Source organism: Hyperolius riggenbachi, chromosome 2 (assembly GCF_040937935.1).
Source record: "Hyperolius riggenbachi isolate aHypRig1 chromosome 2, aHypRig1.pri, whole genome shotgun sequence".
Lineage (NCBI taxonomy): Eukaryota > Metazoa > Chordata > Amphibia > Anura > Hyperoliidae > Hyperolius > Hyperolius riggenbachi.
This window is the reverse complement of record NC_090647.1, coordinates 30,596,206-30,647,289: the sequence shown is the minus strand read 5'-3', so window position 1 is coordinate 30,647,289 and position 51,084 is coordinate 30,596,206. Positions and strand designations below refer to the sequence as shown.

The 51,084-nt window shown below is 45.2% G+C and overlaps 1 protein-coding gene across 1 annotated transcript; it reads left to right on the top strand.

The window, feature by feature from the left end:
• Positions 1 to 18,977: 18,977 nt before the first annotated feature.
• LOC137544739 (NACHT and WD repeat domain-containing protein 2-like) lies at positions 18,978 to 42,428 on the top strand. Its single transcript, XM_068265830.1, has 7 exons — positions 18,978 to 19,086; positions 27,271 to 27,359; positions 27,587 to 27,703; positions 29,014 to 29,217; positions 33,556 to 33,685; positions 36,332 to 36,885; positions 38,661 to 42,428. Exons 1-7 carry the CDS (start codon positions 18,978 to 18,980, stop codon positions 42,426 to 42,428), a joined length of 4,971 nt encoding a protein of 1,656 aa, XP_068121931.1.
• Positions 42,429 to 51,084: the final 8,656 nt, after the last annotated feature.

Genomic DNA, 51,084 nt, shown 5'->3' with positions numbered 1-51,084 from the left:
AACCAAGTTCAGATGGTGTTGGGTACCCACATTCTGTTGTCCCAATGTGCCTAATTGTTGAATGACCTCCGTCATCCCTTCTATGTCTACACTGTTTGCTACCCCCATTCCAGCGCCCATTCCTCCCAAGAGTGTATCTGTTAAATCTCGGGACCTTCTTCTGGCTACGCTATTCCCCGTGGAATGTGCCCATGACATAAAAGACTGTACCAGGGTGGCAGTGACAGTGCTACAGTTAGGGTATATATTAGATATTACCCACTCTTCTAAATTAATCTGCCAAGTGATCAATTGAAGCTGGGCCTCCATGATAACTGGAGTCGACCTCAGTTGATTTAACTGGAAAGGGCCACTTTTTACAACCTGATGTGTCTCACATGACGGTAGGTGGGGTTCCTGAGTAGTCCCTGGCAGGGTGACTACCTGAGCTTTAGGCGTTGTGGGAACCCCCACTTTTACTGTCACGGTTCCCCTTCTCATTATGCAAGATCTATTTGGACCCTTAAACTCTAGGGACTGTGGGATGCAAAAACCATATGTCCATGGTCCTTCATCCTCCTGGACTAAGGGCGCTATTTTTAAACCCCCCCTTTTTAGTCCCATCACCCTTCCGTCATAGAGAGTCCCCGGGGTGCTACCTGATGTATCCCAGGATTCTACCTCTCTACTCCAAAAGGTCCCCGGATCCATCCAACTCACGTCCCATGCTAACCCTTGTGGCCCTCCCCAGAAGAATACGGTAGGTACTCTTTCTTCTGGGAAATTGATTAGCATATCAATGACAAACGCTGTTCCCAACTGTCCTGTTTGGACCTTTGCCCCCCTTATGTCCTGGGGCAAAATGCGTACCTTAGGTCGGGAAGAATGTACTCTCTGCAATCGTTCGATTAAGAGTACCTCCTCACTTACCCATCTAGCATGAGGATAAGTGCTTGAATATGGACTGTGTGGTATTGTCTCATGTTGTGACCCCTGTAGTGAGGATGTTATCTGTGTGGACCCTCCCCTACTCGGGATTGCTCTCCCCACCCTCTTGGTCCCCCGAGACTGTGGCTGGATCTCGATTTTTACTTCTTGTTTCGAGAACCACCAACCCTCGGCTTTCCAGCCTTTACGTGTGTATAGTTGTTTCAGAGGCACTCTCTGTTGGTAGCTCCAGAGTGTGATGTTGTCCCCTGCGTCTCTCTGGTAAAAGAATTGACGCCTCCTGCTCGTTCCTCTCCAATCTGGAACCATCTCACTCTGCATAACCAAGACAAGGTACCCCTGAATCACACACTCCACCTTTTGCATGTACCCATTGTACTGCAAGGTACCTTTTAACAAAACTTTGGATCGGTGCATCGATTCGGGGAGTGTGACATTCAATAGCAGATTTACACTGCCGTTCACGTCACCCTTCCAGCACACCTGACCCTTCAGACCTTTCACCCACATTGTGCCATGAAATTTATCTGCACCTGGCACTTGTGTTCTCATTAACCCCTTATTATACCCGAGAATGTCCTCTCTTCGTTCTCCTAGGACGAAATGGCAACCTAGGATCACCATCAGCACGGTACTCCTCATTATAAAAGCACCACCTTGGGAAAGAAAAACATTAGCAATTTGCCCTATGCTTTGCTCAGACAGTTTTTTTAGTCTCTTTCCGATTTCAGGAATCTCGTGGTTTAGTCTCTTTCCAATTTCAGGAATCTCGTGTTTTAGTCTCTTTCCGATTTCAGGAATCTCGTGTTCCTCCAAGCTTAGATTGGCATCTGGAACCTTTCGCTTATCCGACTGACACCTCCATCTTTGCTGCCAGCACTGCAGCTGTCTCAATTCCATATTGCCAAACACCTGAAATCGAAATACAAACAAATCAATTCTTATTAATGATTTGGGATTCGCCCTGCGGCTTGTACTCTTTACACTTTAAATTGATCAATATATATCGTAATTGATCTCGTTGCTTTATGGTTCTCCTGAACTCTGTTTACTCTTATTGGTAGATTGGAGTTAAACTTCACCCCCCTACCTCAGTACTATCCTCAGTACTTACCTGTTTAAAATATGCTCCCGCGGACTTCACCTATGGAAGCTCGCTTCACCTTTGGAAGCTCTCACCCCATTGCAGCTCACTCCACATCCCCCCTTATCTGTCCATGCGCGGCCGTCGCATGCACAGATTACGGATGCCACACCTGATGCTGCTTTGCAGGTGAGCCTGCAATGCTCTTACTCATTATCGCATTTACTTATCTCGAACTTCATGGCGATACCAGCTCTGCTAGAAGTTCTGTGTGTTGTACCCTCTGATCAATGTTTGCCGTGCCACCACCTAAACTACCAAAAAAACTGGCTGCCTCCCTGTAGGAAGGAGCACTTTGCACTTAAACTACACAGGGTGCAGGGCTAAGCATATCAGCGTCACATGCCTGTATGCAGATCCCTGAATGCCCACTTGGTAGGTAGCCACATGGCAAACACTGTACTGATACACTGTCACTCTGTAAACGGCAATTCTATCATCTGTATAATTGCCCCATGAACTGCTGTCAGTCCTTGTTCTTTGTGCTACAATTGATAGGAGCTGGAAAAAACATACTTGACCAATCAGTGGACGAAAAAAAAAAACGCACACAAAACAGCTCCAGCCCAGCATAGACCTCTCAGTCCAGCTCTGGCCCCGTTCACGACAAAACCGGAAAAAACGTTACCGCTCTGCAGAAGCGGCGACGGAAACCCGAATTGGTCAACTCCCTTTTTTCCAACTCCGGCACCCCCTTTGATGCGCTGTCCCCCTTTCCTTCTATTGGGAACTCATGCTGCACCACCCATTAAGGTGCCTCACTTACAGGAATAATCCCATAAGCAACACAGTACAGACCCATTTCCGATCTGTACTGCTCCGTGTGTCCCTGCACCGAGCTGGGAAACACTTCCTATTCTGGCATTCCTGTCCATGGACTCTGGGAAAAACTCTGGGGAAATACGTTGAAACCCGAGACACACAGTAGCATGTCTCTGTATCTCTCCCCCCCTCCCTTTCAGCTGCTCTGCCCGGAGCCGCGAGCACAGCCTGACGTGACGTGGATCCCCCAGCCCCTCCTCCCCCCTGCCATGACGTGTGGGGGCCATGACTCACGGGGGCGGGCTCTCTCCACTGCCGCCATTTTGAGTCCTGGACTGCCAGCCAAGATGGCTGCTCCCATAGCAGCCTCTCGTTCCTATAGACCTAGGAGAGAGAGCAAACTCAAATAGAACATACATTTTTTTATGCATCGTTACACACAGCATCTATCCACAATGCACAAAAATCAGCCTCAGCATTCCTTCACGTCTCAGCTGTAATCCGAACTGCAATCAGACATACGGATCCCCAGAGACGTAGGAATCTTTCTCACTCTATCACAGACATAACTAAGAACCGCCCGAGCGAGCTATACGACTCCAAACCACTGTAACTGTTTTAACTGTTAACATCCCAGCTAGAACTTCAACACAATACAGACATTGAAAAAACATGTTAGCAGCAGCACCGACTGGAAATGCGAGAAACGTGCAGAACATCTCACAAACAGAAAGACACTCGCTTTCCTCTTCTCTCCCTCTATCCCCTCTCTCCACAACTCATCTGCAGCTTATCTCAGCCATAACTCAGAACTATTACAGCACTATTACTGAGACGCACAACAGACGAGCTGGCTGAACAACATAACAGATGCAGATATTTACAAGCCTGTTAGCAACTCTGACTGGAAACGCGTGGAGGAAAGACAAACAAAAACCTCACCCATTATCTCAGCTGTCCCTATGCGAACTTCCACAGCTACCCAGAGACAAGGGCTGTCCACCCAGCTCCCCGAGAAAAACTTACTTCTAAGTTTTACAACTGTTCTCTCCTGTCTACTCTGCTACCTCTCCCCCCTGTCCAGTGCTAATAGAAGCACCGCTGGCTTATCTCCTGCTGCGGGGGACCCCCCCCTTTTTCCCCGCCTCTGTAGAGACGGGGAGAGAAGAGAAGAGAAAAAAAAAAAACCAATCGACTTCTTTCCAGCAAAAACATGCCTGAGACAAATGCAGAGATAACCACTACGTAAATATACAACAGCCCGCAGCCACCATGCTGCAATTAACACGGAATATACACATTAACACATTATCCTCCTCTCATACAATAAAGATAATGCAACACAACAACGTAAAACATACTTGCCTGAGCAGAAGACTTCGTAAGCCTGCGAATTCGACCAGCTTTTGGCAACTTTCCACGACACTGAGTGGATCCCTGGAACTACTGAGCGTCAGCTCTGTGTACCCACACTGGCTCAGCGGGTCAATCTCCAGCGGCAGCTGCCAGCCGGCCTCGGAGCTTCCAGACACCTGTGATCCGGTTTAGGCTAGGACTGATGTGCACTGTCAGTCTAAGTTTAACATCCACGAGTGTCGCCGCTGGTTCTCTCGAATTGCAGCTGTGTGCTTGGCTCCCACACACTACTCACACCAGCTTATCAGTCTCAGCTTGATAAGCTTTACCGTCTGCGTCCGTCTATTCCGCTTGTTTTGCTGTGGAATATCTTGAAACCATTTTCCGTCGGCCCCGGCCCCGTCTGCCTGTATAGCTAGGCAGGGAAGGATTTCAGGCACCACTGTTATAAACTGTTCTTATCACCTTGCTTCGACACCATCGTCTCACAGACTGTGAGATCACTTGACTCTCCACACAGCAAACAGTAGATAGACTTTCTCAGGCTTCTCCAATGTTTCCGTTATTTATTCAAGTCACAGAAAGACAGATAGATACAGTCATCATATCCTAGCTATGCAAATCTTCATGTTGCATTATAAGCTCATGATTAGACTCCCTACCGAAGTCTATCAGGTACCTTCTTGCTAACCTACGTTCCACTAGTTCTGCTGACAGAACTGCAGATTTTCTCTCTTCAGAGAAAATCCCCTTAAAGGGCAGGTCTGCTCATCAAGCCTTTTTGACTAACTCAGTCCAAATAACTGAGGCCTACTTAAATTATAACACAGATCAGGTGCTCTGACTGAAGTCAGACTGGATTAGCTGCATGCTTGTTTCAGGTGTGTGATTCAGCCACTACTGCAGCCAATCTGCAGGGCTGCCAGGAACTGGTATTGTTTAAAAGGAAACCTCTATTTCCCTTTCAGTTTATATATATCCAGGAAGTCTTGGAGCCTCTGGATCCTGGTCCCAAACTCAGTATAGAAAGATTCAACATATGCCAGATACCTCAAATTAACGTTCATCCTTTATTTAAAAAAACACATGCTCCTTGATATATATATATATATATATATATATATATATATATATACACACCCAGAGTTTGTTCACGGGCTCTCCGCCGTAGCCTATGCTGGGCTGCGCCGTTTCCACCATCGGTGTATAGCTTTGCAGGCACACATTCCTCCTTCGTTACCGCCCCCATTGACCTCCCCGTGCGGCCAGTCTCCACCCTACTAGTTTTGTAACTGATACGAAACTGGTATAAGCGCACTCTGAGAGGAATACTTGGGGAGCTGGAGCGCTTTGAAACCTTGGATAATACCATACAGGGGTGTAACTACAGTTCATGGGGGCCCCCCGGCAGAATTTTGATGGGGCCCCTCGGAGTACACACCCTTTACCAGGGCTGTGGAGTTGGTATAAGAATCATCCGACTCCTCAGTTGATGATACCTCTGACTCCCGGGAGTCAAAATTGCTTCGACTCTGACTCCACAGCTTTTGTAAGGCTATGGTGTGGGTACAAAAATCATCCAACTACAGGTACCCAAACATTTCCCTTGCCTACCCCTGGTGACCCTCACAGCCTGGAGGCCCATCTTGCAAGTGACACTCTGCCCTTTTTTTTAACCCAGCTCAGTGTGTTAATTTGTCCTTCCTACTGCCACAGCTTATTGTCTAATGTGCCCCCCCCCTCATGTGTGCATTTATACAATACCTGTCCTGTGTCGCCCATTCCTCTTCCAACACTCCCGCTCTTCCATCCGTTGGCGCATGGAGCGAATAGTGATAACAATAATCAGAGCCGGGACAAGGTCCTCCAGCACCCAAGGCTGAGACACCAAAGTGCGCCCCTCCATCCCTGCCACCCCAGCCGTCACACACTGATTGCTTTTACACTAAGAGCCGCCACAGGGCCCACAACCTCCCCAACACCTTAATATCTAGTTATCTGACTTGCAGTCACTGCCATGTATCCCCTTTTCTTATTTCTTTCTGCTTCAAACACAATTAGGAATGACTGCTGAATGAATTGTGCGCCCCCTCCTACACTGCGCCCTGAGGCTGGAGCCTCTCCAGCCTATGCCTTGGCCCGGTCCTGACAATAATATTTATATAGCGCTTTTCTCCCTGGGGATTCAAAGCGCTGTGACCCTGCATTATGCAGTCTCAAAGGCTCAGGAAAAGAGGTGAGTTTTTAGCCTTTTTTTTAAAGCTGTCCAGAGAAGGAGCCTCTCGTACTGATTGTGGAAGTGAGTTCCATAGAGTAGGGGCTGCGTAGGAAAAGGCCCGAGCACCAAATGTTAAGTGTATCCTGGGAATAACCAGCTTCATCTTGTTGGCAGAGCGGAGGGTGCGTGGAGGGGCTTAAAGTTCCAATAGATCTGCTATGTATTTGGGTCCCATGTGGTGTAGAGCCTTGAATGTCAGCAGGCAGATCTTAAAATTGATTCTCCATTTTACTGGCAACCAGTGAAGAGTTTGCAGTACTGGGGTGATGTGTGAGCTGCGGGGGGCATTGGCTAGGAGTCTGGCTGCAGCATTCTGTACTAGCTGTAAGGGGCGCAGAACCTTATCTGTAGATCCGATGAACAGGGCGTTGCAGTAGTCTAGGCGGGAGGATACAAATGCGTGAACCAGGGCAGGTAGGTCTTCAGCTGGGATAAGGTGTTTGATTTTCGCTATATTTCTTAGATGGAAGAAGGAAGACTTGACGACAGCTGATACCTGCTGTCTGAGTTTTAGATTTCCATCCAGGATCACCCCAAGGTTTCGCACAGAGTCTTTATACTGTACAGTATCTCCCCCAATTGCTAGTTTGAGGTGGTGAGCATTTTGAACTTTCTCCATCATGTGTGGACCACCTACCACCAACACCTCTGTTTTGTCAGAGTTCAGCCTCAGCCAGCTGGTGTTCATCCAATTTTGTAAATCCACTAGACACGCATTTATGGATGCTGATGGGTCTTAGGTGCCAGGCGTGAAGGACAGATACAGTTGTGATGTCACACACGTGATGCAGCGGTGGCTTGTATGGTGCTAATGGAAGGGGGGGGGGGTATTTCAGAAGATGGATGGGCACCACATGGTGGGTGACACAGGACAGGTAATGTATAAATGCACACACAGGGGCACATGTATACATTGGGGAACAGCGCCGGGGGGTTCGTCGCTCGTTCCGATATCGCTCGCTGTTACCACCACGCACCCAATCCACCACCACAGCCCAACATCGTGCAGCATGTCCAATCAACACACGCATGGAGGTCAGGCATGGTCTTGGCAGCATCAATTCTGATCCAGTTCCATAATAATTATAGGATCAGATGGTCAATCGGCCTCCTTAAAAGTAGCCAATGCCATACATCAGACAACTTAGCGGCTGCTCGACTGTCTGATTAGATTATTATAATCTCATCGGATAAAAATCGGTGCCACCGAGAGCATGCCCGATTGACGATGCGACCAATTCGGGCTGAACATGCTGCAAGATCATGTAAGGCGGACTTGCTCGATTGCGTGTGCTGCGGTAATGACCTGAGGTATCTGGGCAAGACACACAACAGAACCCCCAGCGCTGTCCTCCCTAATGTAGAATGTTCCCTCCCTGGTGCAGTATCGTGGGCCCCTGTGTGTGGGTGTGTGTGTGCCCGGCTGCATATTTTGAAAAAAGAATTGGTCCTGAACTTGCAGAAAAAAAAAAACTGTTGCCTGGTTGTGGTGCTGGTGGATTGCCTTTAGGCTGCTTTCACAGTGGGACGTTACAGGCGCACGTTAGTGCAGCCTGTAACGCAGCCCAACTCACAGTAATGAAAAATCAATGGGCTGTTCACAGTGCCCACGTTGCGTTACGTTGTGTTACGTTGTGACGCTGCACGTTCAATGAAAGTGCAGCATGCTGTGCGTTATATGCAGCTTTAGCTGTGTTAGACTGTTTGCACATGCTCAGTAAGGGGAGAGTCTCCTAGCCACATGGCTAATTAATATTCACTGCAGTGTGCGGACGTCACTGGCGAGACTACGTGATGCGGAGTGTTCCGATCACGTGGTCTCCAGATTTTTGACACATGCGCCGTTGTCGTCCGATAGTATGCGTCAAAAAGTACGCATCACGGACACATTAAGAGACGCATAACGTTCAACTTCAAAGCTCACATGCGTTGCGTTAGGGGCACGTTATGCGACCTTAACGTCGCATGTAACGCAACGTCTTGGTGGGAAAAAGCCTTTAGGTTTTGTTCACATTATAAATCGCCAGTGCTATCACAAGCGCTGAGTGATTTATAGAGTGATTTTTACAAGCACTGTCTGGGCGATTTTCGCTTAGAAAACTGCTTTGTAGAGCGATGATTTTTTTTTCACTTCCTGAGGTCAGTCAGGAAATAAACTCTTTGACCCGGAAATGAATAAATACAATGTATTTATTCATTTAAGAAAAACAAAAGTTTGCTTTCCTAAAACAGAAAGAATTTGCGATCATTCAGGTTGGAGTGAGCTCGAGATGTCTCCCAGTGCATCACTGCTGAATATATGCAAATTAACCATTGTTACCCATAGAAGCTAAACACACCTCCAGAACCACTGGAATGCAATGATGTGTCAGCTTGTAATTAGTACAGAGCCATAATAATCCAACATGCATACAGACTGTTTCGGATTGTTTGATCCTCATCAGTGCATGGCATGGATTAATTTGGCTCTATGTAGTAGGGCTTGTAACACCGAGAGGGACAGACTAACCAGCAAGCTCATGGTGACCCAGAACTCATTGGTGTGTGTAAGGGGCTACAATGGTCCTAAAAGCCCCCCATTTAAGTGCTTGGGAAATTGCTTTTTCAAGCGCTTGGCGATTTCTTTATACTTTCTATTGAATTGCAAACGCTCAGAAAATGGTGCAGTTTGTGATTGGATAGAAAGCTCATCGCTTATGTAAGAACACTCACATAAGCAAACATTGCACAAGGCGATTTTTAAAGTGTGTGAACAGGCCCTCAGTATTGTCTTTAGAAGATGCTTTGGGTACAGCTGATGAAGAGGAATGAGTTTTCAGGAAATCTCGTCCATGGAAGGTGTGATCGGTATAATCCAGCCTGGGCCGGTCACCCACAGCCACCATTGTGTCCCCAGAGGTCATTGTCATCCTAACGGCTTCTTTTCCACTTGCAAGCGCAATCGCAAATGTGTTTCCGCTTGCAAAAGCTTCTCTTCCCACTCAACGCAATTACAACATTCACCGTCGGGAGCGAGACGCAATTGCGGCAATAATTGCGAAGCACTACGATTGCTCTCGGGGGGGGGAATCGAAACGCGCTAATGGAAAAAATGCACTGCCCACTAGCGATCGGCAAAACATCGGCGATCGGCTTGTTCAAGCGTGGAAAAGGGCCCAAATCCATCATCAGCATTTCATAAAAAATGCAGCGATCCAGGAAGCCTCCCTTCTGCGCAGACAAAACAAGAATGATTTACAAATCCACAGCTGCCGGCGGCGGAGAACCTGTCATCCATCTATTGACAGAGCTGCTGACCTCACAGATGACGCCTTTGTATTGTGTGTCGGCAGACCCTGCTATAACTAGCCTACATTATGAATGAGGGGGAGGAGACTGTATACAATTCTGTCTGCTCCCTGTCTTTCCAAGAATTTAAAGTGGATCTAAACCCAGAACTTCCTCTCTGCTCTAAAAGATAAGCAACAGCATAATAAACTTTAAAGAAAAACATTTCTTTGTTACAGCTGATGCAAACCCTAAAATAAATCTGCAGTGTGTATACTTCCTGCTTTCATGGAAAGAGACATATTAACATCCTGAGTTTACAAATTAGCTGCTCTGCCGAGGCATCCAGCTGACAGATCAAATTACAGTTGTGATTAGTCACAGATGAGTTGGAATTAGACAGGCTAAACTCTCTATATACACAGAGGGTACATTCAGGGGCGTATCTGGGTAATATAGTGCCTATGACAAACACTGAAATCGTGCCCCACATACATTTAGCAGAGGTGCCCCCCAGTATATGTCGTGAGAATTATCCCCCAGTATTATACACCAGAGGTAGCCCCCTGTATAGGTCACCAGAATAAGCCACCCAGTATAAGTAGCGAGATAGCCAGAGGTTGCCCCCTAGTATAGCCAGAAGTGGCCCTCCCAGTATGGGTAATAAACCAGTTTAGGTTGCCCTCCCAGCATAGGTAATTAGATGAGTACCCCCTCCCCCGTATAATAGCTCCCAAGTATAGGTTGCTAGAATTAGCTGCCAAGTATAAGTAACAAGTGGCATCCCCCAGTATGGTGATGGAATACGTGGGGAGAGGAGGCAGGCATGGCGCTCATGGTGCCATGAGCCATGTCTGCACTCCTCTAGATACGCCTCTGGGTACATTTCTCTACATTTTCGGTATAGTGCGCTAACAAGGGCCCAGCTGGTGCAGGAGAGCAACTGACAGGCAGTGAATTCACTGCTTGTCAGCTGCCTGTGTGAAAGCGGGATTGTCACCATAAAAATCAAATTTCAACAGCAACTGGTCTGAGTGTATAAAGTGATAAATATGCTAATCCTGCATTCAAAACTTTTTCTGCTGTTAAGGTTTGGAGTTATCACATACTTAAGGAGCACTGGCCCTTTAGTAGTCAATGCCAAACAGCTGCATGCTGGGGGGTCTTTTTATCTATAATATATTCCCTCCTCTTCCCTTTATTTCCATGCCTAGCTGCTTATCTGAAACCTGATCCCCTGCTCACTTGTGTTTACAAGCAAGGCTGAGGTGACTCAGCGATTGGAGGAGAAAAGAAAAAAAAGTAAAGGGCAGAAATGACATCAGGATGTAGCCTAAACTGTGGGCAAAAGACATGGCTCCCACCTGGAACAGAATTCTTTTCACTTACTATATAAAATTTACTGAAATCAAAATGTGGACAGTACAATACATGTGTTATGTAAGTAGATCAAGTATTTATCTACTTGTATATGAGTTTTTTTCCCTGGCATAGTATGGCTAAGCCTACTGCTTGAAGGGGCCTTATTTGCTCACTAATTACTTAATTAGGAGTCAATTTGATAATTTTCCCTATAGCCAACAATATCAGCTAGCTTCAGTGAGGTATAAATATACATTGAAATGACATCAGAGCAGTCATGTAGTGTTTCATATTCATTCTGTGTTTAATGCATTAGAGCAAAAAAAATTGTCATTTTGAGTGTAACCACTGCTTATGGATTCAGGAAGTGATCTGTGAGAGATCATCACTTAGGCCTAGTGCACACCAAGCAGATCCAGAAAAACACTAGCAATTTTTGAAACGTTTTTTCTTATTATTATGAAGCGTTTTGTGTAGTGGTTTTTGTATAGCAGATTACAGATATTATTACAGTAAAGCTGTTACTGAACAGCTACTGTAACAAAAACGCCTGGAAAACCGCTCTGATCTGGCGTTTTATCAAGAGTTTTGCGTTTTTCCTATACTTAACATTGGAGGCAGAAACGCCTCCGCAATCCAAAAAATGCCTTACCTCGGGAGTATGCGTTTCAGCTAAAACCGACCCGCTCTGGTGTGCTCCAGCCCATTGAAATACATTACCCACGCGTTTCCTCAGCCGCAAGTGTCCCTAAAAACGCGATCGAACCGCTCTGGTGTGCACTAGGCCAGAGAGACGACCCCACAGGTTGAATCAGGCAAACGCTGGCCAGTCACTCTGACTGGGAAACAATATGCAAGTCTGACAAGGCAATGTGTCTCCAGTGAACTGAACCATCTGCAGTATATCTGAGGAAGGCGGTCTGTATCAGTAGTACCAGGTAAACAAACGTTTGGTTTTTAAATCCCCATACACAAGCTCAACAGCGGTCTTTTATGCAGCACAATTATCAAACAACTTTTGTTGTGAAACAAGTGGAAACAGGTAAAAAAAAAAAAAAAAAAAGTATTTTGCTATTGTTCAAAAAGCTGATAAGAAGTCAATCCAACAGTTGGATTGACTTCTTATCAGCTTTTTGAACAATAGCAAAAGACTTTTTTTTACCTGTTTTAGGGCCTTTTTCCACTAGCCTGCGATTTGCGATTTGCTTCTGATCGCAAATCGCAAGGTACATTAAACTAATGGAAACTGCAGCAGCAATTTCCATTAGTGCGATCCGATTGCGATGCGATTTTGGTCAAAGCGCAATCGTCGTCCTGCCGCGTTTTGTATGCGATTAAGCTGGACTATAATGACTATAGTAGCGCAATCGCAATCGCATGGTGGAAATTGAAACGCGATCGGAATCGCAATCGTGATCGCATTTCATAGTGGAAAAGAGCCCTTAACTTGTTTCACAACAAACGTTGTTCAGCAATTGTGCTGCATAAAAGACCGCTGTTCACCACTGTATGTGGCTTTAAAACAGAAAGTATTTGCAATAATTCTGGTTGGAGTGAGCTCCGAGATTTCCCCCACAATGCATCACTGCTGAAATATGCAAATTACCCATTGTTGTCCTGTGAACTAAACACACCTCCAGATCCCCTGGAATGCAATGATGTGTCAGCTTGTTAATAGCGATGATCACAGATATGCAAATTGTTCAGAGGTGATGCAAATTTGTATGCAAATATATGCAGCTTGGAAGTGGACCAATCAAATTAAACCTGAGTTTGAATTGATTGGTCCATTTTCAAACTGCAGACATTTGCATAAAAATGTGCATAATTTGGGAAGATCATCCCTATTAACAAGATGACACTTGTTAATTTGTACAGAGCCTAAATAATCCAACATGCATACAGACTGTTTCGGATTGGTTGATCCTCATCAATGTATGACATGGATTAATGTGGCTCTATGGAGTAGGACTTAAAACCCCCAGAGTTACTGAGTATCCAGCAAGCTCATGGTGACCCAGAACTCCCAGGAGTGTGTTTGGGGCTACAATGGGAGTAGTATCAGTACACTATGCATGCGGTCAGTAAGCACAGGCACATGCGCAGAGTACATCTCAAGATGGAGGGTGATCTATCACATCCTGGAACCAAAAACAATATGGCTGCCTCTGTCACCCAAGGGAGCAACCTGGTTTTGTGTTTTCTGTTCCCATCAGAGTCTATTGCATACACAATCAGGGTTTTTTCTTAGCTGGTTCTTTTATTTGTATTTGTGTGATATGTAATTTTGCCCCCTACAGTGCAGTCCCGCTACTGCTGAGCCATTGCTCTCCTCCAGGCATGGCGTTTATCGTTTCCTGAAAATCTGTAGGGCAGGTCCTGCTGTATGTGATGCTGTACCCTGGAACTAGCACCAGCAAATAAGCATTGTACATTGAGGCCCCTTTTAGGCCTCGTTCACAGTTAATGCAGAATGGCCATGCAATCGGAGCGCTACACGTATGATTGCACGCCATCTGATCTTATTCATTACTGTGAATGGGTCAGTGCTGCACCTTCCTGAAAAATGCATGCAGCAGTGTGATAGCGCATCACACCGCTGCACAGCGCATATGATGGGAACCGCAGAAGTGCTGTCTATGCCCTTCTACCGTTCTTGCGTGTCGCACATCATACGCAGGGCCGGTTCTCTCATGAAGCAAGGTGAAACATTTGCATCAGGCACAGAGATGACGGGCGGCATGTTTGTACTGGGCTTACACTAATCGCATGCAGTCAGAGAAGGAGGAGAGCGAGGTGAAGAGATCATCATTAGGGAAAAGCAGCTTGTTGTGCTGTGTGAGGAGTCTGACAGTGAGTGAGGAGGGAGGAGGCAGGTGAGCATCATTGGGGAAAAGCAGCTTGTTGTGCTGTGTGAGGAGTCTGACAGGGAGGGGGGAGGCAGGAGAGCAGCAGTGTGTCAGGTGGCACTGCTGTTCTGGTTGAGGAGGAATGGAGTGACTGAGGGGGAGCAGTTTGTTTGTCACAGACTCACAGGCAGTGTGCGATTGTTTTGAGCTGCAGCATGTCATGTGAGAACATTAAATGAAGCAGAGTAAATTGTAAGCTGCTGTGCGATCATTCCAAATCAGGAATTGTTAACCGTTATTTGCGTTCCGGTGGGATGCAGCGGAGGCATCGCCTCCCCACCGAAACGAAAAATAGCAAAAAAACAGCCTCATTGGGCTCTATTCTCAAAGAGCCAAAAGTACCGCAAAATTTTACCGGTAAATTCCCGCCAGCGGTAAACTCCGCATTTTTTTAGCATTCACTAACATTTTCCGCATGTTTGCCGCATGCGGGAAAAAAGATGCGGAAACAGGCATTATTCATGCGGGAATCATGCGGTAAAAAGGTCGCATGAAAAAGTGTTTAAAAAAAAAAAGTTAAAGTCCACCAAGCACAGCCCTTAAGCCTCCACACTTCATTAAAGTCAATGGGATGCGGAATATATCACCTACTTCTTGTAGGTGATAAAAATTCGGTAATTAACGAAGAAAAGATGCGCCTGAACATCTTTGAGAATTGATCTTTTATTGCGGAAAATACCGACTTTTGCGGAAATTTTACCGCATGAATCCCGCACTTTTATCACACTTTTTCCGCATGCGGAAAAAACATGCGGAACATTTTGAGAATCCCAACTTGCCGGTATTTTGGGTGCAAACTTCCCGCATGTACTTTACCGCATGCGGAAACTCATTGAGAATAGAGCCCAATGTGAGACTCGACCGTAATAAAATGTATTCCAACAGGTTCCGCCTCTGCCACTTGTTTGGCTGTGTTATTCCGGCCTAGTCGCTGTGTAACGATCGTGCATGAGGCCATTAACAAATTACTTCCAGATAATATCCCGCTCAGTCAGCCAGCGAGCCTGGCATTAATGCGCTGCCTCGGGTGACGTTTCCCTGATCCTGTTTATTTATTTACATCCCAGAAGATGCCCGCTGCAGCTGTCTGGACGGGCCTCTTTATTTCCCTGGCCCGCCGGCGCACGCTGCTGGAGAGAAAGCTCTTCCCACGGCTGGCCGGATGCCGGAGGACTCCATTGTGTCAGCCGTGAGATCCTCTCCCCATACAGTATCCCATTGTGTGGCACACAAAGGAATATCAGCTGGCGTTTCATTCCGAGCTCTGGCGATGACAATGGCCGGCCGCCGCCCGCAGCAGTGCGAAGCATCAGCCCCGAAATTCCTCTCCTGCTCAGGGCTGGGAAGACACCTGCTGCTACTAAGCACCACGCTTTGTGTCAGCGGCTATTACCCAGAGGCATTCTCCTCTCTTCTGCTTGCACCTCGTAAATGCACAGCTCACCCTTCACTTCTTTTCAGTTGCAGTAGGATTCAAAAATCCAGGAAATTTTGATAGTGTTATCATCTCACAGACCTGGGGCCCACTGCAAGGAGCGCCAGGCCTGTGAGTGCGGCAAGTCGTGTTACAAAGTGGCCGTTATGCCGCACAGCAACCTACCACTGTGAACATACAAGATCACAACGCTGCTAAAACGTCGCCCTGTGAGTGGGCATACATCTAGTGATAATGAGCAGCATCAACCAAGAGACAGATCTCTCTCTGATCTAATCTGATTAGAGAGTGATCTGTCCGCTGCCCATACATCACAGGCTGATTCCCGATCGATTTCAGCATTAAATCTCTCAGGAATTGGCATACCTCCCAACTTTTTGAGATGAGAAAAAGGGACACTTAAGCCACACCCCTGCCACACCCCTGATCACACCCCCATCACACCCCTAGTCACACATACCATAAAGATTTCATAGGAAAAATATGTTGTTTTATAATTCAAACCAAACTGGTCCTTTCTATCCTGGTTCATTTTCCTTCATATTAACATTTTACAATTAGTAATATATCAATCAAACATTTTTTAGTAGAGAAATATATATATTTACATAGAAAGAGGGACAAAGTCCTGAAAGAGGGACAAATGAGGAGGAAAGAGGGAGAGTTGGGAGCTATGGGAATTGGCCAAGTCCACCGCTTTGCTGCTGCCCCCCTAGTGTATAAATGTGTACCCCTCCTCCACTTCCGCTTCACATGCCGCCAGCATCTAGCGCGTGGCGTGTTTGACAACGCACGCCACAAGCTATACGCCGGTGGCGTGTAAGGTGCAAATAGAAGAGGATGATGCGGAAGACGGATGGGCACTGCGCAGAGAGCAACATAGTACAGATAACAGATACATGCACGGGGGACACATTTATACACTAGGGGGGAACGGCGACTGGAATTTTGTTGCGTTTATTGCTCATTCCGATATCCCTCACCGTTACCGATCAGCAATGACGGCCCAACATCTTGCAGCATGTCCGATCCATACATGCTAATTTTTTTATTTTTCTTGATGACTTCAAAAATTAGATTTCTCTTTAACCTTTTGCGGACAATCCTATGCCACACTTGTGGCTTCTCTAGCCTAATGCGGCATAGGATTTACGCCACCCGCCACAATCGTGCGCACCCGAGAGGGGAGATTAAACTGTCATATGACCATCATGTATGGCTCCTGATCACGTGATCACTACGATCGCCAGCGGATCGTAATCATCACTGTTAGTGATGCAGCGGTGGGGGTGGGGAAGAAGAGGATCCACTCACCTTCCTGCCGTTCCCCTGGCGATCGGCGCTTCCCACTGCTTTGGCCGGCATCCCCGCTTGCTCTGACGTAAGTGCTGGGTCCCACCTTGATGACATCATTAAGCCATGACCTCAGAACTTACCGTTAGTACAAGCGGGGATATCGGCCAGAGCAGAGGGGTCCTCTGCTGCTCATCACTGGAGCCTGGGAGGTAAGTAAAGGTAGAGTGACCAGACGTCCCGGATTGCCCGGGACACGTCCCGCATTCGGGGTCCACTGTCCCAGGCTTAATGAGGTCCCGGGAAACATCCCGCTTTCAGCAGCGGGACGTCCCGGCCTCGGGACTCTGGCCACTCTCTCCTCAATGAACTGGCAGCGGCGTCTATAGACGCCGTGCCAGTTCATTGCCTGCAGCCCCGCTCCAGCCTCCTCTTCCGGTGTCTGTTTCCGACACCGGCAGGCGAGCAGGGCTACGGCAAGATGGCTGCCGAAGCCCTGTACTGGAGACCTATTTGTGTCTCCAGTACAGGGCTTCGGGCGCCATCTTGCCGTAGCCCTGCTCTGCCAGGCTGTCAGCGCAGGAGACTGCAGGAGAAGTAAGACGGTCCCAGGAGCAGCGCGCCAGAGGCCGGAGACTTCTGCCAGGTGAGTAAATGCTTTCTTTTTCAGGTGAAATGTTTGCCCGCATTGTTTCTTTTCCAGGTGAAATGTTTGCCCGCATTGTTTCTTTTCTAGCGAAATGTTTGCCCGCAGTGCGTTTCTTTTCTGGTGAAATGTTTGCCCGCATTGTTTCTTTTCTAGCGAAATGTTTGCCCGCAGTGCGTTTCTTTTCTGGTGAAATGTTTGCCCGCATTGTTTCTTTTCTAGCGAAATGTTTGCCCGCAGTGCGTTTCTTTTCTGGTGAAATGTTTGCCCGCAGTGCGTTTCTTTTCTGGTGAAATGTTTGCCCGCATTGTTTCTTTTCTGGTGAAATGTTTGCCCGCAGTGCGTTTCTTTTCTGGTGAAATGTTTGCCCGGATTGCGTTTATTTTGTACTGACATGTTGCCCGCATTGCGTTTATCTTGTACTGACATGTTTGCCCGCATTGCGTTTTTATTTTGTACTGACATGTTGCCCGCATTGCGTTTATTTTGTACTGACATGTTGCCCGCATTGCGTTTATTTTGTACCGACATGTTGCCCGCATTGCGTTTATTTTGTACCGACATGTTGCCCGCATTGCGTTTATTTTGTACTGACATGTTTGCCCGCATTGCATTTATTTTATACTGACATGTTGCCCGCATTGCATTTATTTTGTGCTGACATGTTGCCTATTGCATTTATTTTCTGGTGTCCGGGGTAACCGTTACTGCATTTATTATTTAATGGTCATAGATGGCTATGTTTGCTGCTTTGTGGTTACGGTATACTATTAGCATCACACAGTTTCTGCACACCCATGATGCAAAGTCTCGTTTGTCCACATCATGGCGTAAACACTGCTTTCTTATGCCTCGCTGTTACATCATTACGTTAGCTCCGCCCATACAATGTCATGGCCACGCCCATTTTTCAGCCCCCCCCCCCCCAGTCTTCGCCGCTGCGCTCTCCTCAGTCCTCCCCACTTTTCGCCAGGGCGGCGCGCCCCCCCTCCCCGTCCCAGGTTGGATCCACAAAAATCTGGTCACTCTAGTAAAGGCTGCTAGCTACAGGGGGGGAGGGGGGGCACTATGCCCAGCGAGCCACACTCGGGAATCGTCTGCCTGACCCCCCAAATGCGCCCCAGCCCCTAATGCAAAATCGCTTTGTCCTTAAGGGGGGTTTCGGAGGGCGGCCGGTCCCGAAAGGGTTGCATTCCCTTTTTGGCATTTCACGCTTTAACGTGCAGAGAAATGGAAGTAGTCCTCGGTAAATACGCATTTACAAGTCAGGGGAATCATAACACGAGAAAAGAGGTTATACAACGTACTAGAGAACAATTACCACCAGCTATTAAGACCTTTGCTGACATAAGAAATGACCACCAGCTTTCTGGAGGGCCGCAGTGTGGTTAAGGGGGATGTGAGGACTGATGCTTCCTGGTGGAGTTAGAACTTCCTCTTGAGAATCCATCCTAATTAAGCCCAGGGAATTCTGGGAGAGTTAAGTGTGAACAGATAAGAGAGTAACATACACAGAGGAACCCAGCCAGGGCGTATAACCAGCCTTGGATCCATCTATAGAGCTCTGTTATGTGGAGGAGCTTCTCTCTGGACCTGTAATGGCGGGTGATGAGAGGACTCGCCTGGCGATTTTGCGAGGAGACTTTGACTACCTTCCTGGAGAGGAGAGATGTAGTGTGAAGGTTTTCCTGTGTGCCGACCCTCTTGGTAAGTATTATTATTATTTAGTATTTATATAGCGCCGACATCTTCCAGAGCACTGTACAGAGTCTCTTCACTAACTGTCCCTCGGAGGAGCTCACAATCTAGTCCCTACTATAGTCCTATATCTATGTATGTATCGTGTAGTGCATGTATAATAGTCTAGGGCCAATTTAGGGAGGAACCAATTAACTTATATGTATGTTTTTGGGAAGTGGGAGGAAACCAGAGTGCCCAGAGGAAACCTATGCAGACACGGGGAGAACATACAAACTCCTTGCACATGTTGACCTGGCTGGGATTCGAACCGGGGACCCAGTGCTGCAAGGCGAGAGCGCTGACCACTACGCCACCGTGCTGCCCACCAATACTTTCTGCTACACTCTCTGGAAGTAGGCTATGCAGTTCCTGGGAGTTCTGGTTCACCATGAGCTTGCTGGGCAACCTGTATTACAGGAAATATAACAACCTTGTTAGATTTATATCCGAATCAGAAACAGAATCCTCTTTATTTGCCAAGTACAATAGATATTGCACCCTTAATTGCTTGTGGTATACTCTGCATTGGTAATAGTGCATTTTAACAGACAGGCCCATTTGCAATTCACTTTTTCTCCTGAGTTATCTCCGAAAATTTTCATATTCTCTTATAACTTTTAAAGGGGCTCTGTGGAGTGTTAAAAAACAAACAAACTGACACTCACCTGGGGCTTCTATCGGCCCCGTGTAGCTGTCATGTCCCGCGCCGTCCTCCTACGATCATCTGTTCCCCACCGCTGGTCCCGGTATAATTAGCTCTCTAGCACGACTGCGGCACTCGCTCCCGCTCGCGTCTCCGGGAGCTTACTGCCAGGCGCAGTAAGAGAAAATCTCGTATATATATACGCTATAGCAGCATAGAGGGGTGATATAGCGGCTGGGAACGCGGAAAAACAGCCGCGTTCCCAGCCTGTCGGCGGCTGTCGCCAAACCCGGAAGTAGCCGCCGGCGGGGACAGGATGATCGGAGCGGGGCTGCGAGGGCACCATCCAGCTTCAGGGGGCTTAGGATTCCCCGGGTGAGTAAATGTCATTTTTTTTTGTTTGGCTTAAGTTTTCCTTTAAGGCATAGTGAAATTTTAAGTTCAGGTCCGCTTTAAGTATTTAACAATTGAAAAAGTACCATCAAAATGATTACCATCAAAATGATTCTGAGAATTATTCTGAGACATTTTCCCAAGCTGATCGCGGCTGAACGGCAGACTGTGGGAGGACGCAGAGGGACTCACACATGTTTATGCTGCGGGAGGAAACAGCGGGTAAATATCGATTTTTCTTATTTATTCAGCTCTGGTTTACCTTAAAGGGGTTCTGTGGCTGTTTAAAAAAACAAAAAGGGTCACTTACCTGGGGCTTCTACTGGCCCCCTGCAGCTATTAAGTCCCACGCCGTCACTGAAGCCCCCTCCGTTCCTCGCCGCTGGTCACCTGTAAATTATTCGTCTAACTAGATGAATAGCACTGCGGCTGCGCAGCCATGGCAACATGCGTCCTCATTCCCGCTCGTGTCTCCGGGAGCTTAGTGCGCAGGCACAGTTTAAGATTTTGTTGCACTGCGCCTGCACAGTAAGCTCCCAATGACGCGTGGGAGCAAGGATGCGCGTGGCCATGGCTGCATAGCCGCTGTGCTGTTCATCTAGTTAGACGAATAATTGGCAGGTGACAGCATGGGACTTGATAGCTGCAGGGGGCCAGTAGAAGCCCTAGGTGACACTTTTTGTTTTTAGAAGGCCACAGAACCCCTTTAAGCAAGCAAGTGGTCTATATCTATTTGCCATAAATTAGCTAGCATCCCTGTGAGAGCCTCATAATGTTGTAATTAAGGCATCTAATGACATTTATTTATGTTTGCAAAAGAATGTTTCTCCTCTGATTATCCAGTGTGTAACATACAGCATACAGGAATGGCATCGGAAGAAGGCTTATTAGCCGAAAACTTACTTTTTGTGTTTCCTCTAAGTTAGCCAATAAATGGTATCATCCTGATTCAAAACTTCTTGCTTTTACTGATGGCTAACACGGTACAACACTGAACACTAGACTTCATTTTCTACTAAAAGACGCACTGAATAGTCTAATGGGAAGCCTGAATATGAGATGTAACTTACCGGCATTTGGCTGAAGGTGTAATGGTTAAGGGCTCTGCCTCTGACACAGGAGACCAGGGTTCGAATCTCGGCTCTGCCTGTTCAGTAAGCCAGCACTAATTCAGTAGGAGACCTTTGGCAAGTCTCCCTTACACTGCTACTGCCAATAGAGCGCGCCCTAGTGGCTGCTGCTCTGCTCTGGCGCTTTGAGTCCGCAAGGAGAAAAGCGCAATATAAATGTTATTTGTCTTGTCTTGTCTTGTATTTGTATGCACAAAGCCAAAGAGATGTTTTACTTTTACAGTATTGAAATCTACAAAAACAGAGAGCAGTAGAGATATGAAGGTTTCTGTCTGAGGAAGTGCGAGCAAAGCCTGAAAACTGTCAGACAAGATCTAAAACAAGAGCTTTATTTCTGTAGAAGCAGAGAGAGCGGAGGGTAAAATTAGCAGACTGAAGATAAACCCACCGCAGAGCGTCAGAACTCTTCCCCGGATGAGAGGAAGGGAGAGGAGATTATTCTCTACAAATATCACGTCTATTCTGGTGCCGACAAAATTCGCCATGAACTGAGTGCTCCGCAGGGTGTCATATATAGCTGTAAATTACAGACTCCTCCGGACAGATCCAGAGGCCCCGGGGACACTCCTTACCTTGACAAGTTGTGTTAAGTGACACCTGTCACTAGAAGATCAAAGGTTCCACTGCTGACCACCTAAGTGATGTGTATTGTCAGGTAGCCTAATGTAGTTAGTAAACAGAATTAACCACTTGACCACTACAGGTTGTGTTCCACTTATGGACCAGAGCAATTTTAACCTTTCATTTGCCTCCTCCCATTCATTTGCAAATAACTTTATCACTACTTATCACACCAAAATGATCTATATCCTTTTTTTTGCCTTCAATCAGGTTTTCTTTGGGTGGTACTTTTAGCTGAGAATTAATTTATCCTAAATGCATTTTAACAGGAATAATCAGAAAAAAATGGGAAAAAAAACATTTTTTCTCAGTTTTCAGCCATTATTGTTTTAAAATAAAACATGCTACTGTGGATAAAACCCACACATTTTGTTTGCCCATTTGTCCCGGCTATTAAATACATCATTACCCCTCATTACTCTCCGCACTGTCCTAAATGTAATGTAATAAATGCTGATCTGTTCCATAGTTAGTAGTTGTGTCTGATAATGCAGGCTTTCTGAGTCAAAGTTCTGGACTGTATGTGTGTCAGGTTTCCTTGATAGCGCGCCACTTTTACTATTGGATGACAATGAGACATCTGAACAATCATCTTCCAGGAGGAATGCAGTCTCAGTCAGTTTGCCCATCTTATTCTGATGGCGTCCAAAAAAAGTTATCTTTAACCACCCTGGCGTTCTGATTAAATCGCCAGGGTGGCTGCGGGAGGGTTTTTTTTAAATAAAAAAAAAACTATTTCATGCAGCCAACTGAAAGTTGGCTGCATGAAAGCCCACTAGAGGGCGCTCCGGAGGCGATCTTCCGATCGCCTCCGGCGCCCAGAATAAACAAGGAAGGCCGCAATGAGCGGCCTTCCTTGTTTTGCCTATATCGTCGCCATAGCGACGAGCGGAGTGACGTCATCGACGTCAGCCGACGTCCTGACGTCAGCCGCCTCCGATCCAGCCCTTAGCGCTGGCCGGAACTTTTTGTTCCGGCTGCGCAGGGCTCAGGCGGCTAGGGGGGCCCTCTTTCGCCGCTGCTCGCGGCGAATCGCCGCAGAGCGGCGGCGATCAGGCAGCACACGCGGCTGGCAAAGTGCCGGCTGCGTGTGCTGCACTTTATTTGATAAAAATCGGCCCAGCAGGGCCTGAGCGGCAGCCTCCGGCGGTGATGGACGAGCTGAGCTCGTCCAGACCGCTCAGGAGGTTAAAGGATGCCCGACTTGACGTGACATGATGAGATAGACATGTGTATGTACAGTGCCTAGCACACAAATAACTAGGCTGTGCTCCTTTTTTTCTTTCTCTGCCTGAAAGAGTTAAATATCAGGTATGTAAGTGGCTGACTCAGTCCTGACTCAGACAGGAAGTGACTACATTGTGACCCTCACTGATAAGAAATTCCCCTTTTTACCTCTTTCTTGCTCTTAGAAGCCATTTTCTGCTAGGAAAGTGTTTTATAGTTGGAATTTCTTATCAGTGAGGGTCACACTGTAGTCACTTCCTGTCTGAGTCAGGACCGAGTCAGCCACGTACATACCTGATATTTAACTCTTTCAGGCAGAGAAAAGAAAGAAAAAAGAAAAAAAAACACAACATAGTTATTTGTGTGCTGCTAGGCACTGTACATACACACGTCTATCTCATCATGTCACATGTCACTTCGGGTACCCTTTAACAAACGGATATATCCTAGTGAGACATTAGTGTGGGGGATCAGCTTATTTCAGTGCAGAGCTGTGCCACTCATTTTTGCGCCATCATAGGCTGACAGATATAGTGGCGCTCAGTAACTAATTTGGGCACCCAAATTAGAAAAAAAACAAGGTAATTTGGCCACCAGCAGCAATAGCACAAATTGCACTTGTAAAGTTTCTAGGGTAACCTGGATCTTATGGACCTTGTGGGCTGGGATTGCTTGGCTGGTGGAACTCCATCCTCATGAGTTCTGAATTCCCTGTAGAATAACAGCCTGCATGGGAAACAATGGGCTTAATTCACTAAGACAAATAGCATGCCTTATCCAAATTAACACACCTTATCAAAGTTAACAGGGTAGCATAGCGATCGCTCTGAACCCGCAGGGGCTCAGGGCAGGGCGAGTGGAGCCATCGTCATTGCCAATTAGCAGGCATAAGTACGCAGCGCTCGCTATGCTTCTCTGATAAGGCGTGTTAACTTTGATAAGGAGTGTTAACTCGGATAAGGCATGCTATTTGTGTAAGTGAATCAAGACCAATGGGTTAAAAATGCCTAGGACGAGGAACCCTACAATCAGCATTTTTTAAAATGCGTTTCTAAATGTCACTTATATTTCACCAGCTGTCTTACAAAAATAATATTTTAGATTTATTTGAGGAACACCCACTGTGGGTGGGGCTGCTGTTTGGGTGACATCATCCTGCGCTTCAGTCCGCAAGAGGGCTGGGCACAGACTGAATCTCTCTGGTAAGATTGCAGGCATAGCGATGACTTACTAGAAAGAGCAGGACGGGTCACGTCTGGGCAGTAGCACGGAGCCGAGCTGAGAAAATGCCAAGCCCTTTGGCTCCATGCGCAGTGCAGCCAAGCTCCGCCCACGAGCCCTTGTTGACAGGCTTCAGCGAGTCTCAGCGCTGGAATGGCAAGGAGGAGGGAGACGGGGGATCCGGAGGCTCCCCCTACATAAGTACCCATTTGTGGCCCTATTTCAATACAAGTACACTTTAAAGGACAATTGAAGTGAGAGGGGTATGGAGGCTGCCATATTTATTTCCTTTAACGCAATACTAGTTGCCTGGCAGCCCTGCTGATCCTCTGCCTCTAATACTATTAGCCATAGCCCCTGAACAAGCATGCAGCAGATCAGATGTTTCTGACATTATTGTCAGATCTGACAAGATTAGCTGCATGCTTGTTTTTGGTGTTATTCAGACATTACTGCAGCCGAATAGATCAGCAAAGCTGCCAGGCAACTGATGTTGTTTAAAAGGAAATAAATATGGCAGCATATTCTTCTCACTTAAAGTGAACCAGAGACGAAGCACCCTCATGTATTTTACCATATAGATCAGTGAGAACATTAGAGAAAACACCTACCCTGCTCTCTGTTTCATTCTGCACTGCACAACTTGTTTCTTATCAGACCTGATAAAATCCCCGACTGAGCATTCAGTCTGGCTTTGCTATAATGACTCAGCTATAATGATTCCTGAGCAGAGCCAGCAGAGGGCAGGCTTGGGCTTGAAAAGACATGAGAGAACACAGACTGAGCTATAAATATTCCTGAGCAAAGCCAGACTGAATGCTCAGTCGGGGATTTTATCAGGGCTGCTAAGAAGCAAGCTGAGCAGTGAAGAATGAAACAGAGAGCAAGGTAGGTATTTTCTCTAATGTTCCCACTGATATATATGATAAAATGCATGAGGGTGCTTCGTCTCTGGTTCCCTTTAAGTTGTCCTTTTAAAGTGTATGGCTCACACATCCATGGTCTCATCAAAAATGTAAACTTTCTCTGGGCGTGCCCTGAACTCTCCCCACTTTTTATATCTAGGCCAGTCAGACGGGCCTTCGGACGATCCTGCAATGCATTAGATTTAATATTTTCTTATTTCTTGGAAAGTTAGAGTTCAGACTAGCCTGAGGTTCATCTGTCTGTATAAATAATCCATTTGTGTAGTTTAGGTTGTGTTGGCTCTCACCATGAGCCGTGAGGTAACCCGCACAGACCGCGTCTCGGCCGCCTGCACAACAAACGGGCCTCATATGGTTAGCCGGCTAGCAGCTGAGTGAATGGTTGTCCTGGGGTATGTGTGACATGCTGGCAGTGGCCAGCGAGAGCGCAAGAGGGGACAGGAAAATAAAACATTCTCCTGAGTACAGAGCTCTGCTGAAGCAGCAGAATGTGAGGAAATTCCTGTATCTCGGCTGCAGAACTGTGCGCAGCATAAATATCCCCCCTCCTCTTATCCCAGCTGCTGCCAGTGCTATGGAATGTATTCAATGCTATACTCAATGCTTCCTCCTGCTAACAGCTACCTACAAATGGAACAATGTGCTTTAAAGTGTTAATCATGTACTTATATGTAAACATTCTTAGGTTTTGTGATAATCCCACAAGTGGCAGTGGAGGTTCCAACTATAAGTTTGGGAGGGGGGGGGGGGCACAAAGGCGGCACCATCGATGGCTGGTGGGGCCTGTTTGGGTGATCAAAATCAATGTGGGAGATTTATCAACGCATTACCGACAGTTTTTTCTTCTTAATCTGTTCTAACCAGCAGGGAGAACAGTTCTGCATGATAATAAGAACCTTCTTAAATCTTAGGTAATAGTGGCAATTTAGTATGAATTTCTAGAGCTGCACTACAGTTAAGAAAAGTGGAAATCCATCCCTAAACTGGCGTAGATTAAGAAGTGCTTGATAGCAGTTCTACAGATGTAGAACTGCAGGCTAGTCATGATTGCAGAGTGCAGGCTAGACATGATTTGTGATGTGCTCCTCCCCCTGCTGAATTCCTCCTCAGAGCCTGCTGCTATCAATACAGCAGGTGTGTGTTGGTTACCTCAGCAACAGCAATTCCCCTCACACACTGCACTGTCTGAGAGACCTTCCCAACTCCTCCTATTTTACAAGTTTTAGAAGGAATCTGCACAATCTAATGATTTCTTAAGATGCCTGATATAGTTCTGCATGGTTTTCTACAAACCTACCAATATTTTGTCTCAGACAAAATTGATAAATGTCCCCGAATGTTTGTATGGTGTGTGTTAGATATGTTTTGCCTAGAACAGAACTCAGAGGCTTTTGAGCAGAGCAGATTGTCCAAATGATGGTGCTATTGTTGAAGAAAAGTTACCTACAGATGTACTACCTGCATAGACTCAGGCTGACATGGAGAGTTTTTTTACAGACCCTATCCTGCTTACTGTACGCTGCTGGAATTTGGAAATAGTTAACTGTATGTTACTAAGTGGGGGGAGGTGAGGCATAAGAGTACAGTGATGGGGGAGGGGCAATGCACCATCATCTTGGGGGGGGGGGTGTTGTCTGAGCTGCTCCTACCCCCCTTTGGGGTGAAGCTTGCAGATCGTGGTTCCAGGCGGTGAGAGAGCCTGGGACACCACCGGTTTTGCACACGGCAGTGTGATATGAGGAGCCACCCGGAGTCAACACCACATCCATTCCCAATCTGGGGTGGTCTATGCTAAACAACCTGTGGAACAAACGTTCTGTTTATTGGCGGTATTATGTATATTCCCTGGCTTCACGTTTGTTAAGCCAGGGCCTGCTTGTTTCTGTGAGCTTCAGAAATGAAAGTCATTACCTTGATTGAGAGAACTACCACTCCTCCCTTCAGAATACGGCTAAAACCTTCTCGTTGTTTTCCAATGAATCTTTTTCAGATTCGGAGTGGGAGAGAGCCGCTCTACATGTAGACGTTTACCCCAAACTGAGAGAGTATTGCAGACACACCTACGGCCTGGAGTTCCAGGTAAGTGCTCACAAGTTGTCATCACCAGCTCCGGGCATGTGACAGTGGGCAGCTCGTAGCCATACCTTCACTACACCAATCGTTTACAACCGGGGAACCGGTCTTGTTTCCATGGTGATATGGCCAAACAATGGGCGCATCATCATAAAGCGACTCCTTTCTGGCATAATATGATTTGAAGCAAACAGCAACCTGCATTGCTTTTCTCCACTTATCTAATATTACAGGTGATAGACGGGTACGATGGCGTTCACCTCAATGACCGTAACAGCAATAAAATGAGTAAGGTCCGCATGCAGCTGCTGGAGGAGTGTATCGAGACCTCTGCTGGGACATGTTTTGTGGTAAGAAACAGTAGGTGACATGAAATGTGTATTTCTCAAATGCATTTCTGGGATGCATTAAAGGGGAAATAAAAACTCGAGATGCTAGCATAATATTGCCCCTGCTTAACTCTCTAGTAAGGCCACATCTGGAATATGGAATTCAGTTCTGGGCACCACATTACAGGAAAGATATTGCAGTTTTAGGCTAGTTACACACCAGGACGTTGCGTTTAGGAGACGTTATAGGGCACATAACGTGCCCCTAACGCAACGCCTGGTGCTCTCTGGTGTGGACGTCGGAGTGAGCCGCGTTGTGCAGCTCACTCTGGCGTCCGTGATGCCGTGATGCGTACTCTTGGACGCATGCGGCATCACGTGGTCCCGCCCGGCCAATCGCCGCACAGAGCGGCCACTCCAGGAAGTAAACACTGCACGTCACTGAGTGCAGTGAATATTAATTAGCCATGTGCCCCGCCGCTCTCCCCTCCTCCCCAACATGACTGAGCATGTGCAAACAGTCTAACGCGGCTTAGCCGCGGAGAACGCACAGCATGCAGCACTTTGCTGCGTTACAATGTAACACAACGTGGGCAGTGTGAACAGCCGACTTGTGTTACATTGCTGTGCGTTGGGGGAGCGTTACAGGCTGCACTAACGTGTGCCTGTAACGTCCCTGTGTGCAAGAAGCCTTAGAGCAGGTGCAGAGACGAGAAGCAAAATTGATTAGTGGGATAGAAACCTTTGAAGATCACCTCCTCTGACTGGCCAATGAACCCTCTCGTCCCACTGAAAAATGTGAATACTGATTCTCTAATCTGTTCTTGCGCTACAGCGATGGCCATAGTGTAAGCAGCAGCTGCTATAGGGCCCAGGATCAGGTGGGAGCCCATGTTGTCCTTAGGCATGTCTTTTTGTGCTCTTTTCACACTGCGACTGCCAGGAACTTGTACTGTGATGTCATGTGCGAGGGATGCAGCGTGGGAACTGGGGGAATCACCGGTACTCTTAGATGCAGGGTAATTGTGCTACACATATCCACAAGGAAGGAAGGATGCTATTATTCAGGTGTTCCTTGGGGTGAGGATCCCAATTAAATTTTCCCATGGGGCCCCAAGAGCTACAACTCTTTTTAGTAACCCTTGCTTTGACCTAACGTGGCCCAGATGACAGTCACCATTTTCAATAGATGTAGGCCAGAATCTTTTATGTTCTGCAGTCTTGACCATCCCACGATAACCTTAATAAATCAGGCCCAGAATCTACCAGCTGTAATAATCCCACCCAACCAACTACAGAGCCGTGTTCTGACAACGATGTTGTGTTTCCAGGCACTGATTGGAGAGGAGTATGGGGAATCCTGTCTTCCCACGCAGATCTACTCAGAGGAGTTTGAGAAGATCCTGCATACAGCTGAGAAACACGGACTGAGCACCAAAATATTGGAGAGCTGCTATCAGCGGGACGAGAATGGAATCCCACCAGTGTACAACCTGCTAGACATGGACGAGCCATCGCAATACAGCCGAAGACAGGTAGGGTCCAATATAGGACAATGATAATATAACATGGCCACTTTTGGAAGGAGAAACAATTGAGGAGCACATGATCAGGTGTTTGAGTTGTACTTCTCAGAGTTACTGGTCACTATTGGCCTACAGAGGATGAGTAAGTAAGGCATAATCACATGACCATAACCAGAGGATGAATAAGTAAGGCATAATCACGTGACCATAACCAGAGGATGAATAAGTAAGGCATAATCACATGACCATAAACAGAGGATGAGTAAGTAAGGCATAATCACATGACCACAACCAGAGGATGAATAAGTAAGGCATAATCACATGACCATAACCAGAGGATGAATAAGTAAGGTATAATCACATGACCATAACTAGGGGATGAATAAGTAAGGCTGCATAATCACATGACCATAACTAGGGGATGAATAAGTAAGGCATAATCACATGACCACAACCAGAGGATGAATAAGTAAGGCATAATCACATGACCACAACCAGAGGATGAATAAGTAAGGCATAATCACATGACCACAACCAGAGGATAAGTAAGGCATAATCACATGACCACAACCAGAGGATGAATAAGTAAGGCATAATCACATGACCATAACTAGGGGATGAATAAGTAAGGCTGCATAATCACATGACCATAACTAGGGGATGAATAAGTAAGGCTGCATAATCACATGACCATAACTAGGGGATGAATAAGTAAGGCATAATCACATGACCATAACTAGAGGATGAATAAGTAAGGCATAATCACATGACCACAACCAGAGGATGAATAAGTAAGGCATAATCACATGACCACAACCAGAGGATGAATAAGTAAGGCATAATCACATGACCATAACCAGAGGATGAATAAGTAAGGCATAATCACATGACCATAACCAGAGGATGAATAAGTAAGGCATAATCACATGACCACAACCAGAGGATGAATAAGTAAGGCATAATCACATGAACACAACCAGAGGATAAGTAAGGCATAATCACATGACCATAACTAGGGGATGTATAAGTAAGGCATAATCACATGACCACAACCAGAGGATGAATAAGTAAGGCATAATCACATGACCATAACTAGGGGATGAATAAGTAAGGCTGCATAATCACATGACCATAACTAGGGGATGAATAAGTAAGGCTGCATAATCACATGACCATAACTAGGGGATGAATAAGTAAGGCTGCATAATCACATGACCATAACTAGGGGATGAATAAGTAAGGCATAATCACATGACCATAACTAGCGGATGAATAAGTAAGGCATAATCACATGACCACAACCAGAGGATGAATAAGTAAGGCATAATCACATGACCACAACCAGAGGATGAATAAGTAAGGCATAATCACATGACCACAACCAGAGGATGAATAAGTAAGGCATAATCACATGACCATAACTAGGGGATAAATAAGTAAGGCTGCATAATCACATGACCATAACTAGGGGATGAATAAGTAAGGCATAATCACATAATCAGAGGATGAATAAGTAAGGCATAATCACATGACCATAACCAGCCAGACAAGTGGAAACTCATCAGCTGATTAATATGCTTCTCCGTGGAAGCTCATCCACATGTGGGCAGAGATGGCCACGTTAAGAGACACCACTGGATGCCAACTAGAAGAAAAGAAGAAGAAAGAAGATTTCCTGCAGGTTTGTATGTTTTTATATAAACAGTGGCCTCCTACGTCGTTAGCTTTCTAACCTTGTACCAATATACACGCCACATTTTTGAGACGTGAAAGAGGACTTCCTTTAGAACAAACTTTTGCCACTCATCTAGTCACATGTTCCATGAAGATATACAATCATTATTCAGAATCAGAATCAATTTATTTTGCCAAGGAAGTTTGCACCTACAAGGAATTTGTATTGGCAGGTGCTTAACAAACACAAACAAAAACAATACAAGGACAGACTGTGTGTATATTACAAGTCAAGAGAACAGTATGTAAGTACAGTATAATGGCAGTAAGCAATGTAAGGATTGTTCATTTTCAGTTCTGTGCTGATTACTTTCCAGTCCTAGCAGCTCTAGCGGGGTTCTGCTTTAAGTATGGCTACCGCTTGAGGAAAAAAGCTGTTCCTGTGTCTGGAGGTTTTGGTAGCGATTGACCGGAATCTTACTCCTGAAGGCATGCGCTGGAAGATGGAGTGAGCTGGGTGAGAGGGGTCAGAGGCAATTTTGGTTGCTCTCTTTCTGCACCTGCTAGCGTAAAGATCCTGCAGGGAAGGTAAGCTACAGCCAATTATCCTTTCCACTGATAGGATGATGCGCTGCAGCCTCCCCTTTTCTAATACTGACCAGGAGCCGAACCATACAGTCATAGATGTTATGGTGGATTCGATGATTGCAGTGCAGAACTGCACCATTAGATTTTGAGGTAGCCCAAACTTTTTCAGCTGCCATAGATGGTACATCCTCTGTTGCGCTTTCTTGACTATAGTGGCCGTGTTGTTGTCCCATTTTAGGTTGTTTGAGATTGTGGACCCAAGAAACCTGAAAGACTCTACCTGGGTTATTGTGGATTCAGACCATGCTGGTCATTTCTTTGATTACTCATTCAGGGCTGGAACCCACCAGAGCGATTTTATGAGCATTTAGGGAGCGAGTCAAACCTCTAGCGATTTCCCTAAACGGTCAGCTAATGTTAATGGATGGGCCAAATTCCACTGGAGCGATTGCGATTACCAAATCGCAAAACGCAGGACATGCAGCATTTTTAGCATTTAGCGTTAGTGTTTCTGCAATGTAAAGTATATAAACACTGGCGTAATCGCTCATCAAAACCTGCACAGAGCGATTTTGCTAGCGTTTTGAAGTTACTGCACACTGTAACAAAATTATAATTAATTGAAAGGACCAATCAGAATTAAATTGCTAATCGCTACACAACCGCTGTCAAATGGAATACACTTTTTAAAATCGCTCCTGAAAACGCTTATGAAATCGCTTGCAATTTGCAAACCGCTCATTCAAAACGCTCATACAAAACGCTCATACAAAACGCTAGCGATTAGCAGTAGCGTTTTGTAGTGGGTTCCAGGCCTCATAGTAGTACTTGGAAATAAGCAATACCTTAAATTAATAAAGTTGGAGTCAAACAAAAGTTTTATATGGAGGCAGACATATTTATTTAATTTTAAACAATGCACATAGCATTGCTGTCCTGCTGATCCCCTGCCTCTAATACTTTTAGCCATAGCCCCTGAACAAGCATGCAGCAGATCAGGTGTTTCTGACATTATTGTCAGATCTGACATGATTAGCTACATGCTTGTTTCTGGTGTGATTAAGACTCTACTGCAGCCAGATAGATCAACAGGACAGCCAGGCAACTGGTATTGTTTAAAAGGAAATAAGTATGGCAGCCTCCATATCCCTCTCACTTGAGGTTCCCTTTTTTAAGGTGCGCCCACACACACAATTATTATTGCCTGCAGAAATCAGGACTTGATTCCTCAGGTGACTGTTTGTGGCCAATGTCTGTACAGACATGGCGCTATCCTACAGGCTAGCAACATGTTCTGTTGCTATGGAGGAGGGAGAAGAGGCCGATGGAGAAGACACGGAGTGGGTGAGGGGAGTAGAACAACAATGCCCTGTCTGCGTGTGTTTGGCCGAGGCGATCAACCAGTCTGGATCTCTTGGCAAGGTTCGCCAAACACGCTAGATTTTGGGCAGAGGACACCTTGGTCAGGAACAATCTAGTGTGTGTACAGGGCTTTACTTTGTGACAGTTGGAGTGCAGAATATTAAAGTGAACCTCCGGACTAAAAATCTACTGAGCAGAACTGAAATGGCTTGGTGTTTTTTTTTAACAGTTTCACATCATCAAACTTTGTTTTTCTTACCAAAGCATCATTTTTAGCTGCATTTTTAGCTAAGCTCCACCAATCAAAGAAAACTGCCCGGGCTTTTTTCCCCTGGTGCTGTGCAAAGCATGATGGGATTTCTATGTTGTTATTCACGTTGCCTAGCAACTGGGAGGGGTGATCAGCACACAGGACAGTTGGAACTGTGTCTCATGCTCCCTGTCACCTCCTTTCAACCAAAAAGATGGCTACCCTCATGAAATCAAATATTTGCATGTTCTTTTAAAACAGGGTGGGGGAGAGATTATATTACCTATCTATTTTAGTTAACATAACTAATGTAACTTAATGACAGTATGTTTGTTTAGGCTGAAGTTCCTCTTTAATAAAAAGAGTCAACAGAGAGGCTTGGAATATTTCTGTGCTCCATGTAAAGTGTTGGCACCGATGTACATAATGTTAAGAAATGTCACGGTGGCCTTATGTATTCATTCTGCTTGCAGAGAGGAGATTATTCCGACCGGATGTACGAGGCTTCCCAGGAAATAAAGAGAATCTTTGACACAGCGGTTCCTCTGTGCTTGAAGAAGGGGATCCTGAGGGAAGATGAAGCACGAAAGTATTTTTCCTCGGGTAAAACGAAAAACGATTTCAACTTTCTATTAGCCAGTCTTAAAAATCAGTCTTTCAAAATAAAAAAATAAATAAAAAAATAGATTGGAAGTGGGGACAGAGTTGTTCTGTGCACACTAAACGCTAACAATAATTTTGACGTAAATTTCCCAGTGTAGGAAGAGTTGATCCATCAGCTAGGGCCTGAGCCCACTAACACAGTTGTGTCCACTTTTCAGAAACACATCCATGTTACAGATGCTGAAAAGTGGACACAAATGCGTACAACTGCGTTAGTGGGCTCAGGCCCTTAGGGTTGTCTCACTAGGGATGGTTGTCCATTACCTACATTGTGCACGGTGTGCCGTAGATTTTGCTCTGAACAATGTGGAGCCCCTCATTTTTCAATGAGAATTTTTATTCTCGAGTAGAAAACGTTAAGTGCAGTTGTCAATCTTCCCAGGAGTTGAGTATGCCCCTCAAAACTTCAATAAACTCAAGCAATGGTGTAAAAAAGGAGTGGGCCACAATTCCCCCCCATATTTGATGGGAGAGATCAACCCATTAGCAGCTTCAATTTGAGATACTGCACTGCTTATGACCTCAGTCGGCAGAACTTGTTGTGCTGCAAATTCTTGAAATGCTTTGATCTCTTTCTACTAGCAGAAAATATAGAAACTGAAAGTGTAAGTCCTCTGTTATTGTCTCACACTGCCCCCTAGTGGCAAGTGTCCATAAATACACTTTACAGCAGTACTAATTAGATGCAAGAAAATGTAATAAATAAAGAATGTTCTAAAATAAGTTGTCCTGGAGCACTTGCAAGCCTCTAAATTAATTGGCTGTTAAAGAATGAATAAAGTCCTAAAAAAACCAATTGCTTCAAGCTATTGTTACTAAGGGTGGTTCTTCAAGCTATTGAATGGGGTGTACTAAGTTTTTAACACATAGTTTCTGCATTTTGGGTTTCTTTTTGTTAAAGGGTACCTGAAGTAAGAAAACACATGGTGACCATACCTGAGGCTTCTTCTTCTGTGCCTCCATAGTCTCTGTGGCTGCACATATGAGTCAGCCTCCTCTCCATCTTGGTGCTTTCCTCCCTGTTCAACGTTCTGACTAAACAACTGCGCCCTCTTCCGCTACTGAACAGCTGTGCGCAGCAACTACAGCATGGAGTACTGTGAGCTCCTGTGGTACGGAAACATTGGTAACTGCGTATGCCCATGACAATCCTGGCCTCGACTGCTGTGCAAAATATTCTATATGTGAATGTGAGGAGGTGATTCAGGAGGAGAACAACAGAAGCTCATGTGCAGATCTGAGAATGCGGTTGGGTTGGTATCTGGAAATTAGTGAGGATATGTACCGGGGAGAGAGATTGTGGAGAGCTTTGTAGGTTAGGGGTTAAAAGTTTAAACTGGATCCTCTGCAATGGCGTAGAAATAGAGGTTGCGACCACAATGGGGCCCTTGGGCCAGAGGGGCCCCAAAGGGCCCTCCCTCAACTACAGTATTAGCTCTCTATTGGTCCTGTGCTCATAATAATCATTTCTATAGATACGTTGAATAGTGGTAAATCATTAACAAACTGTTCCCCATCCCCTTCTTGCACCTCTGACACTGTAGTTGCCATTGGCAGGTTTTGGTGCGCCGTATCAATTGTTATGTATAGTGTGCTTGGGGGGCCCATTGTAAAACTTGCATCGGGGCCCACAGCTCCTTAGCTACACCACTGATCCTCAGGTTAATTGGTAGCCAATGAAGAGATTGGCAGAGAGAAGTATCAGAGGAAGAGCGAGAAGAAAGATGAATGAGCTGAGCAGCTGAGTTCACTACAGATTGGAGGGGTGCCAGTCTGTTGGTTGGTAGTCCATAGTAGTATGTTACAATAGTCCAGACACAATATTATAAGAGCATGTACTAACATTTTAGTTGTGTCCGGAGTGAGAAAAGGTCAGATGGGAGATACAATATGTTTTTGAGTTGGAGATGACAGGATCTGGTGAGCGAGTGAATGTGAGGAATAAAGGAGAGAGAGGAATCCATCAAATATTATCTCTAAGCAACGTGCTTTGGAAACTGAAGTTATAGGGGTGTTATTAACATTTATGGTTATATCAAAGAGAGATGGTGGAAAAATGATTAGTTCTGTTTTACTCATATTATTAAAAAGCGAGAGGACACGAAGGAGGATATAGCAGACAAGCAATCAGGAACATGTGTGGGGAGGGAGTTGAGGTCTAAGGCTGAGTGGTACAGCATACAGAGCATGCACCTTTCAGGAAAAAAGCAAAGGGGCCATAGAGTTTATGGGGGAAAGGAAGATGCCCCAGGTATGGCCACCTCATTTTTATATTTTTTTGCTTGTTCAGGTATGCTATAAATAATGACACGGTGGAATTTTCTGGGCGTTATTTTCCACAAGAGGTTAGATTTAAATAATATTAGAACTTGGTAAGGAGAAGATGACTTTTTTTTATCATGGGCTGGTTTGTGATATCTTAGATTTGTATGTGGTTGTACTTTGTTTTTCGCCTGACGGTAATTGATATAAGACAATGTTAAAGTAATTTTTGTAATTTGAATCCCTGTACATTTTAAATTATTACTTTGCATAAATATTCTATGAAAATTATGTTATGTAACTTTGTATATTAATGTCTTTTAGCTCTAGAAGACGAGCTGCTATTTGTTCTACAGAACCAACCAGAAGACGTGTTGGAGAGATGCGTCTGCTACATACACAAAGTTCCATTCAAAGCCTACCAGAAACAGAAAGGAAGGTCAGATCCTCCAGAAGGGGGATTATTTGATGGGTACTCCAGGCTCTGTCACCTCAGGGACACGCTCATCCCAACACTGGCCCAGAAAGGTGGTCTTCACGTGTACACCACCACCACAACGTGTGACATTAAGGTGGGCTATACAAGAGAGAAGAGGCAGCAGTATGTTGAAGGCCTCTGCAAGCAGTTCTATGGAGACATGGTGAAGTTAATAGACAGCCAGGTCAGAAGACCTCGGAAGCCCCTGAAGAATGGATTGGAGGACATCTTGGAACATCTCTCCCTTTGTGCCATGTACTCAGGCCTGCAGCAGTATGAGCCCAGAGAGGCAGAAGCTATTAAACATTACATTCTTGAGGATGGGTCTCAAAGGCCAATGGTGGTGGCTGGAGAATCCGGTTGTGGAAAGACTGTTCTTCTAGCTTCTTGTGCAAAGAAGGTAAACTGTCAACTCCATGGATATTATGAGTCTCCTTTATTTACTAATTTATTCACTATCTACTTTATTTACTAACAGCAAAGTCTGTTTATGTTTGGTTTTGACTTGTTAGTAGCTTAACAACAACTGACTTTTAAAATCCTCCTCATCTCCTGTTACTTCCATCCAGGGGCGTAACTAGACTTAATAGGCCCCCCCAGCAAAAATGATAGCATGTGGCCCTCTTGGTCCCCGAATCCCATAAGGGTCACAAGATTGGGCGCCGGTGAATGGCAGCTGGGAGTGTTCTGGTTTGAAACAGCGTCTGGAAGCAAGAAAAAAATGACAGATGCTCCTGTTACTTGCTACGCTGCAGGGCGGGAGCAGGTGGCAAGGACTTTTTTTTTTTTTAGCAAATGGGTAGGGTTTTTTTTGCTAATTGGCTGCACTTGTGGTTGAGGAGAGGGAGGAAGAGGGCCCCAAATCCTCTAGACCCCACCAGGGTTATTGCCACGCCCATGTTTTTATCCCCTTTACCTACCTCCCCCCCCTCCCATCAGTCCAGGAAAGAAAACATTTTAGCTGTGTATACTGTAGAATCAGGTTAAAACCTTGTTTAGATTTTATTGCTGTCTGCATCCTGATATGAAGTGATTTTCTCTCTAGGGATAGCTTAAACAAACAAGAAAGAACTTTAAAGTATTATGAAAGCATAATGTTCAAAGGTCGGGGGGGGGGGGGGGGGTTAACGTTGGATTAGATTACTTGTCTATTGGTAGGTGAACAGAGGCGCCAGAAGGATAAAAGTACATACAATTTTTTAAAAATTGCTGGGAGGAAGTGGTGGACTCGCCTCCGTTAAAGCAGACACCAAGGACTGTAAATGTATAGATATACACATTTATTGAAAATACCCCAAAGATGCAACGCGTTTCGCGGGCACAGCCCACTTCTTCAGGCAATAAGCAGGGGATAAACAACAGCTCTGGACAGAGGTGCTCTGCTTGCTATAACTGAATTGCTGTTGTTTATCCCCTGCTTATTGCCTGAAGAAGTGGGCTGTGCCCGCGAAACGCGTTGCATCTTTGGGGTATTTTCAATAAATGTGTATATCTATACATTTACAGTCCTTGGTGTCTGCTTTAACGGAGGTGAGTCCACCACTTCCTCCCAGCAATTTTTAAAAAATGTTATGTACTTTTATCCTTCTGGCGCCTCTGTTCACCTACCAATATATTTGAGTCCACCCAGGTGGAGGGGTGATCTACCCCCTTTCTTCCTATCTACAGAGAGCGACTTCTTAATCCTGAGTGAGGACAGGTCTAATCTCCTCACCTGCCTAATGAGTCGTTACCTAGGTGGGTAACCCGTGTTTGTGAGCATTACCATCTCACTGTTTCATTTATCCAATCAATTTTGACATACTACACCATATTGGGCTCTCGATTTCTCTTCAACTTTAGATTACTTGTCTGCTTGACCATTAATGTTTGTTAGGTAGAACAGTCCAACAATGGGCATACTTTGAACTTAGCCTTAAATACTTATACAGCATTAAAGCAGTGTAATTTTATCACACTTTAATAGATGACATTGAATTATTCGCCTCAGAAGGGCTCACACTTTATAGTCTCTTTTACACTCTAGAGCCAGTTGTTAGAGGGAGGTAATCAAACAAACCTAACTGCTTGTTCAGTTAAACGTTTGTACATAATGTGCCGAAGTGAATATGAAATTAGCATGACAACTAAAAAAGTGCTTATTATTTATATCATGAATTCTGTTCTTTTTTCCAGGTACGCTTATGGCTTACAGACTGTGACCCGATATTGGTGGTCCGCTTCATACCCTCATCCGGAGAAGCTTTCACTCTGTTCAGACTACTGGCAGGACTATGCCAACAGTTATCGGATATTTACATGACACCTGTTCCTCTTTATCGAGGGAATATTGGCAAATTAGTGGAATGCTTCCATAATCTTCTATCAGTGACCACGAAGGAGAGACCACTTGTCTTAATTGTAGATGGTATAGATAATTTGACTCACTGCAAATGTAACAATGACATTTTTTGGTGGCTGCCTGCTCCTCTTCCACTTTTCTCCAAAATAATTGTATCAGTTTCCCATGAGACATTTTTAAACCTCAATAAAGCTCCGATTTCCAAGGAGGTCCTCTTAAGTGAGGTGAAGCCAGTGAGAAAAGAATGCAACGACCAACTCAGGTTAAATCTTCTGAAAGAGCATAGGAGAATCACCTCCGGGCAACAGATTTATGTGAATCAGTCTTTAACGAGTAGCACCTCACCTCTACAGATGCGTCTGATATTCAAGGAAGTCCTGGGATGGAAATCTCACCAGGACACTGATGACCAGTCTCTTGGCCAAAGCATTCATGAATCAGCTGAAAGACTATTCTATAAACTGGAAATGAAATATGGCTATGAGTTAGTCTCCAGGACATTAAGTTACCTAACACTATCAAAATCTGGGATAGGAGAAGCTGAGCTTGTAGATCTCCTGTCCTCAGATAACACAATCCTAGACCAGTTGTTCCATATACACGATAATGTCTCCATCTTGAGGGTTCCCGACTGGCTAGTTGCTAGCATCTTACTTGACCTAAAGTGTTGCATTGCTTCTAGATTTTTTTCCGGTTACGGGCTGATATATTGGACGAACAAACTTTTCCAGCAGGTGGTTGCTAAACGATATCTTAGCAAGCCAGAATTAACCAAGAGTTTACATGCAAATATGTGTGACTATTTTAGTGGTCGTTGGGCCGGCGGAAGAGCCAAGTCGATTAGTGTCAAAGCAAAACCAAGCTTGCAGAGTGAAAAACTGCCGCCCAAATCAATCAGTAATGAACCCTCCAAGATTTACGTTGACTGCCGGCTTCCTTCTCAGCCTTGGTATTTTGCTGGCAACTACGGAGGAGAACATAGGTACAATGGGAATTTAAGGAAAGCCTTTGATCTCCCTTATCATCTGAAAGAATGTGGAAAACTAGAAGCTGTATACAATGATGTATTGATGTCCCTTCCTTATTACAAAATCCTCTTAAATTCTGGTCATCTCAGTTCACTGATTTGCAGCATAGAAGACATAGCAAGACAAACCGGAAGAGAAGAAGTCAACCTAATCTGTGATATGATTCAAGAATCGAGATGTTTGTTGATCGACAATCCTAATGCCTTTGAACTGATTGTACAGTCCAAGATGGTGCCACTGTTGCCATTGTATCCTTGTCTTTATAGGTTTACCAAGCAAATATTTTGTGAAAGCATCAAGAGTACTTCCTTGCTCATTTTGAACTCTGGCTTGTTCAGACTGCCTTCTATGACCATTGAATTCCAAGAACCATCTCGTATTGTTAGCATCTTGGACACAAAGACGAATCTTCATTTAATTGTAGTATTTAAAAATGGTCAAGTTTACACTTGGAGAAAGGCAAAAGAAACAACTTTAGAACATCGGATATCACTGGGCTTAGAAATTACGAATGCTACACTGGAGGATGAAAATCCTTACTTGGTACTTTCAACCATCAAACAATCCATCATTCTCCTTGACTGCTCTTCTTGGACCATTTTGAACGAGATTGGCAATGAACTAAAGGAAACTGTGCTTACCCTGAAAGGATACCACCTGTCCAAAACAATCTTCTATGTTTTAGTTGAGAATGCTCAGCAGGTCAGAATGCTTAATGTTCTTTCAGGCGAGATTATTAAAGAACTTTCTTTTGCTCAAAGGGTAACTTACTTTTCATGTATTGATGGGGGACAGTATTTAGTTGTGGGACAATCAAACACACTTCAACTGTACAGTACTGAAGATGTCTCCAAGGCCATCATTCTGCAGATGGACACTTCCAAACACATTATATGTGATGTTTACGTGCACGAGTCATCTGTAGTTGTGATAGATAAGAATGGTACTATCAGACTCTGGAATACAATGGATAGTTGTAAGCCTCAACTCTTGGATGAACTTTACTCTACTGAAGAAGGGGATGAGGTTGTTTCCACGGAACTTGCAACAGAGCAGCTTCTGGTATGCAGATCAAACAGCTTTGATGTGTGGCAAACCACAAAATGGGAGATGGTTAGTTTCCATAGTCTGTACAAGGACCCATTTATTTCTTGCATGTTTTCCCAGTACGGAGATGCAGTTATTGCTGCTGTGCACAATGTACCCTCTTTGTTCATCTGGAGTATTAAAAGTGGACAATTAATTTCCATGATCAATCTTGAATCTCAAGTGACGTTGCTCACGAAGAGCCTTAAGTTACACCTTCTGGGAGCAGTAACTCAAAGTAAATCTGTGATATTGTGGGATTTAAAATCGATCACCATCTCAACAGCTTCCTCCCAAACCGGAAGGCCGTTCAGCTCGTTAATTCTTTGCCCTTTAGGGGATAGTGCCTACACATCAGATGGTTCAGATATCGTCTGTAAGTGGAATATTCCGACCTGCAGCCTTTCAGCTTTTTTTAGACACAGAAACATTGTACAAATGATAAAAGGAACTCCAAATGGAGACCTCCTTATAACGTCAGTGACCACTGGAGAAATTTATGTCTGGGAAACAGACTCTGGAATAAATCAATTCTGCATCCGCAGCAGTCCTGTGTCTCAGATTCTTGTGACACCAAACAGTAATATTGTGGTTACGCTTTGTGAAAACGGAGGTTCCAGAGTCTGGAGGTCATCAACAGGCTTGGCAGTATGTAAGATACGGACTTTTGTAAGTCAAGCAATCGTAAGCCCAGAAGGCACCTTTGTTATTGGTTTGAGTAATAACAACAGACTTCTAGCCATCAGCTTATGGTCTGGCTGTGTATCTAAAGAGTTCTGCTGCCCTGATGAGTCGGGTTCCATCGTGGCATTCCAATGTCTCAGTAGTTACATGGATTTTGTTGTATTGTTGACCTCGTGTGCCGATATCTACACCTGGAACGTGGTGGAGGAAACTTTTTGCCTTCAGACCAAGTTGTCCATTCAACTCTCTCTTCCTGTTCCTTGGTTTCACATCTCTTATGATGGCAATATCATTGTTATAAGTGGAGAAAGAACAATCAATGTCATCAGCATCTTGGATAAAAAGTGTTATACTTTACATACACCTAACTCCATATTGCACCAACACCTCACTAATGATGGTAAATATCTCATTTACATTTGCCATGGTCAACCAAATATATGTACATGCGACTTTCATGTCAACCCTGTTCTTAATGTCGTGGAAGTTTTCAACGGAAGGACGATTGCTCAGTGCCACTTGGGGAAGATGCCTTGTACCATGATGGTGTCGGACGATGAGGCGGTGGTCTGTGTTGGATTTGAAGATGGCACTCTTGGCTCGTACTCGGTAGCCAGGAAGTGGATTGGTAATGCAAGGCTTGAAGGCTTTCTCTCTTTCAACAATAAGGAAGAAACCATTGATTGTGAGGTTGTAAACATTTACCAAAGTAAATCTTCTGTGAATATATTATGGAGTGATGATTCTACCAACTGCGACCTCAGTCCTGCCTGCTCATCAGATGAGGAAACTGTCTTAGGATGATGCTTTAAAGTGAATCTGAGGTGAAAATAAACGGATGAGATAAACAATTGTATTTATCCTCCTAAAAATTATTTTTTTTATATATTTTTTTTTAGCTATCCCATGGTTTTATTTTATATTTAAACAGTTACAAAGTAGATTAAATGGTTTATTGTCTATGCTCAATGGTCTCAGAGTTAAAATACATTAACTTTTAACCTTTTTCTATCTCTCCCCTGCCCTCAAAAGTTGTATTCTGCCAGAAAAACGTTTATGGCTGTAATTTGCTTTTCAGTGATGTGTACTATATTCCCGACAAGGTACCGACAAGACAGAAGCTGTCACTTCCCTGCCTAAAAATAAACTTATTCAGGCAGCAAAATCCTATATAATAAAACCCTAACTGCGTCATCCTCCTGTGCCTGTGTAGCCGTTGGGACAGGAGGAGGACGGGGCCAGAGAGCCGGGTGGACGGGTGCGCGGGAGGACGGGTGTGCACGCATGCACACTGACTTGCTGCGGTGGCGGCGGTGTGAAACGGGCTTAGGTCAACTAGTAGCTAGATAAAAGTTAAAATGATGGTTAGTGTTTAAAATGTTGCATATATGATATCTAAGTTATGATAACATTTTAATTTCTAGATATTTTAAAATTGCATATGCCTCTGTCTAAAGAGTGATATTTACTTCAAAAAGAAAGAATGGAAATTACACAAAAAAAAAGATATGTAAAATTTAAACTGAAAAAATAAAAGGATTTAATTTGGTGGTACCAACCCTGCGAGCTCCAGAAGACCTGCAATCAGAAATCTGCAAGAGTGAGGACTGTATGTTGGAAATACAGTGTACAAGGTACACTCCATTTCTGTCTTGAGGTGTTTATGATTCTACACAGTACATTGCTGCCACATTGTGGCTGCTGTTGGTAGTGCAGTTTAAATTGATTACTAACTCTATGGGCATATACAGTATAATCCCACTTCTCTTAAAGTGTACCGGAGACCAAAAAAAAAAAAGTTTTATACATACTTGAGGCTTTCTCCAGCCCCTTACGCACAGATCGCTCACACACCGCTGTCTTCCTCTGCCTGCAGCTCCAGTATCAGGTCCCGTTAGTTCGGCCAGTCTGCGCAAGAGGAAGTGTTCTCTCTACGTATCTCTCTGACAGCCGCCGGAGAGATACCTAAAGGGCGCACTTCTCTTGCACAGACTGGCCGTGACTGGCAGAACTAACGGGACCCGAAACCGGCGCTGCAGACAGCGGAGGACGGCGGCATGGTAGCGATCTGTGCGTAAGGGGCTGGAGGAAGCCCCAGGTATGTATAAAACTTTTTTTTATTTGGTCTCTGGTTTCCTTTAAAGTGTATCTGAGACGAGAATAAAGAAAGATTTCATACTTACCTGGGGCTTCCTCCAGCCCCATAAGCACCGCGGAGTCCCTCGCTGTCATCCTGAGAGCCTCCATTCTCCAGCTATGGCTCCAGCTATCAGTAATCTTGCTCAGTCGCGTCAGTCTGGGTCTTCTGCGCATGTGCGGCCCCTCTGCGCATGTGCAGAAGAGCTCGACTGGTGTGGCTGAGCCAGTTACAGGGAATGATAGCCGGAGAACAGAGGCACTCAGGAGGACAGCGAGGGACTTAGCAATGCTTATGGGGCTGGAGGAAGCCCCAGGTAAGTATCAAATCTTTCTTTATTCTCATCTCAGGTTTACTTCAAGAATATGTCATATTTAGTTGATGCCTCAATTAATAAAATAACATTCATTAGAACTTAAGAATGGAATGGTACGTCAGAAGCAGAGAACATATGACAACTTTACATGGAGATCTCTTTCGATTATTCTTGCAGTAGAGATGCACTCAGCCAATGTAAAAAATGTTTGTATTACCCTATAAATATAAGCCATAATTAAAGAGACACTGAAGCAAGAAAAAAAATGATGATATAATGATTTGTATGTGTAGTGCAGCTGATAACTAAAGCATTAGGAGCAGAGACATAAGTCTAATATTGTTTCCAGTACAGGAAGAGTTAAGAAACTCCAGTTGTTATCTATGCAAAAGAGCCATTGAGCTCCATGACTTTCAAAGTCGCAGAGAGCTCTGTCTTCTGAAGCTTATTATCTCAAGTGTCTGGCACTGTATTGCTTGTTTTTCTCCAGAGGACAGTTAAAAAGTTCACTGGCTTACTCTGTAAAATCATTTAGAATGCTGAGTAGTGTGTAAACTGCAAATATTAGAGAATGATGCAATGTTATAAAAAAACACTATGTAACTGAAAATAAAAATGAATTATTTTTTTGCTAGTAATCTTCTAGTAATTATCAGTACTACACAACCAAGTCATTATATCATCATTTTTTTTCACTTCAGTGTCTCTTTAAGCTCAGACAGAACAGGTAATGAAGTATGGAAATCGAGGTTAAAGAGACCCTGTAACAAAAAAAGTTCCCCTGGGGGGTACTCACCTCGGGGTCCCAATGAGGCTTCCCCCACCCCTGCAGCTGCAGGCAGTCCAGCGCTGGCTCCCCCGAAGTGTCCCCGAATCCTCCCTCGACAAGCGCTGATAAGCACTTATTTATTTACCTTCCCTGGCTCCAGTGGGGGCGCTGTTGCAGCTTTCAGCACAGAGATAGGCAAAAATAGCCCATCTCCGTCAGGGACGCTCTACTGAACGGACTGACATCGATTGGCTATTTCCGCCTATCTCCGAGGCGGAGAGCCGATACTGCGCCTGCGCTGGAGCCGGGAAGGTAAATATTTACATCCCCGACGTTCCTGGAGCTTTTTCGCCGCCGCCGTTGGACCGAGGAGGACGGGGGAAGCCTCAATAGGATCCGGAGGCTTCCCCCACCCGAGGTGAGCACCCCCCAGGGGAGGTTTTTCTCATTACGGGTTTTCTTTAAGCCCACACCGGATTGTCAGCTACCAATACATTGCTTTACTATCTGGTTTTTACAGTTTTTAATGTTATTTTCATTTATTATTTTTCTCATATATTTTAGTGCCTTACTTCTAATTCTCATGCATTGGTTCAGAGACTTTAGCAAAGTATGGATCTTATATCAGTGATTAACAAAGATATGTGATCAGCTAAAATGGAGTTACTTCACATGAATAAAGCTATGTGTAAAACTTTAACTATTTAGCTACAACGTTATCTTGCTAGTATTATATGTAATGTTCTACTTTGTTTTGTTTGCTTTTTTTGTCATTTAAAATGTTCACTGTATAATGTAAAGAAAATTCTACTGGTACAATACAACGAATATGTTGTAATTGTCTTTGAACAAGTGCCAATAAAAAGCTAAATTTGACAAGGATATGTCAATTTTTTTATTGCATTGCTTTTATGAAGATGCATCTCCTATTTGCTATATCATAAATATTTGGTAAGGTCGCCATACATCTAGTGATTCTGATTCAATCAACAAAGCGATCAACTTTATTGGGGAATCGACTTCAGTATGGTTAATCGAAAGTAGATCGATTAGTGACCCACACACTACAAGCGATTCCTATGCCATTCACCATCACAAATCGATAAGACCAATGTTGTGTCTCCATGCTCTGAGTGAATGCAAAAATCGATCGAATGACATGTGAACAGTAGCCGATTCCTGTGCCATTGACCAATATCTTGCATCCTGCACGACTGAGTAAGCTGGTCGATTTGACATGAAATAAGCCACTTTTAATCGATTGGGAATTCTGGAATGCAGTTGATTCTCTCTCGATTCCTTCTCGATTCGGTAAATTGATCGAATCGAATGATCGATTGTACTGCAAAATCGCTAGATGTATGCGCACCTTTAGTTTCTGCTTCTTGTTGACTCCTTGCCAACTGCTCCACGCCAATTGGCATGAATGCGGCGGCAGCCCCAGGACCGTTCCACGGCAACTGGAGTGAACGGCTTCTTATGGGGCTTGCAGGAGATCGCACGCGCCAATGGTGAAATGTATTCAAAAATTAATAAAATAAATATTTATAAAAAAAAAACAACAACTGGTGAGCGATCAGACCCCACCAACAGAGAGTTCAGTTGGTGGGGAGAAAAGGGGGGGGGGAGAATCACTTGAGGGATGAGTCGTGCGGCCCTGCAGCGAGGCCTTAAAGTTGCAGTGGCCCAATTAGTAAAAAATGGCCTGGTCACTAGGGGGGTTTAACACCATGGTGGTGGTGTTAAAGGAATACTGTAGGGGGGTCGGGGGGAAATTCCATTAACATCACCAGTGGTTAAGTAAATATAGGCTGAAGATGAATCAGAATTGTTTTTTATTGGCCAAGCAAGCTCACTTTTTGTCTCGGCATTTGCTTAGTGAATGAATACAGACATTGTCACAATCAAACAGCCAATAAAACAATAATTAACAGACTCTAAAGAGTTCAATACATACAGTAAAGGTGGCCATAGATCTAGCGATTTTGCTGTACGATCGATCATTCGATTCAATCATTTTATTGAATCGAGATAGAATCGAGTGCGTTCCAGTATGCCCAATCGATGAAAAGTGGCTGATATCATGTTGAATCGACTAGCTTAGTCGATCGAGCAGCATGCTAGATATCGGTCAATCACACAGGAATCGGCTGCTGTTTACGTGTCATTCGATCGACTCTGAATCGATTTTTGCTTTCTGAGCATGGAGACACAACATCGGTCAGAACGATTAGTGAAGGTGAATCGCATAGGATATCGCTTGTAGTGTGTGGGTCACTAGATGATCGACTTTAAATCAACCATACTGAAGTTGATTCCCTAAAGTCGATCGCTTTGTCGATTGAATCAGAATCACTAAATGTATGGCTACCTTAGCTCACAAAAGTCACAAAAATCCTTTCAACACTAACAGTCATACTGCAACTGCTGGAATACAGGACAACACAGATATGTACAGTTTCTCCCAAGAGTTAGTACCCCTCTCATATTTCTGTAAATATTGTACTATATCATTTCATGGGACAACACTGAAGATATGACACTGTGACACAATGTAAAGCAGTCAGTGTACAGCTTGTATAACAGTGTAAATTAACTGCCCCATCAAAATAACTCAACACTCAACATAGAGCCATTAAAGGGGAACTTCAGCCTAAACAAACATACTGTCATTAAGTTACATTAGTTATTTTAATTAAAATAGATAGGGAATATAATCTCTTACCCACCCTGTTTTAAAAGAACTGGCAAACGTTTGTGATTTCTTGGGGGCAGCCATCTTTTTCATGGGGCAGCCATCTTTTTGGTTGAAAGGGGATGACAGGGAGCATGAGACACAGTTCCAACTGTCCTGTGTCCTGATCACCCCTTCCTAGCTGCGCGCTAGGCTTCGAACCTCAAATTCAAAATAAAAATAAAAAAACGCACCAAAACAGCAGAACGACAACAACATCAGAAATCCCATCAGGCTTTGCACAGCATCCGGGGAAAAATTCAGTTTTCTTCTGTGGAGCTAAAAATGAGGCTTAGGTAAGAAAAACAATAAAGAAACACCAAGCCTTTTCAATGCTGCTGAGTAGATTTCTAGTCTGGAGGTTCACTTATCACTAGAGATGTCGGCGAACGGTTCAGGAACCGTTCGCCGGCGAACCCCTAACCTTGTACTACTTCCGGGTCGCTATGACCCGGAGTAGTACGGTTGCGCTGGACCGACGGTGCGTGTCCTTGATCGCACGCCTGTTGCTGGGCACTTTCTGCGCATGTGCGTGATGTCATGGGTGACGTCACGCTCATGTGCAGAGACTGGCCGGCAACAGGCGTGCGATCAAGGACACGCACTGCCGGCCCAGCGCAGCCGTACTACTCCGGGTCATAGCGACCTGGAAGTAGTAGCGGCCCATAGGGGTTCGCCGGCGAACGGTTCGCCTACATCCCTACTTTACAGTACAATGTATGGTGACAATATTTTATTTGGACATAAAGGTGCATTTTTTCTGTTTTACATCCATCACTAATTTTTAGCCCAATATTTAATAATTATATGCCCTCTTATTTATTTTTCCCCTAAAGTCAAGTAGGTGTATTTTACTATTTGGCCAGAAGATGTCCCCGCTGAGCAAAAATCATTTCATGTATCATTAGATTGTAACTAAGGAAGTGAGGCAGGTTAAACCTGCAATCACATGGCCGGCAACATTGTTTCCATTCATAAATGTAACGATCGGCAGCGGAAACCGGAGGAAATCAGCAGCGGGAGATTTTTGAACAAAAACAGTGTTTATTCTCGGCGGACATGCTCGGATTGCCACAGGGGACTTGTGTCCCCTGCAGCCAATCCCCCTGCTAGCAGCAGCAGCGGGATCACGGGCATTTGCCCGCACAATCGCCTGCAAACCCCCCAAACTGCAGGGACGTGACTAGCGCGTTCCTGCAGCTCTAGCAGCTGCTGCTGTAAACGTGAGGCTCACGTCCGTGCGGCATAAATGGTTAATGTCTAAACTGCTGGCAACAAAAGTGTGTACACCCCTAAGTGAAGAATGTCAAAATTCTACCCAAAGTGTCAATATTTTGTGTGTCCACCATTATTTTCCAGCACTGCCTTAAAGAGGAACTCCAGTGAAAATAATGTAATAAAAAAAGTAACCACCACAAAAAAAAAAACCTTCCTCTCTTCATGTGCTATTACAAAATATACTTTATTGATGACATACAAAAACTCCCCAGCAATTTGTCACATGGAACCCTCCCCTTAACCACTTGCCGACCGCCCACAGCCCATGGGCGGCGGCAAAGTGGATGCCTTAAGGACCGCAATACGCCTTAGGGCGTTGCGTCCTTTTCCTATGCCGGGGGAGCGATCGCGTCATTGATGACGCGCACTTCCCCCGGCAACTGGCTCCGCCCACCCGCCGTAACATCCCGCCGGCCATACGGAAGCGCCGGCGGGATGTTAACCCCGCGATCGCCGCTACAAAGTGTATAATACACTTTGTAATGTATACAAAGTGTATTATACAGGCTGCCTCCTGCCCTGGTGGTCCCAGTGTCGGAGGGACCACCAGGGCAGGCTGCAGCCACCCTAGTCTGCACCCAAACACACTGATCTGCCCCCCCCGCCCACTGATCGCCCACAGCACCCCTCAGACTCCCCCCTGCCCACCCCCCAGACCCCTGTTTGCACCCAATCACCCCCCTAATAACCCATCAATCACTCCCTGTCACTATCTATCAACGCTATTTTTTTTATCTCCCCCCCCTGCCCCCTCCTGATCACCCCCCCCCCACCCCTCAGATTCTCCCCAGGACCCCCCCCAGACCCCCCCCCCCCTGTGTACTGTATGCATCTATCCCCCCTGATAACCTGTCAATCACCTGTCAATCACCTGTCAATCACCCATCAATCACCCATCAATCACCCATCAATCACCCCCTGTCACTGCCACCCAACAATCAGCCCCTAACCTGCCCCTTGCGGGCAATCTGATCACCCACCCACACCAATAGATCGCCCGCAGATCCGACATCAGATCACCTCCCAAATCCATTGTTTACATCTATTCTCTCCTCTAAACACCCACTAATTACCCATCAATCACCCATCAATCACCCCCTATCACCACCTGTCACTTTTACCTATCAGATCAGACCCTAATCTGCCCCTTGCGGGCACCCAATCACCCGCCAACACGCTCAGATTGCCCTCTGACCCCCCCTTATCAATTCGCCAGTGCATTAATTACATCTGTTCTTCCCTGTAATAACCCACTGATCACCTGTCAATCACCTGCCAATCACTTATCACCCATCAATCACCCCCTGTCACTGCCACCCATCAATCAGCCCCTAACCTGCCCCTTGCGGGCAATCTGATCACCCACCCACACCAATAGATCGCCCGCAGATCCGACATCAGATCACCTCCCAAATCCATTGTTTACATCTATTCTCTCCTCTAAACACCCACTAATTACCCATCAATCACCCCCTATCACCACCTGTCACTGTTACCTATCAGATCAGACCCTAATCTGCCCCTTGCGGGCACCCAATCACCCGCCCACACGCTCAGATTGCCCTCAGACCCCCCCTCCCCCCCTTATCAATTCGCCAGTGCATTAATTACATCTGGTCTTCCCTGTAATAATCCACTGATCACCTGTCAATCACCTGCCAATCACCTATCACCCATCAATCACCCCCTGTCACCCCCTGTCACTGCCACCCATCAATCAGCCCCTAACCTGCCCCTTGCGGGCAATTTGATCACCCACCCACACCAATAGATCGCCCGCAGATCCGACATCAGATCACCTCCCAAATCCATTGTTTACATCTATTCTCTCCTCTAAACACCCACTAATTACCCATCAATCACCCCCTATCACCACCTGTCACTTTTACCTATCAGATCAGACCCTAATCTGCCCCTTGCGGGCACCCAATCACCCGCCAACACGCTCAGATTGCCCTCTGACCCCCCCTTATCAATTTGCCAGTGCATTAATTACATCTGTTCTTCCCTGTAATAACCCACTGATCACCTGTCAATCACCTGCCAATCACCTATCACCCATCAATCACCCCCTGTCACCCCGTCACTGCCACCCATCAATCAGCCCCTAACCTGCCCCTTGCGGGCAATTTGATCACCCACCCACACCAATAGATCGCTCGCAGATCCGACATCAGATCACCTCCCAAATCCATTGTTTACATCTATTCTCTCCTCTAAACACCC

What these genes read in the sequence shown, in the direction of transcription:
- LOC137544739 (XM_068265830.1), top strand. Translation starts at nt 18,978, where the DNA reads ATGGCGGGTGATGAGAGGACTCGCCTGGCGATTTTGCGAGGAGACTTT. An exon ending in CCTGTGTGCCGACCCTCTTG is followed by an intron (nt 19,087 to 27,270) that starts GTAAGTATTATT and finishes AATCTTTTTCAG; the next exon opens with ATTCGGAGTGGGAGAGAGCC. An exon ending in CTGCTGGGACATGTTTTGTG is followed by an intron (nt 27,704 to 29,013) that starts GTAAGAAACAGT and finishes TTGTGTTTCCAG; the next exon opens with GCACTGATTGGAGAGGAGTA.